Genomic DNA, 71,895 nt, shown 5'->3' on the forward strand with positions numbered 1-71,895 from the left:
TAAACATATAAAAGTATTCTTCTCTGGAAAGAGCAGCAAATTTGAAAGGAATTTGATGTCTGCTCATGGTTGTCAAAGTGAGAGAGACTCCCTGGAGGTTTTACCCGGAGAAAGTAATTGCAGTCAAATTCATAACCTTTTGGATTGACTTCTTTTGGCAAAGTAATGCCAGCTTAAAAAAAAAATAATTCTAGCATTCTAATTTTTGGTAATGAAATCCATATGCTATCAGTTTGTTGTTAGTGAGATTGGGTTTGGCTCTGCATGGTTCCGCAACCTTCAGTCATTTTAATCAGGTCAACAGAATGATTAGTCGAATAGAAAAACTGACCGACTAACAAACTTTTTAACTGGTTGTTTTGCTCTCCTGGTTGACGCAGATACGATTTGATGTAGAGCCTGACTCTGTGGCAAAGACCAGAATGTACCTGCTAGATCAAAGGAGTTCAGTTGCTTTGATTGACTTAGATTTGGTCTGAGCATCTGGCATAAAAATAGCCTTGTCTCTGAGAAAGTGTCTCGACGCCTTTATATGATTTGAGTATTTAAATGATTGGATGGGTGGGACAGTTGTTACAGAAGTGTCCTGAGGTAGATAGTCACGGACCTTCTCATTAACTTTGTAGATGTCAGAAAGTGACTTATGCCAGTAAGACTTTATCCAGAGAAAGAACAGTAATGATTTCCTGATGATTTTGACTGATTGGGAACAAACGTTAAGTGCTTTGTGTTTGGCGGAAGGTTTTCATGTGAAACATACTTTGCTCCAATTCTCGTGAAAATGAGTGAATAACTTGCCTCTCCCTCTGACTGTCCTATTTCTGTAGGAAGCCGCCCTCTGTAGACAGCTCCCTATGGAAGCCGAGACTCTAGTCACTGTTCAGCCTGCTGTCAACCCGCCAGCCATGACCCCAGACATGAGATCCATCACTAATAATAGCTCAGATCCTTTCCTCAATGGGTAAGTTAGCATTTTGGAGTAACTTCTCTTTGCTTTCTTTATTATGTGGTCTTAGAGTATAATGGGTCTTTGTTTATGTTGGGGAAAGGTGGGGAGCTTGAAGTGTGGGGTGGGGATAGAGGGAAGCTCTCCATTTCCTGATGTTGGTAATTGTACTATGGTTATATAAGATGTCCTTGGGGAAGCTGGGTGAATGGTGCACAGGAACTCTGTACTCTTTTTACATCTTCTACACGGGTCTAAAACTATTTTACAGTAAAAAAATTTAATTAAAACAAAGAGATGATGTTTTTAAAATATGAAGCATGTGAGCAGAAAGAAAAGGTAATTTGGCCAGAAACATGTTCATGAGTAGAAGTAGTCAAACCTTAATTGTAGCTTTTTCAACCCAAGTAAAGGGCAGTGCTCTATTTCCTGTGTCTTTTCTGCTCTTGCAGGGGCTTGTAGCAAACAAACAAATACAATTCTGAAAGTTTTTAAAAACAGAAAGAGAGGTGAAAACAAACAGTAAGTGAAATAATGAAGAAAAGGAATTTTTAAATTCATGATAATGAAGAAAAGGAATTTTTAAATTGTTTAAATTGTTTAAATTTTTAAATTGTTGAAATTGTTGACTTGAAATATTGCAAATGTGCAGAATAATATAAATAACAGGATTTACCCATGTATACAACACTCACGTTTGCCATACTGCCATAGATCTTTTTTTTTTTTAAGTATTATAGTTAATATTTAAACCCATCCCCACCGCCACTGAAATCTGTCTCTTTCTCTTCTTCCCTCCCTAGTGGTAGCCACTATTCAGAAATTGGTGTATCCATCACACATATTTTTATATTTCCTTTTGGTTGTTAATGTATGCATTCATAAGTAGAATTGAACATTGTTTTCTTTTTTAAGAAATTTACATAAATGCCATCATACTCTATTTGCAGAACATGGTTCAACTTATTATTTTGAGACAGAAAGGAAATCAATGTCAATTTACCATGAAAGGCCACTTTTATTTGCCTACAGACTTTTAATTTCACTGACATTGGTGTGCATGCTTTAAAGTTAATGGGAGGTGCAAAGTCTGCCTCCCTTCATTACCTGGAAAGCGGGACAGAATGGCAGAACTGCACCAGTTTAGGGTTTTTGTGACCTGTGGTTTTATTTTGGAATTTCTTGGCGTGGGCTTGCATTGAAGTTTCTCCCATATTTTGCTCCCCAGAGGCCCCTATCATTCGAGGGAGCAGAGCACCGACAGTGGCCTTGGGTTAGGGTGCTACAGTGTCCCGACGACCCCAGAGGACTTCCTCAGCAATGTGGACGAGATGGACACAGGTGAGAGCAAAGCCTGCGGGTACTTGCAGTGTGTTTGCATGCTTGCATCGCCCCCTTGGTCCTCTCTGTTCTGCATCCCACCAGAAACACGTCATCTCAACAATAACATAAAGTGACAACTGAAAAGCCACCCAAACCTCAGGCACTATTAATAAATTCTAGTCCTTTCTTCCACAGTTTATACAAATGCAGTTTTATATATGGCACGGAATTTTAAATTCCTCTTTCTTCCTTCCCTTCCCACCCTTCTTCCTTCTCTCCCTTCCCTCCTTTCTTTCCTTTCTTTTTTAAAAAATGTTTATTTAGTTTTGAGAGAGAGAACACAAGCTAACAGCAGCGAGGCGGATGAGGGGCTCTGAAACTCATGAACCATGAGATCATGACTTGAGCTGAAGTTGGACGTTCAACCAACTGAGCCACCCAAGACCCTCTTTTCTTCCTTCCTTCCTTCCTTCCTCCCTCCCTCCCTCCCTCCTTCCTTCCTTCCTTCCTTCCTTCCTTCCTTCCCTCCCCTCCCTTCCCTCCCTCCCTCTCATTCTTCCTCTCCTCCCCTCTTTCTTTCTTCCCTTCCTCCTTCCCCCCCCTTCCTTCCTTGCTTCCTTCATATACCCTCCCCTCACAATTGCATTAATGCCACACTGTCTACTCTGCCATTCTTCCACAGTGGAATATTTATGCCCTTCTAGCTTGCAGTTGTAATATATGGGCCACTTTTTCTCTTGTGAAGTCGGACTTCATATCTTTTCATGTCATTTGCTGCATTTGGAGAGCAATTGGTAGTGGGCATTTGGAAAGTTAAGCAACTCAGAAGATTCTAAATTGTCAGCTCCGAGTCCCAACATGGTAACATCCCTCAGCAATTAAAAAGAAGAGTCAGGGGCTCATGGGTGGTTCATTCGGTTAAGTGTCCGACTTCGGCTCAGGTCATGATCTCCCATCTAGTGAGTTCGAGCCCCTCATCAGGCTCTGTGCTGACAGCTCAGAGCCTGGAGCCTGCTTCGGATTCTGTCTCTTTCTGCTCCTACTCCACTCATGCTCTTTCCCTTTCTCTCTCTCTCAAAAATAAATACACATTAAAAAAAACAACAATAAAAAAAGAAGTCAGTCTCTCTCTCAAAAATTTTAAGAAAAAAATAAAGGGAGCGCTTGGGTGACTCAGTTGGTTGAGCATTTGATGATTTGATGTTTGACTCTTTTTTTGAGGGGGGGCCGTCTCCTACTCTTGATTTCAATGCAGATCATGATCCTAAGGTCTTGAGATTGAACCCCGTGTTGGACTCTATGCTAAGTGAAGGGCCTGCTTAGGATTCTCTCTCTCTCTCTCTCTCTCTCTCTCTCTCTCTCTCTCTCTCTCTTCCCCCACCCCATCCCTCTTCCCTGCTTGCGTCCTCTCTCTTTCTCTAAAATTAAAAAAAAAAAATTATATATATATAAAAGAAGAGTCAGGGTACCTTTGACCTAGTGACCCAGTCCCCAACCTGCCCCACCTTTAGGCCAGGCCCCAGCTGGCTTCTGGTCACGTCTCCTCTTCTTCTCCAGGAGTGAGTCCTTCATTTGCAAAAGCTAAATTTGGTCTTATTAGCCAAATCTAGATTAAATCATAAAGTGCTCAACTCCCAGAAGATAGTCTAGAACCAAAAATAAATGACGGCTGAGGGGTCCACTGTTGGCATTTATTCATTCAAATTTCTTCTCCGTCATCACTGAGGATAGTAAGTGAATTGTCCGTGATGAAAAGAAGTCCTCTCGCCAGTGCCATCATCCACAGTGTCTGTATCTGTTACACTGTGCTCTTAGATGACTGCTCTCTGTGCTCTGAAGCTAAACTACTGGTCAGACAAGAGTCAGACTCAGCTGGGCACCTTACGAGTGCAGTGGGTTGGATGGACCAGCTGCTTTGGGGTCTCCCTGCAGCTCGTCATCGACGTGTTTGGACGATTGCACAGACCTTCTTGTGAGGAGTCATACAAGAATAGTTTGAAGTGTTTGTTTTGTTGTTCTTCGATTTATTACTTAGGTTTTCTCCCTCCCTCCTGCTTCCCTCCCTTACTTTCTTCATCTCTCTGTTTTTTAGTGTGAGACTTATTGTGTCCTCTTGGGAACAGCCTTATGAAGTAGCTCCTTCCTACATTTAATAATTGTTTGCTTTCATCTTTTAAACACTGGGAAGCCAGTAAAGATAAAAACCAAAAGTTAAATAAGAAAAGACTCAGGAGCTCTAAATCTCAACTTGACATTAAAAAAAAAAAAGAGAAAAGAAAAGAAAGAAAGATGGGTTCATTCTATGGCTTCTAAAAATGACCTCAAGTAGGTAAGTAGGGAATGTTTTGAAGCCAAAATATGGAATTACGTGATATAATGAAAAGAATATAGTCTTTGTAGATAGGCAACCCAAGGTGAATCTTTGTTTCTCTACTTCTTGGTAGTGACTTTGGGAAAGTGATAGAACCTGCCAGGGCTTTGGATTTCTCGCCTATAAGTGGGAGTAATGTGCTTACTTCATGGAATTGTGGGGAGTCGTGAGATCACAGAGCTTGGCCCAAAGTTCTCTTCTCCCCTTCTGAGAGGCTGAAGTAAGGACAAATTGAACGTGATAAAGCTAGGCTTCCAAGTTATCCTGGTTAAGTGAGCGTCAGCCTGGGGAATTTAGGGTCATGTTTGTGAAGGCTTTCAAAGAAGTAGGCATAAACCTGGAGGACCAACTGGCGGTGGGCACAGCTCAAGTGTGGCTAGAAAATGTCTGTTAGATTCACTGACCACATGATGAATGGAAACAAGCCAGCTGAGCACTCACTTTGCAAATCACACATGCAACCCATAACTGGATGCAGTGGGGAATAGAGTAAAGGGAACAACGAGAGCAAAAGCTGGGAAGTCATCCACTCTTCCAGAATATTCATACGTGTTTTTTTAAACATGTAGTCATTCATATTTAATTCTGGAAAAACATTTGTTATGTTCATTAATAAATGTTCCAACTAATTTCACTAAAGAAAAATTCTTCTAGTAGTTTCTAATGCCACAAGCTTACTAGGAAATTACTTCTAAAAATTGATAATACAAATCATCGATGTTTTAACTACTTTAAAAAAGAGGGATATCTGTTTCTTTTACACTTAATAACCTGAAAATGAGTCTATGAAAATATTTTTAAAAAATACAGTAACACTGCTCAGTTTCGTTAGGTCCCTTGTTTTTTGTTTTTCTTAGAAAGAATGTACAACTCTTATTGCTCACAAAAGAAAAGAAGAAATAGTGCTCCCTTCAATTTAGTAGCAACATAAACATCTACCCCCGTCTCTCTCAGAGCGCTTAGAGAGAGAAGGAATCGGAAGAACGTATCTTTTTAAGAATTGCCTGTTTTTTTTGTCTCTCCCACTTTTTAAATGTATAAAACGGCAAGGGCCAAAAATATCCCTCCGAGACTGCAAAATTGGTCCAAAGAGAGTGATTTTAAAATTGTTAACCTTAGTGAAGGTTCTTATAACTAGTCTCCTCATGCTTTCCATGTCTGAGAAGAAAGGATAACAGAAATTCTTTAAAATAGATTGTGTTTGGCTAAAGTAAAATGTATTATTATGACAACATTTTCATGGGAAATCAATAGAGATGAATGGTTTTAACTGGAGATGAGGAAAAACGACACCCAGCATTTTAGATCAGATAGTTTTTCAGGGTAGATCATTTTTGTAAGCCTCGTTTCCATCTGTTACATTCCAGTGGGTAGTAAAAGTTATTTTGGGTTTTCTGTTCTATTTTGATACTGTTTTTCAATATCAGTAACACTATATTGAGGGCATGTCAAATGTGATTTAATTTTTCAAATTACTGCCTTTTGCAAAGAAAGTCCTCTAAAATATTGCCAAGAGTCACTGATACTGTATGAGTTATAGAAGAGCCATTAAACTTTACTATCACCAAAATGCAAGTTTGATTATGTTTCCCTCATCACTCAGAAAGATGTGATTTTTCTCCTTGGTAAATGCATATGGTTAGAATGAATTTTCTCTGGTTTTGCTCAGAATAATGAAATTTCTGTGAACCCTTTCCAGAAAGGCTAATGTACTTACAAGACACAAAAGCTAATCTAACAAGTTTCTTACAAATGCTTCTGGGGTGGAAGCTGGCCTTAGTTAACGATGCCCCTCAGTCTCTGAAGTCTATTTTATCCCTTCAAAATTGATCAGGGCTATTTGAATTAATCAGTTGTTCTGATATTGTGTAAGCAACAGTGACGGAGTTCCCAGGTTTTTCTTTCTCAGCATAATCAATAGTTATTGTATGTGGGTATTTGTATAAGTTTGTATATATGAGTGATTCCTGGAACCAGACATTATATGGTGCTTTATTCCATTGTGGGAAGAAGATACCTACAGCCCCAATTTCAGATGGATACACTGAGATTCAGACAAATTAAGTGTGTCTAAGGTCACACAGCTAAAAAGCTCAGTCCACTACCACCAAGGTCAGTACATTTTCTCCTACAGTATTATTCATAAAGAACATGTGTCGTTCGTGTCATATCCCAGGCATCTCATTTTTCTAGAACAGCATTTTCTCAATTGTGTTCTGTGGACTCCAATTCCATTAGGGTATAAATTCTGCCAAAATAGGATTGGATGATTAAATGGGTTTATTAGGTAATAGTGGCCTAAACAAAATAAAACCAGTTTCTTTACAACAAGACTTCTCAGAACCTTAATATGCTCACGTGCAGTGTGACTCATATGCATTGTGAGAAAAGTAGATAGTTGTGGGGTGCCAGGTGTGTGTGTATGTGGAGGATGGGTGATCCGCAGGACTTACTTTATTATTTTTTTATACAACATATTTTAAGAGACAATGGTAAGGTATGCAATAGACTGAAAAAAATACAATTAATACATGCAGATCATGTCAACCAAACAAATTCCTCAAAACATTGTTATCAACCTTGTGCTCGCTTATATCATGGGACGTAGATCTTCTTGACAAACGTTTTTTAAATATGCAAGCAAAGAGAATTGTAAGCTGCTACGTAACCGGCAGGAGACAGAGAAAAAGGGTAAGAGAGAATTTATGAAGACAAGAAAACTCAGGACATATAATAATACAAGACAAAATCTAAATGGATATTAGACAGTGATGAAAGATATTATTACTGGGGCACCTGGGTGGCTCAGCTGGTCAAGCATCTGAGTTCGGCTCAGGTCATGACCTGGTGGGTCATGAGTTTGAGCCCCACGTCAGGCTCCATGCTGACAGCTCAGAGCCCGGAGCCTGCTTTGGACTCTGTGTCTCCCTTTCTCTCTGTCCCTACCCAGTACCACCTATGCTCTGTCACTTTCTCTCTCTCACAAATAAATAAAACATTAAAAAAAAAAGATATTATTATTGAGGATAAACTTGTTTTTCCTGTTTTAGAAAAAATAGGGGTGCCTGGGTGGCTCAGTGCGTGAAGTGTCCGATTCTTGGTTTTGGATCAAGTGTCATCTCACAGTTTGTGAGCTTGAGTGCCCTGTTGGGCTCTGCCCTGGCAGCACAGAGCCTGCTTGGGATCTTCCCTCTCCTTCTCTCTTGCAGAACTCACCTTATAAAATACTTTTAAAATGATCCCTAGAGCCATCAATGAAGACAGCTTTTTAATAACATGGTGAAAGGAAACTCCTCAGTACTGTCTTTGAGCATAAAGAGGGATGATGTGGATAAATATACGCTTACAATTAAATCCTTAGAATATAGCTCTGTAGTAAGGTATTTATTACAGGGAGGGCCTCTCTAGCCTTTCACAAAACAGCTCTTCATGTAGCTGTCATGGGAAGGTGCAGATCACAGGTCGGATCCACAGTGCCTTGCTATCTGCTGGGCTTATCCATCCTGCACATGTCTACCCAGGAGGGAAGGATTCACCCAGCACCTGCATCCCTCTCCCCCGCCCCTTTTTTAATGTTTTTGTTTGTTTGTTTGTTGAGAGAGAGAGAGAGAGGCAGAGCGCGAGCAGAGAAGGGGCAGAGAGACAGAGGGAGACACAGAATCTGAAGCAGGCTCCAGGTTCTGAACTGTCAGCACAGAGCCCGACGTGGGGCTTGAGCCTACAAACCGCGAGATCACGACCTGAGCCCAAGTCGGACACTCAGCCGGCTGAGCCACCCAGGCACTCTCCATCTGCATATCTTCTGAGCGAGCACCCACAAACTCAGTTTCAGTAACGTGGCAGCTGACAATTTTCAGAGATGAGCTGTTTTAGACCGGTAGCAGTATAATCTTCTGTTTCAATGTAAGGACTGTGTTAATGATATGAGAGCTGTCAGCTCTTCAAGAACTTAAAGGAATTAAAATGGTCACCTTTTATTCTGTTATAGGAGAAAACGCAGGACAGACACCCATGAACATCAATCCTCAGCAGACCCGTTTCCCCGATTTTCTTGATTGTCTTCCGGGAACAAACGTTGACCTAGGAACTTTGGAATCTGAAGATCTGATCCCCCTCTTCAATGATGTAGAGTCTGCTCTCAACAAAAGCGAGCCCTTTCTAACCTGGCTGTAATCAGTACCATTGTAACTTGGATGCAGCCGTGACCCGACATTTCCTGGGCCTCTTGGAAAAAGCAATGGAGCAGAGTAAGTCTGCAGGTATACCACTTTCTGCCTCCATGACTCAATGCTCCCTCCCTCCTTTCCATGTGGCCAGTTTAATCATCGCCTGGATTTGACAGTAACTCAAGTGAAACATAAATAAATAAATACTCTATTTTCATTTTCTGCAGGCCCGAATTCCTGTGAATCCGGGGCTGTGCAGAATTGTTTCTGCAGAATTGATTACACAGAATTGCTTCTCTGTTTTTCTATCTGCTGCCCCATGACTAAGCTTTAGGGGTGTTAGTTGAAATTTATATGTCAATTGATTATAAGCCGCAGAAAGCTGACCACAGGCAGTGACTTGTGACAGGCGGCTCGGTCCAGGAAATGTACATGAAATTAAACCCGATTTACAGTTTCAAAAACTGTATTGATGACAGTAGTACCAAATGCTTTAAAAAATTATTTAACTTGAGCTTTAAAAATCATTGTATTGATAGTAGATCTCTGCTGTATGGAATACAATGTAGTTTTGAATCCATGCTGGTCCTGATGGTTCTTTTACTCTGTATTTGCAAAGGCACACATGATCTTTTGTACTTTGTCCTTTATCATTACTCTACTGCGTAGCGTCTAGACAACTTGTCCTTCTAGCAGGAGAGGAGCAGGAACGTGAGACCAGTTTGGTACTAATGATGAGCATTTATTAAACAAAACTTTTTTTAAATTACAGGTTGGATTTTTTTTAATTGCAGCTTAGAATTTGATGTTTCTTTTATACAGCACAATCATTTTGTAGCCGACGACAAAGGGCAGCCAAACGTTTTTGATAAATCAGTGGCAACTGTATTTTTGTCTTTTGAAAAGCTGTTCTGAAGACATCAGGACAACATACAGAGCTTTCAAACTGATGGCACACACAGGAAACTGTTGCTTTTCAAATTCTGAAGGCTTATCAGTTTTGCTTTCAAGATTTCAAGTGTTTAAATAATCTTATCTATGAAACTGTTTGAAGGATGAAGCAGATCTCTGACTGACGTGTAAAAAAAAAAATGCCCTCTGAGGGTGTATGGTGGAGACGTATGTTTCTGAATTCAGTAAAATTGATTCCTAAGTATGTTATCCTAACCCTGTTTGCTACAGTTGGTATAAAAAGGCATGAAATACGTACTCAATACCTCTTATGTAACCAAAAACATTTTTTATTAGCTTTTAAGGACTGAGAGAGAGCATCAGGTTCAGCCGGCACGTACCTCTGCCTGCATTGCTGATGAAGTCCTCGATTGTTTAATGTTTTGAACTGACATTATTTATAATCTATGAATTTAATATCTTTTTTGAAAGACATTAATAATTCAGGTCTCTGAGAGGAACCTTCAATTCCCACGGGGGCTTATCTATTGGGGATCTTCCATAAGATCCTTTCCAATCTACCAGAATACAGACAGGCAGAATACATTTTATCTTGTTGGAAAGAAGGCAAGTGAAAAGGTCAGAGATGAAGTAGTAAAGTCACGGTATATAGTGGAAAGGACTAGATGTGAAATGGACATTGACAAGTGATGATACCCCAGAAGCAAGACAAGCAGGAGGTCAGAGAGGTGCCCCGAACGAACAAAGCAACAATTTTCTACTACAACTTTCATACCAGTAGACTCTGTTGTAGGAGAAAAGGCTTTGGTGCACTTTATGTGGAAGAAGGAGGGGAAGGGCTGGTGTTGCCCTGTCCACGATGCTGAGCGTGTCTGTGGACAAGAGCATAACGCCCGCTGTTGCTTCCGACACAATGAAGTGATTTCTTTTCCCCGAAGGACCCATGGTTTATGTTCTTCTGATTCCTTCTCTCTCTAAGCGCTCTGAGAGAGACGGGGGTAGATGTTTATGTTGCTACTAAATTGAAGGGAGCACTATTTCTCTTTCTCTTTTGTGAGCAGTAAGAGTTGTACATTCTTTCTAAGAAAAACAAAAAACAAGGGACCTAACGAAACTGAGCAGTGTTACTGTATTTTTTAAAAATATTTTTATAGACTCATTTTCAGTTTATTAAGTGTAAAAGAAACAGATATCCCTCTTTTTTAAAGTAGTTAAAACATCGATGATTTGTATTATCAATTTTTAGAAGTAATTTCCTAGTAAGCTTGTGGCATTAGAAACTACTAGAAGAATTTTTCTTTAGTGAAATTAGTTGGAACATTTATTAATGAACATAACAAATATTTTTCCAGAATTAAATATGAACCGTGACTGTGTGTTTACTTAATAGACAAAGCCAGATGTAATTTTTTGTTTTGTTTTTAAGGCCATAAAATATGGCCTTTGTTAAAGAACACTAAAGCTAGAAATCTAAACGTAAGAACAACTTTTTAAAGGGTATTTCCTATTATTGTAAGTGTTAAAATCCCTGCAGAATTCATGACAAGGTGCTATTTATATTTCTTATCATAAAAGAATGCCAGGATGTCTAGTCTTTTTAGTCCTAAATCAGCAAATTTCAACATTTCATCCAATACCTGTGCCACAGAAAAGGCATATTAACAATTGAAATGGAAAAATAATTTCAGAGATCTTTCTTTCCAGGTATTTTTTTTTTCCTGATAAAACACGTTTTCTTGAGGTAAATACATTGTCAAAACCTATTTGCAATTCTACTAAATCTAACTAATTGTTAGTGTTTCCCCATAGTATTCAGGATGTGAAAGGCCCTTTCTTTCACTGATCGCCACATCAGGGAGGCAGGTTAAACAGAGTGGGACATTCAGTGTGTGGGGTGGGTGCTGTTGACCCCAGCGTGGTAGAAAAGCTCTCTGTAGAAGGTGAGAGAAGTGTTGCTAATTATAAGTTGTGTTCTCATGACATAGTTAGACAGTAACTTCTGAAAGTACAACTTTTCTGAAGAAAAAAAAATAAGCTGTTAAAAAAGGAAATTGTAGATTAATTTCACTGGGAAAATAGGCGATTGACAGAGACCGTTTCCCTAAAACACTACATCATTTATGTGCTAGTACTTTTAACTTTTTTTTTTTTAAGAAAATTTACTTCTACATTTTGTAATACGACATATGTGTGTTTATTTTTAATTTAGAATGCTGTGCGTACAGAAGGTATGCAGCCAAATCAATCATATCAAACCATTTTACCTGGAGTTTGGTACTGGTTTTTACTTCTCTGATTCTGTATAAGAAAAATAAATACAACTCAATTTCCACTTGGAGCCTTTGTCTTTTCATTATTTGTGTGCGTTCCTTTTACTCAAGGCTTTGAGTGGTACTGAAGAAAAGCTTATGTAACCCTCCTGGCAGACAATGAAAGAAAAGAAAATTTTGTGGGCCAACATTGTTTTGGCTCAGATGTCTGGTCTTCGATATTCTAAATATCCACGGAATTCTGGTTCCCACTTTATGTGAAGCAATCCACTGAGATTTTTTAGTGTGTATGTAATTAATATGTTATATGTACAATTTATATATACATAAATACATAATTTTTAAAAAAGTACACCGCCCTTCTAACACCCTCACCGATTTGATTGAGGTGTCAGAACTATAAGATACTCAGGTAGCCTGGGTGGCTCAGTGAGTTAGGTATCTGATTCTCGGTTTCGGCTCAGGTCGCGATCTCACAGTTTGGGAGACTGAGCCCCACCTCGGGCTCTGCCCTGGCAGCACAGAGCCTTCTTGGGATTCTTTCTCTCTCCCTTTCTCTCTCTGCCCCTCCCCTGCTTGCACACGTGGGTGTTTTCTCTCTCTCTCTCTCTCTCTCTCTCTCTCTCAAAACGAATAAATAAACATAAAACAAAAAGTTGTCCTCGTGGAGCGAGTAAGGGTGGATATTTCAGGAAGAGGGAGAAAAAAAAAACTATAAGATTCTCAGTCTTTCCTGTGTTATTAACAATATAGTGTGGCTTCTTGTTTCAAAACTAAAAGCAGCTTATCTGAGTGTGGGCTTGTGACAGTGTATTTTCTCTCTCCATTGAGTCCCTTGATTCTCACTATTGTAATAACTTTGTCCACTCCACAGAAACATTAGGGGACAGCACTCTCAGCAGAAGAATATTTTCAAGCAGAAGCTAACCAGCAGAAAGGAGAGATGGTGGTGGAAACAGCTTACCAACACTCCAGAGTCTTAAGTCTCATACATTCTTTTTTTAAAAATTAAAAAAAATTTTTTTTTTAATTCCAGGACAATTAATATACGGTGCTGTATTAGTTTCAGGTGTACAATGTAGTGATTCAATAATTTTATACATTACTCAGTGTTCATCACAGTAAGTATACTTTTATTTTTCTAAAATTTTTTTGTTTATGTTTATTTATTTTTGAAAGAGAGAGACAGAGCATGATAGGGGAGGGGCAGAGAGAGAGAAGGAGACACAGAATCCAAAGCAGGATCCAGGCTCTGAGCTGTCAGCACAGACCCTGACACGAGGCTTGAACTCCTGAACTGTGAGATCATGACCTGAGCTGAAGTCTGACACTCAACCTACTGAGCCACCCAGGCACCCCACGGTAAGTATACTGTTAATGCCCTTCACCCATTTCACCCATCCCCCTACCCACCTCCCCTCTGGTGACCATCAGTTTGTTCTCTAATAGTTAAGAGTCTGTTTTTTGGTTTGTCTCTTTTTTTGTGTATTAATTTCCACATATAAGTGAAATCATACTGTGTTTGTCTTTTTCTGACTTATGTCACTTAAAATGGCAAGGTTTCATTCTTTTTTATGGCTGAGTAATATTCCAATTTGTGTGTGTGTGTGTGTGTGTGTGTGTGTGTGTGTGTATCACCTTTTCTTCATCCATTCATCTATGGATGGACACTTGGGCTTCCATATCTTGGCTATTGTAAATAATGCTGTAATAAACATAGGGGTGCAAGTATCTTTTCACATTAGTGTTTTCATATTCTTTGGGTACATACCCAGTAGTAGAACTACTGGATCGTAAGGTAGTTCTATTTTTAATTTTTTGAGGAACCTCCATAGTGTTTTCCACAGTGGCTGCACCAGTTTGCATTCCCACCAGCAAAACACGAAGGTTCCTTTTCTCCACATCGTCACCAACACGTACTGTGTTATTTTAGCCATTCTAACAGGTGTGAGGTGATACTTCATGTGGTTCTGATTTGCATTTCACTGACAACTATTGATGTTGAACATTTTTTCATGTGTTTTTGGCTATCTGGATGTCTTCTTTGGAGAAATGTCTGTTCATGTGTTATGCTCATTTAAAAAAATTTTTTTTATAAACTTTTTTTTAAAGTTTACTTATTTATTTTGAGACAGAGAGAGAGAAAGCACAGCCAGAGGAGGGGCAGAGAGAGAGAAGGAGAGAATCCCAAGCAGGCTCCACACTATCAGCACAGAGCTATAAATGGGGCTTGATCTCACAAAACTGCAAGATCACTACCAAGATGAAACAAAGAGTTTGATGCTTAGCTGACTGAGCCACCCAGGCGCCCCATCTTCTGCTCATTTTAGTTGGATTATTCATTTTTTTGGTGTGAGTTGTATAAGTTCTTTATTTTGGATTCTAACCCTTTGTCAGATGTATCATCTGCCAGTATCTTCTCCCATCAGAAGGTTGTCTTGACTTTTGCTGGTTGTTTTCTTTACTGTGCAGGTACTTTTTATTTTGATGTAGTTTCATGTATTCTTTTTAAAATTTTTTAAAGTTTATTTTTGAGAGAGAGAGAGAGAGAGACAGCATGAGTGGGGGAACGGCAGAGAGAGGGAGACACAGAATCTGAGGCAGGCTCCAGGCTCTGAGCTGTCAGCACAGAGCCCAATGTGGGGCTCGAACCCATGAACTGTGATATCATGACATGAGCTGAAGTTGGATGCTTAACCAACCGAGCCACCCGGGTGCCCCTCATATATTCTTTTCAAAAACGATATTTCCGGGGCGCCTGGGTGGCTCAGTCGGTTAAGCGGCTGACTTCGGCTCAGGTCATGATCTCACAGCCCGTGAGTTCGAGCCCCGCATCGGGCTCTGTGCTGACAGCTCAGAGCCTGAAGCCTGTTTCGGATTCTGTGTCTCCCTCTCTCTGACCCTACCCCATTCATGCTCTCTCTCTGTCTCAAAAATAAATAAACGTTAAAAAAAAAAATTTAAAAAAAACGATATTTCATCACTTCTAAGGTAATGTGCTCAATTTGAAAATGTTACAAGTACCAACACGTATAAAGTAAAAAAGTGAAATTTCTCTATCCCCCAAGTCTCACACTTTAAAAATTATTTAAGATCTTTTCCTATAATGTAGGTTGTATTTTTTTACCAAAAGAGAAACAATTATACATGCTGTTTTCAAGCCTTCATTTTTTTCTCTTAACAATAATAATGATATGACTAGTAGTTATTGAGCATTTACTATGCACCAAGCACTATGCAAAACACGTGATGTATATTACCTAATGTAATCTGCATGGTGACCCTATCATTTCATTAACATTATCCTCATGTTATGGATGCAGAAGTTGAGGTTTAGAGAGGTTAAGTCATTTGCATAGGGCTATACAGTAAGAACAAATACATCCAATGCTTCATGGGTATCTTTCCATGCCAGTACACATAGTTGTATACTGGACTGTTTTTTTTAAGTTTATTTATTTATTTTGAGAGGGTGGGGGGGTGGCAAGAGGGGGAGAGAGAGAGAATCCCAAGCAGGCTCCATACTGTCAGCACAGAGCCCAATACAGGGCTACATGCAGGGCTCCAACTGATGAACCATGAGATCATGGCCTGAGCAGAAATCAGTAGAGTGTAACTGAACCACCCAGGCGCCTCAATATACTGGATTATTTTTAACAACAACTAATATTTTGTATGGGTGTCCCCTACTGCTAGCCAGTTGATTCTTTTTAGTTTTTGCGTTTACAAGATAGTGCTGCAGTAAACAGCCTGTTCTCGTGTGAGTATGGCTGAAGGATAAATTAATAGGAAAGGGATGATTACATCATGTGATCTTTTTTTTTAAATTTTTTTTTTTTCTTAATGTTTTTATTTATTTTTGAGACAGAGAGAGACAGAGCATGAGCAGGGAAGGGGCAGAGAGAGAGGGAGACACAGAATCGGAAACAGGCTTCAGGCTCCGAGCCATCAGCACAGAGCCCGATATGGGGCTCGAACTCACAGACTGTGAGATCATGACCTGAGCCGAAGTCAGACGCTCAACCGACTGAGCCACCCAGGCGCCCTAATTACATCATGTGATCTTAAACTTTATAGATTCTGTCAAATATTTTTTTAAAAAAGGACTGTACCAATTTATACTTCTAGTAACAACAGACACAAAGGCCTGTCTCACCATTGCCAATCTGGAGCTGAATGTTGCCTTGTTTGTTTGTTTGTTTTCAAGATTGAGAAGTCTTCTTACAAACATGCGGTTTCAAAAATAAAAATTATCAGGGGTGCCTGGGTGGCTCGGTTAAGCATCCAACTCTTGATTTTGGCTCAGGTCATGATCTCAAAGTTCGTAGGATCGAGCCCCACATTGGGCTCTGTGCTGACAGCACAGACCTGCTTGGGATTCTCTCTCTCCCTCTTTCTCTGCCCCTCTCACTCATGCTGTCTCTCTCTCTCTCTCAAAATAAAGAATAAATTTTAAATAAAATTTAAAAAAAATAATCAAATTTGATTAAAATATTAACATTTTCTGGTTTCTTTCCCACTATACATTCCATAAAACATTTGGGAAGATATGTAGAATATATAGAGTTCAAACATTGAATGAAAAATGTGTTTTCTATTTTTATCAATAAGTATTATACAAAGTAGTCTTTTTTCTGGTTTTCTTCCAACTTTACTGAGATATATTTGACATATTATGTAAGTTTAAGGTGGACAATGGAGTGATTTTATTTATGTATGTGTTGGAAAATGATTACCACAGTAAGGTTAGTTAATACATGTGTCATTTCACATACTTACAATTTCTTTTTTTGTGGTGAGAACTTTTTACTAACTCTTAAATCTGCAAATACCGTAGGTAGAAAACATCTTACTGTTACAATTTGTATCTCCCCCCCCCCCCCCCCCGTTTGTATTTCTTGAATTAATAGTGTAATTGAATGATATTTTCATAATGCTATAGGGAGTGATGTCAGCTCTCCACCTAGATCACCATAGACTCCTTTTTACTGTTTTATGCCTCCTATCCCCCACCCTGATGCGTTTTTGCTTCCAACAGCTAACATCTGTGGCTCTTTTTAAAAGGATTGCAGTCACTTTGCCCCCACACATGCAGCGAGCTAGATGCATACGAATTTATATTTTACAACAAGACCTTTAGCCAATGATAGGAGGCTATGTAACTTCCATTTCAAAGTGCCCTGTGGGATCAGGCAGAGACTGCCTTCTCTAGGACTTGGCCTGAGAGCACACTCTTGTCTCCTTCCCTTTCCTGTTCTGTTTCCCCACTCTCTTACCAGTTTCCCCTGTAAATACCCACTCCCTTGAAAAATCCTTTCTTAAGTAATGCTTCTTTAGTAAGTCACTTGTCCATGAGTCCTTGTATCAGGGTTTGCTTCAGAGAATCCGACCTAAGATACTATCTAGAATATACAACAAGCTCTTGCATGTCAAATGAGAAAAACAGTCTAATAGAAACATGGGCCAAAGATATGAATTGAAAGTGTATAGGATGGGAAACTGGGTGCTAAATAACTTGCCAACTTCATTACTAATCAGGAAAATGGAAATTAGATAGTAATGTTGTACCATTTCATTTCTAGCAAATTGCAAAATTGAAGACTGGTAACATGAAGCATCAGCTAGGATTTGGGGAAATGGCGACACTTAGTGCACTGTTGGTGGCAATGTAAATTGATAAAGGCATGAGGCTGGTCACTTGGTCTGTTTTACTGAACAACCACTGTATCTCCAGTCCCTAGGGCGATGCCCACATCATGGTGGATGCCCAGTAAATTTGTTGAGTGAGTTAATTTTTTGGCACATTGTATTCCCCAAGTAAGTGAATAGTTTCAGAGGTGACACGTGGGGAAGATGGGTTGCAAAATAGGAGGGAAGGGACTTTCTAGATGATTTAGTTGAGTAAACAAATCTGTCACCAATTGATGGGGTGACAGGCATTGCAGCCACACTAGCTCAGAACTGGGACTCATGTTTATAGTGTATCCAAGTTTCCATTTTTTTTTCTTTTAGGATTGCAATGTTAAAAATTCATTTATTTGTATTTCCAATTAAAAAAATTGTAGCTGCCAAACTTAAGATTTTTTTTCCCTTTGGACACTGATTTTTAAAAATTATGATTAATATTGTGTGGATATCAAAGCTCCTAGGTATATAATTTACTTATCTTCCATTGAGAGCACATATGAAAGTATTGTACATGTAAGGTTAAAATCTAGAAAATTTATGATATCTGTCTTGCTGCCCAGAATAGTTAAATATATATAATGGATTAAAATGAATTTAGAATTAAGATCAGACACATTATGTCATGTTAGACTTTTTTGGATGAATTTCTAGTCACTGGAGTGAGATGGGTCTGTGAATTCTGGCCCTAAAACAGAATAGATTCATTCCAGGCATGCCTCAGAAGGTACATTCAGGTCCTCACAGCAGAACTCCTTAGAACTTTCTCTGGAATGCTCCCAAATTTCAAGATTCACAAAAACAATTAGCCAATGCATTTTATTTTTTCCCTGTCTCTGAAGGCTTTGAGAAACTGATCAAAGCTTTAGGTGTTCACAGTAAGATGCTCACATACACATTTTGCACTTAGTTCCAGATGGCTCATAGACTCACTGAAACCCTTCCACTGACCTTAGATTTTGCAGTTCTTTCCTGTAGGCTGTCTGTTGAAATAGGTCCCTTGTAGTAACTTAAAAGTGAGATGATAAAGCCTTAACTGTGGTTCACAGAGATATATAAGTTGTGTTTGGAAGTAATAATTTGCAGGGGTCACAGAGTTTACCATGAAGTTTTGTAGGTCCTAAATGGACTCTCCTGCTTGCAAGTCATTAGGTCATATTAATAATTGAACAAAGTGACACATGCCTCATATGTTTGCAGTTTGAGGACCAGAAGTAGGGTGACCAAGTGTCCTGGCTGGCCTGGGATGGAAGGGTTTCCCAAGACTCGGGACTCTCAGTATTAAAATTGGGAAAATCCCAGCAAATTGAGAGGATGCATCTTGTACTCATTGGCAGGACTGGCTACATAATTTGTGGGACTCAGTGCAGAGTGAACATATGGGGCCCTTGCTCAAATGTATTAAGAATTGACATTAGGGGCGCCTGGGTGGCGCAGTCGGTTAAGCCTCCGACTTCAGCCAGGTCACGATCTCGCGGTCCGTGAGTTCGAGCCCCGCGTCAGGCTCTGGGCTGATGGCTCGGAGCCTGGAGCCTGTTTCCGATTCTGTGTCTCCCTCTCTCTCTGCCCCTCCCCCGTTCATGCTATGTCTCTCTCTGTCCCAAAAATAAATAAAAAACGTTGAAAAAAAATTAAAAAAGAAAAAAAAAAGAATTGACATTAGAGCATTAAACTGTAGAGCTCCTATGAGGGTGGGGCCCTCTGTAATTGAAGAGTAAACATCCTGAAGCCAGCCCTGTTCGCTGTAATCCTGCAGATCAAAGGATTTCCTGTGCTAGTATATCTCTGTGTAAGAAAAAGAAAGAAGAGGCTGGCATAAAAAAGAAAAGAAAAGAACAGAAAGAAAGACATAATTGTAAGAATTAAGGTGGGGAATTCTCAACATTTTCTTCTGAAATGACCTTTCACCAAATCTTCCACATAGTCAGTTGTGTTTCCAGCAGTAGGAGAGAGTTAAGGTGGGTCTGAGGCCCTTGGTCCTAAGCCAGATTTGGTTTCTCCTAAGGATGCCAAAGAATGTAAGACTCTCAGGATCTTCTTTGATATCTCCCAATATTCTCAGGGCCACTAATATCAGACGACCAGCAAATATATATTGAACCCACTCTGTACTTGCTAAGCCCCTGCCATCCTGAAGGCACTAAATAAGCATCAGAAACATACGAAGATGAAGAAAACTTAACTCTGTCTCTAGATGAGCCATATATTTAGTCAGGGCCACATATTACAGGACAAAGAGTAATGGGAGCTCAGAAGAGGGAAGGAAGAAAAGGAGTGGACAACCTCAAATAGGACATGGAGTGTGAACCTTAGCTTCTAGGAGATTCTCAGGCATTTCAGGAAAAGGAAACAGCATATATGAAAGCCCAGAATTTTGAAAGCACGATGGTGAGAAGGCCCATGGCCCTGGAGGGACAGTATAGGAAGGCAGTGAGGCAGGAGGTAAGTAAAGAAACAAAATAGATGGAGATAATCCTTGAAGGGGCTCCAAAGCTTTGTTCCAGAGTTACAGTTTAGCCTGAACAATGGAAGCCATGGGCAGGTTTCCAATAGTAGAGTGATTTAAGGAAAACATGCAGAAAAGTAAAGATGAACTGGAATAGAGAGAAGTTGGTGGCCCTCTCCAAGGACAAGGGCCTATTTGGCACTGTAAGGATAGAAGGAAATTGAGGTCATGGCCTCTGCCTCCAAGAAGATAATACACTGCCATGTATTTAGCACCAAGTGCATGCCAACATAGTTCAGGAGAGAGAGAGAGAGAGAGAGATCACTTGGGGCTTGCTGGTAGGATGAGGCATAGCATTCTGGGGACATGGAGCTGGTAAACAGAGGCATGGAAGCACAAATGGAAGGAAAACAATGTATATTTTGACAACCTACTGTGTGCCAGGAACTAGACATCATTAGTTCCTCTGTGTGTGTATGTATGTGTTTACTGTAGTACCATTATACTTTTAGAGTCATTTAGGCTGAATTGACATCTTTTTAATATTAAGTCTTTCTATTCAATTCAATCTGTTTTCTTCACATCCTCAAAGAATGAGAGTTGAAGATGGGTAGACAAAAACCAAAGAAATAAACTCCGCTAAAACCTCAGTCTTGGAAGTCAGGCATTAGGGCCCGCCTGCTCTATCACAAATGACAGATATATGCAGTTTGACCCTTGAACAACACATGGGATTAGGGGTGACCCGCAGTGCAGTTAAAAATCTGCATAAAACTTTTGACTCCTCAAAACTTGCCTACTGTTGACCGGAAGCCTTACTGATAGCAAAAATAGTCAAGTAACACATATTTTGTATGTTATATGTATTATGTGCTGCATTCTTACAATAAAGTAAGCTAGAGAAAAGAAAACATTAAGAAAATCATAAGGAGGAGAAAATACATTTGCAATACTGTACTGTATTTATCTAAGAAAACCCACATATAAGTGGACCCACGTAGTTTGAACTTGTACTGCTCTAGGATCAACTGTAATTATAATCTCTGGAAATCCACTTAACCTTTCTGCGTATCATTTCTTAGTCTCCTTATCCATAAAATGCTTGCTTCCTCATGGCACTAAACCCTCCCATTCTAGAATCTTCCTTAGTGTATGAACAGATACTCCACATTGAGAGGTAGATGGATTTGTCACATACACAAACACACACTCTTTTTCTTACAGCATTTTTTTTCTTGAGACTCCAATCGTTAGACTGGAGGTTGAGAAACTGATATTTTAACTATGACTCTAATACGCAAAAGTGACATAATTTCAGCAAGCATGTTCATCACTGTCCAACTGAGGCCCTGACATTTCTATCACTGAGATTTAGGACTGTTTCAGAAAAAGGTCCCAACTCAACTCTCTCGCTTGGGTATTGATGATGTGACTAATTGGGCTGTAAGTGGAGAAAACAAATTCACAGGATTAGCAAACGATCAACAGTCAGTAATCTCTTACCCTCTAGGAAGAGAATCCATTTATGGAATTAGCATGGAGTAAAATAAGAGTCTCAGAGAATGAGAAGAGGGAAACACTAATAGGGAAAATTGAGGTCTAGCACATTCCATGCAGCATTGCAAGTCCTGGAGAAGGTGGGTGTGTGAGCATTAAGAAAGGGCATGTGTGAGCAGTCCCCTTTACAAATTTGCCATGGGCTTCATTCCTCCAACCAGTTAAGTTCAATGCCATGCAGCTATTAATTAACACCATAGCCTTAGCCAAGTCTCTTACAGTTTTGAAACTTCAGTTTCTTTACATGTAAAATTGGCTATTGTAATAAAAAGAGGGGGGTATGGTGAGAGAGAGGTGAAGATTAAGAAAAGTGACTTACATAGAACACCCATTCACGGGTGGTCATCAAATGTTCATTTCCTTCTTTTTTGTGAGCTTTTCCCTCTCTTCTTCCCAGGCCATATTTTTCTCCAGAGCACTTATCACCATATAACAGTAAGAGATAATTCACTTCCCCATGTGCCATGAGAACAGGGATTTTTGTTTGTTTTATGTCTGGCACCTTGAACAATGCCTGGTAGACGGTTCAAAACTATTTTCAAAATATTTGTTGAATGGATGAATTTGTGAGAATATTGTCTTTCACATTGCAACCCTTGCTTTGCACAGTGCCATCTTTGATTGGCTTTTCTGTTCACACGTCCAGGTCTTCAACTGATGAGGCTTTGGGAAGAGAATTCTTTACGGGGAGATATTTAGAAAGATGGCCAAACCTGTCTGCTGAGAAACTACCTGCTGAGTGAGCCAGTATGCTGAGCCGCCACTAGAGGGCAGCAGCTGGCTCTGCCGGGGTGTGGCGACCAGCCCCCTGGGCCCCTCACCTTGCAGACTGGGTAAGGGGTGGGGTCTCAAGGAGGGGGAAGTAGAAAGTTCCGGCGGAGGCTGATGTTTTTGTTTGCCTGTTTGCACTCACCTATATATCCGTTTGCCAAGGTCTGTGGCTTTTGGGTGAGAAAAGTTGTGTGGTTTTTTGTTTTGTTTTGTTTTGTTTTGTTTTTTAAGAACAGAGCTAAAAAAAAAAAAAAAAGGGAAAAAAATTAAGGCATTCTCAGAACAAGATTTATAGTGGACTCAGTGGATCACCTGCCTCAGAATATCCTCAGATGTTAGTGTTAAATGTGAATTTCTCTGACTTCCTGAATCTGAAGGAGGGTGAGGGCTGGGAATCTGCACTTATTTAACAAGCTTCCAGGTGATTCTGGCTCACTCTCACGTTTGATGACCACCACACCTGGTGAGTAGTCTCCAGACTTTTTATCATGAAGCACCAGTATATGCATTTTACGTGTTCATTTCTTTACTTATAAGTTAGTAATGCATAGATGATGGTTCTAATGTGTTGTGTATATTATAAAGCGTTCACAAATGTAGAAAATTTGAAAGGATGAGAAATCATGCACATTAAAGTTTATGTATGAGCTTCCCACGCCACGTTTTGGATGAGAGGGTGAGGGTAATTCATGCAGGTGAAATGTTATTTAACTGATCCTCAGGGTGATTGTTATGGCACAACACTCATTTTCTCAAGTTTATGACTCCAACGTCAATGGGCATGAGACAGCATGATTTTCTGTAGAGGTTTTATTTCTGTTTCAGTAGTACCACTGGGCATTCTCGCTCTGCTTCCCCACAAAATTCACACTTGGTGCTCAAGAAAGTTGTCATATTTACCCTCCTCCCCAACCTGATGTCCCGAGTGCAAATTCTAGGTGGGAAACCAAGTGTAGACTGGTCAGTGTGTTGGTATACAGCCCGGCAATGCCCGGGTAATACATAAACACACATACACACACATACACACACTCCTGAGGCTGCTTTCAGACTGGAAAGGCTGCAAAATTGTCTCCTAGGAAACCCTGCCTACAGAAAGTTTTAAAGTTAATGATTTGACTCTAAATCTGGCTCTTAACCTCTCTGGGGTCATGGGTCTCTTTGAGAATCTGATGACATCTATGAGCTTTCTCTCCAGGGCAGGGGAAAAAAAATACTCATCCCACTACATGTACCATTTCAGAGGGCGTGAACACTTTGGGAGTTCTTGACGTGTGGAGTCTGAGCCAGCAACATCAACATTTCCTGGGAACTTACTTGAGCTGCCCCACGCCCAAACCTACTGAATCAGAAACTTTGGGGTGGGAATAAGCCCTCCAGGTATTTTTGATGAATACTCAAGTTTGAGAACACTCCAGAGCAGAAGTTCTCAAACTGGCCTCCTTATTAGAATCACCTGGTGCTTTTTTTTTTTTTTTTTTTAAAGGACTGATGCCTGGGCTCCAATCTCCTTTAATTAAATCAGCATCTCTGGAGGTGGATCCTGAACACAGGGATTTTTAAAAGCTCTCCAAAGGAGCTAGGCTCTGTGGACCAAGGTGTTAATAACCCAGGCTACTTCTGACGGTCCCCCAACTAGAGCCTAAAAGCACTAGAGAAGACCTTCGCCACAGCCTGACTCATCACTTTCACTTACACACTGAGAAGCTTTTCCAAGGCTGCACGGTTACTGAACGTCTAGGCAGCCGGTTCTCCCTCTTTCCCCTGTTCCAGGAAGTGCCACACACTGCAATAGTGAACCCCAAACACTTCTGAAGAAGCCTGGCCGGCAAAGACACACGTATTTAAAAGTAGCCTAGACAGGGGCATTTTCAGCTACAGATCATTGACATCAGCTTCCAGTGGTTTTTCCTCTTTGGCTTAACTGTGCTGTTCATTGAACTCAGTTCAGTAAGCTTTCTTCAGAAGAAGCTTAACCTTGGTCTGGCTGGTGGAAAGCAGCAGAGCTGAAGTGGGGCGGTGGGACAGCCTTTCCGATGAGACTGGGACCTATGAGAAGAGAGGTGGGAGATGGGGTAGGAGAGCCTGCTTGGGGGAGGGGGAAGCCCAGGCCCTGGAGCCAGGAGTCCTGGGTTTAATGCCAGCTCTGTTACTGACTCACTCTATGACCCTGGGTTTCTTGCTCAGGCTCTTCATGCTTCAGTTTCTTCACTTCTCAGTAAGGGCGATAATAATAGCACAACTACCCCCATGGGTTGTGACTGCTGAAGGGGTTTGACGCATGTCGGGACTGATTTCCACATCAGACGGCATGCTCTGCAAGTGTAAGCTCGCCATGGGCGGCAGCAAAGTGACCGGGTAAGCCTCCTTGCTGCTGCATGGGAGGCCGAGAGCTTAGGAGCCTGCCTCTTCTTTCCTCTCCATTTTGAAACCCGCCTCTGCATTCCTGATTCTTCTACACAGAGGGGATAACACCGTGGAGTAGAAATAATTGGGACATAAAAGGCATAGGAGTGAGCAAGGGACAGGGGCAGGGGATGACTGTGTGTGGTTGGTTGCCTTTTATATAGGTGCTCTGAAAGTTTATATAAAAGTGCTGATTTGGATTCTGATATTTTAATTGATTGCACTAATTCAGGTTAGCATGAATTGTATTTCATGCTATTTAATTGATTGCACTCTACAGGCTAGCATGAACAGTATAAGTGATGACATAAAAATGACAAAAGGCTACTACTTTCAGTTCTATATAGGAATTTAATTTAGCAGAAGGAACCATCTCTCCCTGGATGCTGTGAGGAGAGTTAATGAGGTCTGCAGCACAGTGCCTGAGAGTGGGACTCTTACCTTCCAATAGTTAGACTCTCTGGGTTTAGATCCTGGACTTTTCATTTGCTGTTTACGGGGCCCTGGAAAAGTTTATTTTTTCTAAGCCTTATTTTCCTCTTATGCGCAATGAACTAATCATAGTTTCTATATCACAGGGTTGTGTCAGATGGAAAAAAAAAACAGACTTAGATAAGGAAAAACTTTATTCCGAAGGACTATTGCAACACGAAAATCTCCAATCTCAGGAATCTGCGGGCGTCTCAAAAACAAACAGAAAAGGCTTTTTTTTTTTTTTTTTCTTTTTTTTTTTCACGGGTCGGGGTAAGCAGACCTTGGCAGCAATGGGAAGTTGGGCAAGCTCATGGCATGCTCACTGGGGTCTGACAGGAAATGTGTCTCCCTGTGGTCAGCCGATTCCCTGGATAAACTAATAAAGGGACACTTTCGTGCTTGCTCAGGCGTGGGGGCAAGCAGAGTTCAGGGGCCTTCAGGGAGGAGAGGAGCCTCTCTAAAGCTGGGGGAAGACAAAGCAGCATTCATGTGAGGCATGCACAGTTGTGAGCACTTGGTCAGTTGTTTTGTGGACTCAGTGAAATTATGCATGTATATTACTCTGGGTGTTACCAAGAAATGCTGGGGTTATTTTATTATTATTATTATTATTATTATTATTCCAGATGCTTGATTCTCAAGTGGTTGGGGGGAGCTTTTTCTTTGCCCTGAGCAGAATAATTCAGTCACACCGTCATGACAATGATAGCACCCATCCAGTGCACATTTCCTAGGTTCCGGGCCCAGGGTTGGGGAGAGGTCCAAACACGGATGAGATGAAGTTTCTGAGCTCAAGGGGTTCTCAGTCCACAGGGAAAGAAGGAAATGTTATGTGGGGAAGGGCAGCCATTCTGATGTATACAGGATGCTATGGGAGAGTGTGAGGGGGCTGTCGATGAACTGGGGGGACTATCAGGAATGAAGAACCTGGACAACATGAGCCCTGAATGGTGTCTGGAAGGAGAAGAAGCTTTTACCCTGATGAACAGGAGGGAAAGAACATTCCCACGCACATGGGACAGCATACTCAAGAACAGGGTTTGAAAGAGTGTGTGGGGCCAAGGACAAGGATTCCCAGATCCTGGGCACAGCGATACTGGGTCTGGTGAGGCCAGTGGGAGCTGTGTGATGAAAGCCACTGAAAGGGCAGGGGTGTAGTAGGGGCTGCAGTTAGGACAGTCCTCGAGCGTCCTTCCTGTAGTTCTGCGTCTGCTTGATGCAGATGATGGTACTCTCTGACACCAGGGTTTCAAGAGAGCCATGCATGGAGGACTGGAAGAGTTCAGCCCAGAATTGTTGCTTTGAGATGCGAATGAAATGCTCAAGAACAGATATTTAGCAGACAGGGCAGGGGTCTGGGCTGGAGATAAAGATACAGGAGTCATGAACGTAGTCGTTAAAACCACAGCAGTGAAGGGGCGCCTGGGTGGCTCAGTTGGTTAAGTGTCTGACTTTGGCTGAGGTCATGGTCTCGTGGTTCATGAGACCAAGCCCTGCGTCAGGCTCTGTGCTGACAGCTCGGAGCGTGGAGCCTGCTTCTGATTCTGTGTCTCCCTCTCTCTCTGCCCCTCCCCTGCTTGCACTCTGTCTCTCAAAAATAAATAAACATTAAAAAAAAAAACAAACCCACAGCAGCGAAGATCATCTGGGAGAGTATTTAGACCAAGAAAAGCAGTGCTCTGAAGTCAGAACTCAAACATTTAAGGAGCTGAGCACCTTCTTTTAAATGTATGTGTGTCACTTTGGTGATAGGCAAATATTTCTTTATGCACATACGGGTGCCTTCAACTACTAATTACTGAGCACTTTCCGAGGGTAAAACACCGTGTTGGTTTCCAGGAAAAAGAACTAATGGTTCTTCTCCTCAAGCAGAACATGATCTAGACCAGTGACTCTCAACTGTGGATGAGTGTGCTCCCCAAAGGGGTATCTGGTGATATCTGGAGATATTGTTGCTTGTCAAACTGAGGAGGAGAGGTTGCTATTAGATCCCCTAGGGAGGGGTCAAGGAAGCTGTTAACATCGTATGGTGCTCAGGACTGCTCTCCCCACCTTGATAATCATCTGGTGCCAAATGTCAATTGGGTAGAGCCTGAAAAACTTTGATCCACGCTAAGAGATAGTATATGTCACACACAAGAAAACGAAAGAACCATTCCTCTCTCTAAACTGGTGACGGTGGCTTTGTAACATGTCAACTTGGCTAAGCCAAACTCCATTCCCCAAACTGCCTTTGTCTATGCTTCCTGTTAGAGGACACCCCGAGAACAACTCGGGCAAGCTTTGGAGGGCAGAGGGGAGGCAGCACCGTTTTGTAGCTCATCCACACTGTTGCCAGTCCACTGCCCCCTCTCACTGACAATGAGCAGCAACTGGGCCCTACGGCCACCCTGCAGGCTCCCCCAGTATCCCTTGCAGCTTCGCAGACCCCTGGGCCAGGTGGGGGGGTATTTAGCTCTGTGACAAAGGGCCCTGGCTTCCGCAGGACGCCCTTACCACCAAGGCCAGAGGCAACGAGAACTGACATGGGTTTTGTCTGTCCTTCTCGGCTTTAGCTCATGTGGGTTTCAGCTCATTCTCACTGCCTCACGCTCTACATTCATCTCTTCTTCCTGCCGGCCTGCCCTGTGGACCTCAGCTCTAGCCTCAGACGTGAAGGCAACATGTTTTCAGAGACTGCTAGCTAGCTCCCACAATTACCAAGGGCAAGTTCTTTGTGTGTGTGTTGTGTGTGTGTGTGTGTGTATGGCTGCATATATGTATATCGCTCCACTGACACAACAAATTTATTGATTGCGTACTAGGCACTGGAGGTGCAGACTTGAATCAGACACTGTCCTTGCCTCAAAGAATCTGTAGTCCAAAGAATAAAGAATTAAGTCATATATTTGTGAAATCAACACAAAGTTGGCAACTCCCTCCCTGAAGAGAAGCTTTTAGACAGTCTTATGACCAAATGTGTGTGTGTGTGTGTGTGTGTGTGTGTAGGAGGATCCACCAAGGAGGGGCCCATACATCTTTACCCTTTGTTTCCTGTCTCTTCCTATAAGCCCTCTAATCCATGGTAAGCTATTTTTTTAAAATTTATGGTAATTGGAGTCAAAGAATGGCCTTTTGTGTAAAAACTTGTCAAAGAATTGTTTTAGCTCTTCACCTATATAGTAATGAGATCAGATATGATGATGACTACAATTTCTTCATTTTTAAAGTTGTGAATCAGTGAAAACCACTAAATAAGGAATCGATTGCTCTTATCTATATTTAAAAATTTGTTTTAATGTTTTATTTTTAAGAGAGAGAGAGAGAGAGAGAGAGAGAGAGAGAGAGAATCCAAAGCAGGCTCCAAGCTCTGAGCTATCAGCACAGAACCTGACGTGGGGCTTGAACTCAAGAACTGTGAGATCATGACCTCAGCTGAAGTCGGACGCTTAACCCACTGAGCCACCCAGGCGCCCCTACATTTTTTTTAAGTCTATTTATTCATTTTGAGAGAGAGTGAGCACGAGTGAGGGAGAGGCAGAGAGACAGAGGGAGAGAGAATCCCAGGCAGGCTCTGCACTGCACTAAGAGTGCAGAGCCTGATTCAGGGCTCAAACTCACAAACCATGAGATCATGACCTGAGCTGAAGTTGGATGCTTAACCGACTGAGTCACCCAGGAGCCCCTACATTTTTTTTTGAGAGAGAGCATGCACATGCATGCTCCCCCACAAGCAAGCTTGAGCAGGGGAGGGGCAGAGGAAGAGGGAGAGAGAATCCCAGGCAGGCCCCCCACTCAGCACAGAGCCCAACAACACAAGAGAGGCTGGATCCCAGGACCGTGATAATCATGATATGAGCCAAAACCAGGAGTCAGATGCTTAAGCAACTGAACCCCCTAAGGTGCCCCTTTACATTCTTATTTCCTCATCAAATAACTTGGGTAGGGGAATCAGTCCTAATGGCCTGATGTCTCTGAACCTCTGGACCATAATTACCTATGTCACCCTTTATAGGATTTAGTACGTACTACACTGTATTAACATTAATCAGTAGAGGGTGAGTTCCCGGTGGGCTGTAATAGGGTCTGACTCATTTTCATCCTTGGTGCCTGTCAGTCTGTAGTCTGTCTAAAGTCAACGGTTGCTCAAACTGGCTGGTTTTTAGCATCACCTGAAAGGCTTTTAACACTCAGTAATAGACAAAATATAGGCTTTTATGCCGTATGCCTAGATTTTCAGATGCAGTAGGTATAGGCTGGGGCTTAGGAATTGTAATTTCAGGACATTTTTTAAGTGATTCTGACAATCAAATTGGAGAACCAGTGTTCTACGCTGACTTGAAACTGTGTGTGTGTGATCTTAAAGCTTATTTATTTTGAGAGAGAGAACGCATACGTCGGGGGCAAAGAGAGAGGGGGAGAGAGAGAGAAACCCAAGCAGACTCCACACTGTCAGCGCAGAGCCTGATGTGGGACTCGAACTCACAAACCGTGAGATCATGACCTGAGGCGAAATCAAGAGTCAGACGCTTACCCAGCTGAGCCACCCAGGCACCCTCGGTGTAGGATCTTAAGTGCCTATCTGCTCACCTTTCTTCCTTCTGCCTATTAAATAGCACAAGATGTGGTCTCTGATCTCAGAGTTCTCACTGTAGCGAGGGCAAAATCAGAGTGTGTAAACTCCATGTCTCCAGTGCCCTATGGCCAACGCTGAGTGGGCAATTGTTAATTGCTTTACTGATGACTGTGGCAAACCTAGGTTCAGTGTGCCTACCCTACATAGTGTAGTCTAAGAGCCTGGCAGGTACAGAAGTGAGACTCTGGCTTGTACCTCTTCTGAGACGCTTTTTACTGTACATCAGTCATGTTGACAATCCCACAGGCCTCCTTGTTTCACCCTGGGGGAGCTTCCAAATTTCTTGGATGGTTGGTTGCCTTTCAGCAGTGCTTTTGCAGCTGGGGAAACTGAGACTTAAGAAATAACTTTCCCAGGATTCCCAAGCTGGTGTGGTGGAGATCAAATCAACAGAATGGATTTGACTGATGGTGCCTGATTCATAAAACCAAAGTTAATCTCGTAATATAACACATAGAATTAATAATACCTATTACCTTCATCCTGGTCATACGCTGACAAAATTATTACCCAAGTCAACTTTTCTAAAACATTGTTTTTGTTGGATCAAAAGAAGCCATTTGCAGAAAAGATGAAGAAAGTGTAGTATTCATTCAGTCTTTCCCCCTCCTTCCCAAACACACACAATCTTTATTATATTACCTCTGAATTATGATTTAATTTAATATACATAAGAAAAATCAAAGACTAGACACAGGTGATTCAAATATGTTAGCCAAAAAGACACTAAATAAAATTATTTAGAATACATCAGTCATTCTGTTTTCCTCATAAATCTTGAAAACAAAAACTGGTCTTAGTTTCTCATTTTTAATGAGCTCCTCTCCTATGAATTATGTAAAACTTCCAGAGATATAAACAGCTCTATATACAAAGAAGCAGTGTGGCAGTACATGTGACTTTACATATCTTTCACTAGAAAAGAAAAATCATGAAAAATTTGCTTTGAACCTGTTCTTCAATTCTAAAAGGAAGCTAATTTGAAAGATTTGGAAACCTCACTGAAGTGGCCAAACTATTTTTTATTTGAAAGTAGCATAAACATCTAAGTTGAGCTAAGCCGTGAGCTAAGCTGTCTTGGAAAGTGGAAAGGATAGTTCCGCTGTCCCTAAACTTTGTCAGGGAAGCAGATGGGGAGTGCCAACCCCAGAAAGAAGAATGAGTTTAGTGTAACGTCCCAACTGCCGTCGAGTTAGAACAGCTCACCAAGGAGATTTAAACTGGTCCATCTCCCTAGAAGGTAGAAAAGTTAATTATGACATCATTCTTTTTTTGTTTTGTTTTTGCTTTCTTCTCTCCCCCCCTCCCCGCCCCCCCCCCACCTTCGTCCTGATTATTCCTACCGGGTATTAGTTACCTATTGAATATTTTCAATACTTTTCTGTTTCAGAGCTTTAATCTGTCACTTACCTGTTTTTAGGTTATAAGAGATGAGGTTTCAATTTATTTTGTACCATTTATTATTATTTTTGAAAATGTTTGTTTATTTTTGAGACACAGAGAGAGAGAGAGAAAGAGAGAGAGAGAGAGAGAGCATGAGCGGGGGAGGGGCAGAGAGAGAGGGAGACACAGAATCCGAAGCAGGCTCCAGGCTCCAAGCTGTCAGCACAGAGCCCGACGCGGGGCTCGAACCCATGAACCGTGAGATCATGACCTGAGCCAAAGTTGGACGCTCAACTGACTGAGCCACCCAGGCTCCCCTGCATTGTTTAAAAAAATTTTTTTGATAAGAGGTGCAGAGAGCTTCAGTGAGTATCCAAAGCCACAACAAAGAAATAGAGGAGCCTGGATTTGAACCCAGGCAGGTTGATCCCAGAGACTGTGCCCCTTTCCTTGAAGCTGCACTGCCTCACCAATTTTCATATCTTAGTAAAGAACAATCAGTACAATGGCCTGAGCCTTCTGGCCGTTGATGTCGATGCATATTTATCACCCTGTGTTAGACTCAGCAACCTTAGGAAATAGGTTTAAAAACCGCATTTTGCAGACAAAGAAACAGTTGCGTGCAGCTGACTTTGCCAAGACTGTGCAGCTGGCATTCAACCCCGATCTCATAGCTTGTATTTAAGGCACGTTTCCATCTATTACCTCATTTAAGGACTGTGCCAGGCTCAGAAATCTCTCAATAAATACTTTCTGCTTGAACGGGTGGATCTGCACGCTTTCCGTAAAAGCTCGGCAAGAGGCAGTTGGGGTAACTAAGACTTGAGAAGTTAGGAAGCTTGCTGGGGTCACTCAGCTAGGAGGTTGTGGAACTAGGCCGTGAGCCCAAGTCCCCCCACAGTGGGACGCTGCAGGGGATGCTGACCAGCTGTACGAGAGGCAAGCTGCCAGCAAGAAAGGAATCCTCAGCAGACTGATCGTTAAAAAATGCAGCTCTCGTGTGCACTGAAATATCTGGTAGTGAAGGTTCTTCATGCCTGCAAATGACTTTCCAGTGGTTCAGAAAGAGAGAGCAAGCAAATATGAACAGTTTGTGGATCTAGGTGAAATTATACAGGTGTTCATTTTACTGTCCCTTTAAATTTTATGTACAGTTGAAGTTTTTCAAATAAAAAGTTGGAGAAGAAGGAAGGGAAAGGAAGGGAAGGGAAGGAAGGGAGGAAGGAAGGAAGGAAGGAAGGAAAGAAGGAAGGAAGAGAGAAAGAAGGAAGGAAGGAAGAAGGAATAGAGGAAGGGAGGGAGGAAGGAAGGAAGGAAGGAAAGAAGGAAGGAAGAGGGAAGGAAGGAAGGAAGAAGGAATAGAGGAAGGGAGGGAGGAAGGAAGGAAGGAAGGGAGGGAGGGAGAAAGAAGGAAGGAAGGGAGGGAGGGAGGGAGGCGTATTCAGGAGGTGTATATTCACCTTCTGATTCTCCGATTCACATGCACTGACAGCTATGGAGTCCATCTACTGTCTTTTGACTATCAAGTGATTTACTTGTTAAAATTGTTAAAATATAGTGTTTGTACAGATGACACTCACTGAAAAAAGTCAATGTACTGGCACCTATGGACATATTTTTTAAATTTATAGATAATCCTCAAATTTAATAAACTATTTTCTATTTAAAGGGCAGCTATATTTCTAATAAATCTTGCAATGAAAATTTGCTTCCTAATTAAATATATGATTCTCTTCTGTGTCAGAAAAGGAAATAATGAAAGTGTTTGAAATGAGATGATTTAGCAAGCATGAATTCATTTTGGATGACCCATAAGATTTAGATGCTCAATAGTCTTAACTTCTATCATAAAAATCATTTTGATGGATTACTCACTGGTAGTTTTCTTTTCTTCTCATTTGTGTTTAAAGACCAAAAAATTTAAATACAACATGATAGAACTGAAAATTTACAGAACAAAAGACCCAATACTCAGTGAAATTTATTTGTAATACATGCATTTTACAGTTAATTTGGGGGACCTTTTTATTTATATTTTGTATATTTTAAAATTTATGATTGTTAAACCTTTTTTTTGAATAATATAAGCTAGAAGGAAGGAAATAAGTTATTTCCTTCTTACCCATCATTTAATATTTGGGTTGGATTTCCTCTAGGTTTCTTTTCAATTCATAGTGTTTTTTTCTTATTTACATGGTTGTTTATTTGTATACTTTTTTTTATCTAGCTTTTTTTATTTTTATCTTTTTTAAAGATTTTAGTTTTAAGTAATCTCTATACCCAGTGTGGGGCTTGAACCCACAATTCTTTAAGATCAAGAGTCACATGCCCTTCCAAACCAGCCAGGTGCCTCTGTATCTTGCTCTTTTTAAATAACACTATCTCATAAGCATTTTCAGTATTATTACAGTTTTAAAAATCTTTTTCAGGGAGGGTGAATAAAAACAATAACAAAGAAACTCTGAGAGGATATAGAAGAAATCAGGTAGAGACCGAGAGGAACTGGGTAGGTAGAAGACAGGGCAGGCTTTCCAACTGAATACCGCTGTATGTTTCTGACACACAGACTTAATTTTTGACCTGTGTACGTATAATGCTTGTTAGAAATTTAAAGAAAATTATTGGAAACATTTAAAATTTGGGCATAACTGGGGCGCCTGGCTGGCTTAGTCAGTTAAGCGTCAGACTCTTGTTTTCGGTTCAGGTCATGATCTCACAGTCTGTGAGTTTGAGCCCTGCATGGGGCTCTGTGCTGACAGTGTGGAGCTGGCTGGGGATTCTCCCTCTCCCTCTCTCTTTGCCCCTCCCCCACATGCATGTTCTGTCTCTCTCTTGACATAAATAAATAAACTTAAAAAAAAAAGAATAAAATAAAATTTGGACATAATATTGTATTAAATAGATGGGTCACAGTTTATATTTATTTACATAGTTCCTCAATTATGGGACTCTCAAGTTCTGTTTAATTTTTCCTCATATGTCAGTTTGTGTTTTTAAATAATTCTGTGTGTGTCTGAACAATTGCCTGATCTGGTTTGGTCACTAGTTGAAATAATCACAGTCTTGCAGGCCATACGTTTATTTTTACTTTTTATATTGTTGATAATTTAAAATCATACTTGGAGACTAAATCCTCAGTGATTTCCTTTTTTTCCCGCCCTGCGTGAGAACCACTTCTCTCTTCTATATCAGAAATCTCATCCAGTGTTAGGTTTTGCATTGGTATGTTCTGTTCTTTTCCGGGGAAAAGAAAATGCCCTGACATGTGTTCCATGTATTTCTTGGCAACTTCCATCCACTGTCTAGATCTATTTAGGGAATAGTGAGAACGTTTTGGGCCAGACCATGACATGTTATTGACAATACATGTGTATGACAAATGCCCACTTCCTGGGGGTCTTCGTATAAATAATAATAAACATTATTATAAACTTCTACATGTATTTAGAGTCCTCTGCCTCCAGGATTGTGGTCAACTGGGTCTGAGACTGAGAATTTTGGTCCACGTCAGCCTGGGTCAGCCACACAGTGTTACCACTCCCCTGAGCTGGTAGAGAGGGCTGCCTGGCCTTTCCAGCCTGGTTTTCTGCAGCTACTACTGTCTCCACCCTCTCCCCATTAGTGCTGGTGGCCTACCCTGGCCTCCTGAGCATGCCAAGGAGAAAGGACGAGGACCTCAACTCACCCCACAACAGCTGCAACACTGGCAGTCTCCGCACAGGGTCCCCAGGAGGCCGTTGACCACCTGGATGGCACAGAGAAGCATCTGGACTCCGCCTATGACCAGCAGGATGGAGAAGAGGGTCAGATGCCAGGGAACCACATCGGCAGGCTGCCGGCACTTGCTCCATAACGCCTCATCATTGAGGTAATCCCTGTCCAAAATATGGAGGAGAAAGGAGACATTTGTAAAACATATGCAATACGCTGGGCTACAAAGACACCATAATGATTTTTCTTTTGCAATACTTTCCATCCCAAACATAAGCTCCATAAGAGAAATGTCCCATAATGGAGCACCTGGGTGGCTCAGTTGGTTGAGCATCTGATTCTTGATTTGGCTCAGGTCATGATCCCAGGGTCGTTGGATCAAGCCCCACATTGGGCTCTGAGCTAAGCGTGGAGCCTGCTTATGATTCTCTGTCTCCCTCTGCCCCTCTCCCCCATTCACACACACACTCTATCTCTATTAAATTTAAAAAGAGAAAAAAGAAAAAAAAAGGAAACCTATCCCATAATAATAATTTTAAAAACAACACCTAACATTTTTATTAAATATATACTATGTGCCAGACTCTGCTCTAAATTTTGTACACATATCAACTCATTTTTTTCCTCATAGAAGCCTTATGAGAACCTTCTCATAGAAACCTAATGAGGAATCTTCCATTTCACAAATAAGGACATTGAGGCACAGAGAGGTTAAGTGGCTTACCCCTAGGTTGCATAGGTACTAAGTGACAGAGTGATTTTTGTGAGGGGACCAAAAGGATGGGTAAATCCAGTATCTATGAGGGGACTGGGAAAATGAAGATACCCTGGGAGTAGACTCTTACAAATGTTCATGGCCATTATCCTGCCAGTTGTTGTTAGGGACCATTTGGGCTTTTGACAAAATTATCTGTCAAGTCTAGTGGCCTTGTAAAGTACAGTCATGTCAAAAGGACACTTAAAGGGAAGAGCTTAATGTTTGAAGGCCTAATTCTAGCCAAATTGCGAATTTTGCTCAACTGTATTTTTGTTAACATGTAGGGATTCCGCATGCAAAAAGATTTAATTAACTAAAAGGAAGAAATAATCTGCTGCCTTAATACATAGTTTATAAAATTTTGAAACAGGAGAAACTGCAATATTTTATAAAAATATATATATTAGGAGTTTACTACAATATAAAGGGCATTGTGTCTTGAAGGAGAAATGGGAAACCTATTGTCTTTCAGACAAAAACAAGAGTAAAAGTGGATAAATGCTGTGGATTACTATAATTTTTTCTCACATTCTTAGAGCCACAAATTGGTCTCTACCTCTGCCTTTATGTATCCTCTATCCTTTCAAGGACTCCATGGGAAACTCCTTCTGGCTACTAAATTAACATCTACTCCTGTTTCTGACAAATTCTCCAGTGCATCAGTGCTCATTTTAAATACATTCCATATTAAGATTTTCAAAAATCTTTGGAATGATGGCAGATACCCTGGAGTTTAATAGAGCACAAGGAATAAAGGAAAGAAGGAGCATTTTGCTCTTGATTTAAAAGTAAAACACTGCATTGTTTGGAGCATTGATTCACTTTTCCATAGCTGCTCATTAACTGTGTGACTTGTGTACTTATCTGTAAAGTGGGAATAATATCATTAAATTGTAGGCTTGTTGTGACAATTACCTGAACTAACACTAGTGACGTGCTTAGGACAGTGCCTAACATATAGTAAGTGCTCAGTAAACGCTAGTATTTTTATTATTTTACTTAACCTGAGCAGTGTGGTCTAAAGGAAAGAGCCTGGTATTTTGGATTGAGTTGAACCTGGTTTGAATCCAAGCATTCATCTTACTCTCTGTGTATTCCTCATACAAGTTACTCCCCCCCACCCCCATAGCATCAGTTCTTCATCTATAAAATGGGCTGAGAACAACCTCACAGTTGTGAAGATTCACAAAGATCATGTACTGTATGTTATGTACCGTTGTGGAAAACTTCCTTTTATTAATTACTTGTAAACACTCAACTTTCTGTTCCGCATTTTTCGATGTAGTCCTGTCTATCTTTACAGTTTTCAAACTTGACTATAGAAAGTCGTGAAGACACAATATTTTCCAGGCACATTTTATAAAGAAAGGATTCTAAGATGAAGCAATTGGCAATCCTGAGTTTTTTCCCCTCTGCAAGAGTTTGTGCAGAGATGGGATGACAGCACCTCCTGGTGGCGAAATTGGTGCAATGCTCACGGGGGAGCCTTGGAAGTAAGGGTGGAGTTTGGGCACCTGGAGAAAAAAATCCTCTCAGTTCCACCCGCCTCATCCCCCACAAACCACCATAAATACGCATTCCAGACCCTTCTTCTCTCCTCCCAGATTCTCAGGGCCTGAGGCTCCCCGAGATGTTGGCAATGATTGTTGTGGCCAACTCCCCAACCCCACGAGACAGTGGGCCCTAATTTTTTGTGGAGAAAATCATGTTTCCACATTCTGTGAAGCAAGGAGAGCTGAGGCAGTTTAAATCCACTTGACTGGAGTTTTAAAGCATCCCATTATTGTGAAGGGTATTTCCATCTGAGCTGTAGTAATCCCGCCATATCCGTATAGAAAGCCATGGGTTTCATGAGACTCACCTCTTGAAAGCAACAGAGGCAGCTGACGGAAAGAAGAGGGGCTCCCGAATGCTTTGCCTGGCCCACTCTGCCTGGCTTGTTCTGGGGTCACATCCCCTGGGACAAACTCCCCGATCCTCCTCCTGCCCTCAGCTGACGTTGGTAGCCCTTCTGTGCCTCCCAGCTTTCTGTGTTTCCTCTGGAAGAGCACCTAGGACCCTGTGCTATCACCGTCTGTCCATTTTCCTGTTTTTCTTTTCAGGGCTGTATGCCCATGTGGACAGAGACCGTGTCTCCTAACACCATCCCCAGTTCCAGCACAGGGAGTGATCGATAAATAACGGCAACTGTCACGTACTGGTCCTGCCCACGTGCTTTACATCATCTTTCTGAATCCCACAAGGAGGTGTTCTTTTACTTGAATGAAGCCTTGCATAGAGTATAGCCTCCACAAAACACTCACGGAACGAACGAACATATACACACAGATTAAGAGGTTGAGGCGAGTGAACGGAAGTGCCTGGATGTGGTCTTCGGTCTGTCTGACTCTGCAGCTAATGTTCTTAATCATTACACGAACTCCCTATGTTGAGTGATTATATCCCTTCGGTATATTTGAAATATGACTTATCTACTACATTTGATTTATACAACATATTTATAATAGCTTGTCAATTAAGGTTTACCTGTACCATGATAAAGGGAATAGTCTCTTTGAGCCTTCATGTGACTGGATGAAAAGATAGGAATTAAATCACAAAATCATTATGAAAGCATAACGTTTCAGAAAGCTCTAATGCATAATCTGTTCACGGTAATGAGTTATATTCACAAAAATGAATAATAAGGCTGAACGTTTAGCAAACAGCATGTGGCAGTAATTGTGCCAAAGGCTTTCTGTGCATCGCGTTCTTTCATTCTTGCCTGAATCTGTGACGTAGAGCATGCTGTTACCCCATCTGACAGGGGAAGAGCTGAGAGGTCAATGCACTGCCCAAGATGACCCCACTGGTATGTGGCAGGGGTGTGACTGGTCCCTAAGTCCAGTCAGGCAAAGAGCGAAGCTGCTTGACATCCATGAGTGTTTCGTGCTTCCTGAAAGCTGGAAAGCCAGGGGGGCAAGCCCGCATCCCCCTGTCAGTGAGGCTTTCAGCTCTAGGGAATGTGTTCAAGAGCAGCTTACGGGGTTCCTTGCTGATGAGCAATCTCTGAAGTACAAATGCAGATGGTCTAAACTGAAAGTCCAGGCAGAACATTTATTGTACTCACTTCTGTGTTTTGGTGTGAAAGAGCTCGCCACACCTCACCTTCCCCAGGGAGCAGGCAGGGTTACAGCCAGACGGGGGAGTGCTGTGCTTGGCCGGGTCCCTTGTCCCTCCCCCACTGCTATCGTCCTTGGCCTTTCCTCTGGTTCTCCCTTCTGTGGCTGTCCCCATGCCTTGTGCCAGCTGCTTCCCTTTCAGCAGCTCAGGGTCAAGGTAGAGGTAGCCAATTGTCTTAGAAAGGAAGACCTTGGATGGGAGGAGGTCCTACTTCAAAGGAAGGCAAGAGGGTGTATCTCAAAATGTCCTAGGTTTCTTTTTCCTTCTAGGAGGCCTCTTTAGTATGGTTCTCATGACAGAGAAAGTTAACTGTCTTTGCTCTTTTAACAAGATTGCCAACAAACATTTCTGAGGGAAAAACAAACAAACAAACAAACAAACCCAACCCAGGCTATGTCCTATGGCATTGAGTAGCCCTGAATTTTGTGCCCCAAGCTGGAAATCTTGGAGTCCAACTCAATAACCTGCCTCCTATTTCCTCACACCTAATCCTGATGATTCCATCTCAGATCTCTGAAATCTGTGTCCTTTGGAGCCAAATTCCACTGCCTTGCTGGTGATAACCTTATCAGGATTATTACTCCAATCTCCGACTTTTGTCTCTTCTTACTGAGCATGTCTTCATCCTCCACATCACTGACATCACAATCGTCCTAGAAATCCCAGGTGGCGGTGGCATGTCCTGCTTGAAGTCCTCTGCTGGTCCCTGAGGTCCCAAAGTTCTGGCCTACCTGTCAACCACGTCCCCAGGTGGTGTCCCCTTCTGTTCCTCTCCCCCACATTCACCCCGAGCTTCAGGCTTGCAGTGAACAGACATTCTCTGAGCATGTTGGGCCTTTTCATGGTTGTCTCAAGTCCTCCTCTTCTCTCTGCCTGAAATGTGCTTCTCCTCCCTATCTGGAAGGCACACCTTTGCTCATGTCCCCAAACCAGCCCATGTCACCTCCTCAGAGAAGTTTCCCTTGCACTCCTCCATTTCGTCCCTTTCTGCATTGTGAGGGTGTGACCTGTGTTGTCGCTCTAACTAGCCCTGTGCTCGCTGGGGCAGGGGCCACATCCATCCTTGTCTGCTTCATGTTTGGGACAGGCTTCAGCACAAAGTAGGGTACTGGCCAAGTGTGTGTTTGCTTTTTCAAATGCTCCTTCTGCTAATTACTAGCTGTGGAGCCCTGGGCCAATTAATCTTTCTGAATTTCATTTTTCTACTGCAGGGATAAGAATTCTCAGTTTTATTAAGAAGATTAAGTGAGATAATGTGTGCAAAAACATTTAGCCCCTAAACACTGAGAAGGAGAAGGAGGAGGAGGAATAGTAGGAGGAAGAAAGGGAAAAGAAAGAGAAAGAGAGAGGCGGGGGGAGAGGGGAAAGAAAGGAAAGAAATAAAGAAGAAGGAATGAGAAAGAAAGAAAGAAAGAAAGAAAGAAAGAAAGAAAGAAAGAAAAAGGAAGGGAGAAAGAAAAGAAAAGAGAAAAGAAAAAGAAAAGAAAAGAAAAGAAAAAAGAAAAGAAGCAGTGGTCATGGCTGCCACTGCCATTTGGTAATAAGGAAAGAGTGACAACTGTCCTAGGTCCTTATCTTCAGGCTCATACAAGTGATTAATACTTGCTCCTCACTAGTATCTGTGCATGTGTTAGATTTGTAGCTATAACAACCACGTCAGTGTTTATGCACTGGGATCCCGTGGATAAGAAGAGTCCACGGAAGCAGAGACCCTGAGCTATGCTACACGGAATCTATAATCGACACAAAAAGTAGAGAGTGCAAATCAATATCATTTATGTTCTAGAAAAGCCATTGTGACTTAGACTCAGAAATATTGGATCTGAGCTTCAGTCATTAGGAAACAGCATTTATGGGGTGCCTGGGTGGCTCAGTGGGTTGAGTGTCCATCTTTGGCCCAGGTCATGATCTCTCAGTTCGTGAGTTTGAGCCCCGCAGTGGGTTCTCGGCTGTCAGCACAGAGCCCACTTTGGATCCTCTGTCTCCCTCTCTCTCTGCCCTTCCCCTGCTGGTTCTCTCTCTCTCAAAATAAATAAACAGAAGGAAGGAAGGAAGGAAGGAAGGAAGGAAGGAAAAGAAAGAAAAGAAAGAAAGATAAAGAAAAGAAAGAAACAGAAAGAAAGAAAGAAAAGAAAAGAAAGAAAGAAAGGAAAGAAAGAAAGAAAGAAGGAAAGAAAGAAAGAAGGAAAGAAAGAAAGAAAATGAAAGACCATTTCATTTCTTTGGGCAAGTCACTTGTCCTCTCTGGGCCTCAGCTATCTTCCCTCTGAAGGAGAGTTAATAATCCCACAAGTTTTCTGTCAGGATTAAATGAAACATGTGGGTGAAAGCACTTTGTTAACGGAAAAACACCAAGCCACCGAGGTTCGATTACTGTTATAAAAATTCAAGCTGAGCCCCTGCAGTCCGAGGGAAGGGTTGGAGCTGCTGTGGGAGATAAGGTCATAAAGGAATGTGAGTTCTTGCCTGAGAAGATAGGACACAGGATGTAGGAGACAATGGAATGCTGACAGGAGACTGCCAGGTGGCAGAGAGGATGCCATGTGACACATTCCACCTAGATCCCCCCCTCCTGAGAGCCTTATCCTGTGCCAATCTTGGCATATTTCACGCCTTGTACAGAGAGAGGACTTGCACCTTCTGTGGGATTAAATTCCAAAGTCAGGGCGTGAGGAGAAAAAAACCAAACCAAACCACAAATAGTCAAAATCACTCTTAAATAGCCTGTCGATCACCTGGAAAGCGTAGGCTACATGGTTTTGTAATAAACCCCTACACGGCGATATTTGATCCCATGATAGTTTGAAGCCACTATGCAGATATGGTGGCACTCAAACCTCTCTCCTGTCAAAGAATCATCAAAGCCTTACCATGAACAGAGGAGGGTGGAGAATTCTGAAATGTGCCTGCTTGCCTGCAAAGTTTATTCTGTTCTGTTTGTACTGTTAAACCTCTCTGATCTGATACAAGTTAATGAATGGGTTAGTTGTTGTGAGAAGATCCGGTACCATTTGTGAAAGCATCTATCACAGAGTAATGTGCAGTAAAGGGCTATGATGTGCATGAAAACTTGCTTCACCAGAAGGACAGAGGACTTTGAAAAGTTGTTTCCTGTCCTTCCCCCACGCTGGCATTTCCTGTAGTGGCCCACAGACCAGCTGTCACTCTCCTGACCTTGGGCATGGATCCCATTCCATCCCAAGCAGGGAGCGGGTGTGCCAGGGAGGGTGTTAGGGTCTAATGCTATTGTACTGCCTTCGGGCGTTACTGGGCAAGTGTGTTTCCTTTCTCCGTCCTTTGTTTTGGACATAGATTCATTCTAATTGATTTTGAGTTCGTCAAGGGTAGTATCATTCACATAACAGTAAATACAAAAGCGTGTTTAATACTGCGCTTCTGTTGTTGATGGAAATAATAGGAGAAGGGTCCTTAGAAGGAGACATAATCTGTAGTTTCATAAACTCTCAGGGGAAGAACCTCAGGAAATGGATCTGGTGTCTGATTTCTATGCGTAGGCTAACCCCACGGCAGCGGGGCCCCAGCAGTCCTCTGCAAGGTAAGGGGGCACAGTACAACCATTGCCTTTGGGAATCCCTGCATGTGATGTTTAGAGGCCTGTACTCCTGTTTAACTTTATTTTTTTTTTAATTTTTTTTAATGTTTATTTATTTTTGAGACAGAGACAGAGCATGAATGGGGGAGGGTCAGAGAGGGAGGGAGACACAGAAGCAGAAACAGGCTCCAGGCTCCTAGCTGTCAGCACAGAGCCTGACGCGGGGCTCGAACCCACGGACCGCGAGATCACGACCTGAGCCGAAGTCGGACACTTAACCGACTGAGCCGCCCAGGCGCCCCCTCCTGTTTAACTTTAGAAGGAGGGATGATACTTTACACGAAACTCTTGTGAGCTGTATCATAACAGAACCAGTACCCTCTGTCTCCTCATCTAAAGCCTGCTTTTGAAGTTCTTTAGACTCTCATTGTAAATGAACATGTAGAGTTAATAAATTGTTGTCCTACAGATTTCTTTAGGCACGGTCCCATCGTCCAGTGTAGGGGCACCTCACAACCACATTTCCTGACCACCTAGATGTGTCAGTCACTGTGCCAGGTGGTAATGAACAAAGCAGAAATGGTCCAAGCCCTCCTGGAGGTCCGAGGCTGGTGCAGCACTGTCTCATAGACCGTCTGTGACAGTGGTAATGTCCTGTATCGGTGAGGGTCAATGCAGTTGCAACTAGACACATGTGGCTGCTGATACTTGAAATACTGATAGTGTGATTGAGGAATTTTAACTTTATTTCATTTGAATGAATTTAAGTTTGAACAGCTACATATGGCTATTGTCTACTGTGGTGCACGGTATAGTCTACGGGCAGAAGGGTGTGTAGTCTAAAGACACTAGAACTCAAGGGCGCCTGGGTGGCTTAGCCGGTTAAGTGTCTGACTTCAGCTCAGGTCATGATCTCACGATTCGTGAGTTCGAGCCCACATTGGGCTCTGTGGAGCCTGGAACCAGCTTTAGATTCTGTGTTTGCCCCTCTCCAGATCACGTTCTATCTCCCTCAAAAATAAACAAACTTTAAAGAATTTTTTTTTTTTTTTTAAAGATACTAGAACTCAAAAGTTGGAAGGTAGGAGTTTGAGCCCTGCCTCTGCCCTTAACCAGCTGTGCGACTTTGAGCAAGCCAAAATTATTAAGCCTGCCTTGGCAGGGTATAACTACTGCTTGCGGTTGTTGTGGGGATTAAATTATAAATTTGTTGTGGGGGAGGGGGGACGTTCTTTATCAGCTACAGAGTTCCATGACAACATGCAGTGTTATTTTAACCAGTTCTATTAAGTCTCGTGAAGAATCTACAATATTCTCAATGTCATTTTCCATAAATTTGCGCCTGAAAAGATAGTCTACTCATAGACGATCTAGGGAGCCTTTGAGCCCTGTTAGTGAGTAATCATTCTCGTTTTCTATGATAAGATTTTCAATGGGAGCCACCACTTTCTGTTAATTAATATTATTAGTTGCCTCATGTCGCTGCTCATAAATGTCGGGGTGTCAGTAATGACACTGCAAATCTCCTTCTCTCAGGCCAGCTGAAGCACCCCCTCTTGGTTATTTCTCCTGGTGTCTGTCAAAAGAGCAATTAAAAGGGCCCCTGGGTGGCTCAACTGGTTAAGCGTCCAACTTTGGCTCAGGTCATGATCTCATGGTTTGTGGGTTCGAGCCCCGCATCGGGCTCTGTGCTAACAGCTCAGAGCCTAGAGCCTGCTTCTGATTCTGTGTCTCTCTCTTTGCCTCTTCCCTTCTCACACTCTGTCCCTCTCTGTCTCTCAAAAATAAATAAACATTAAAAAAAAAAAGAAAGAGCAATTAGAGTGAGATCTTGGGCAAGTTCACTCCACCCCCTCTCCAGCTCTGCTTCAGAGGAGCAACATGCCCGACACTAGTCAAATGAAGGTGACAGGACCTATGCAGGGTCTCCCTTGGGCCATTTACCTGCCTTGTGGGGACACGTGGACATCACAGGGTGCACCTTACCCATCGTGGAAGGGATAGCCCCACGTGCTATTGTCCATGAGACATTTAGGACCCCTGTTGATTGAGATGGCTGAGATGACAAATGAGTATCCAGCACCCAAGAATCCAATCACAGCAAATATTGTGGAGGTGAACATCTGAAAGAGAAGGAGAGAGATAGGCGGGTTCTTAAGGTGTTCCAGAGGTTACCCCCAGCACACCTAACCAACCAGTCTGTCGTTGAGCATAGTGTCTCCAGGGAAGTTACGGGGTAAGAGCCAGTCTTCACAGTAGGTGGGAACTGTGGTGTCTCCTAGAATGAATTTTGGTATCTTTTTTCCCCTTCTTCCCCCCATTCCCATATCTTTCTTTACCTATTCATTGATGATTGAAGTGCTAGTTATGGTTGATACCTTTGAACCATGGTTTTTAACCTTGTTAAGAATAGAATCTCCTCCTGATCTTTCTCTTTCTCAGGACTAATATGAAAGGCTGTCTATTACAGAATCAAAGAATCTTAGAATTGGAAGTGATCTTAAAAGTCTTCTGGTCTGGAGTGCCTAGTTGGCATGAAATGGGCATGATAAGGCCTGCCTACAAGGTCTGTTGTGAAAGGTAGACATGACAACTTAAGTTAAATGTCAGGTACTCCCCTTCTCCCTTCTGTGTATTACTAACAATCTTATCACAGAATATAGTTGGCCAAGGGGCGGGGCAGGGATGGGTTTGGGGGTGGAGAGGACCTGATAGTGCCTGGACAATTGGAATCTATGTAATAATGGAGTTCCACTTTAGCTGGTATTTGTTTTCATATCATATGTGAATGTATTTTTGGTGCAACTATCCAAGACTGACCTCTGCCCCATGTGCCTTATAAAGTCTTATCTGACTTCCTATGTCAAACTAACCATCCTCTCTTTCATCTCTTACCCCAGTACCCTGGACTATATAAACTTCTCTCATGGCACAGTGCCCACAAGACATTTATGCATAGCTTTTTATGTCCGTCTTCCCCAACCGGAACATAAGCTCCTTGCCGTCATGGACAATGAGTTATTTGAAGATAGGTAGGACATTGCTTTACCCTGGCCATCATGTATTTGGTTTTTCTTCTTCCCACCTTTTCAAAGGCACCAAATAACTACTTGTTGGATGTTTTCAAAGACTATGGTTTCATGTTACTCATTATTTGACATTTTCCCTTTGAGTTTTGTGTCTAGGGTAGCCAAAATCCATTCTCACCATTAGTAACATTACTGAACATAATCTAGGTAAGAAGTAAATGAAAATTTTGTTCAGTTTATCAAGTTAGAACAGGCCATCTCTTTTCCAAAGGATATCTAGGTGAACAATTTTGGAGATTTCTGGATTATATGAAGTTAAATAGGCTTGACTCCTGTTTTACTTCTAAAAATCTTTGTGATACGCTGAAGTCAGTGAACCTCCAGGAAGGGGATATACTATGTATGCTGGAATATAAACAAAATTATTAGCTCCCAAGTTATCACTTGGTAAGTGAGGAAATTGCCTCAGAGTTGAGTCCTTATTTTGTCTATCAGACAATAGGGCACTTTCTCAAATACTTTATTTTGAACAACCAAGTACCACATGGGGGAAGACATTGGTCAGAAACAACCCAACTAATGTTAGCTGAGAGAATTGTATAAAAATTTTTTTCTGGGGGAGAGAAAAACAATTTTTTTTTTCTGAACACTGATGTATTAATTATTCTAGGAAAGTTGGCCTCACAATTTCTAGTTCTGAATGTTACAGTTAACAAACCTTTTAAAGGGCATTCTAAATGAGCATACGTAGTGTTGACAGTTGTGGGGATCGTTAACATACACCTGAAAGAGAGGTGTTCAAATACTGTCTTTGTCTGATGTGAATTGCTATTGGTGACTGAGTGAAATTTCCCCTGACCAGCATCATACATGGCTACAAAAATGTTGTATCCAAACTTAAATGGAAGGGAAGATGTGCTGTGGGAAACTCTTGATGGCTCAAAAGGTATCTTTAGTAGTAGCAAAGACCTGGTGTCAAAAAAGCAATAATACGTTTAAAAATAAATGAGTGGGGGAAAGACTTATTTCAAAATCACTGTATTAAAATTTTATAGAATGTGATTAAAGTATGTGCCCATCATTCAACGTTTGTATATTAATGTCAGTCAAAGAGCTTAAAAATTTTTTTTAAATGTTTATTTACTTAGAGAGAGAGAGAGAGAGAGCCTGAGCGGGAGAGAAACAGAGAGAGGGGGACACAGAATCTGAAGCAGGCTCCAGGCGAGCTGTCAGCAGGGCTTGAACCCACGAACTGTGTGATCATGACCTGAGCTGAAGTCAGATACTCAACCAACTGAGCCACCCAGGCACCCCTCAAAGAGCTTTTTAAAAAACTTCTTTATGGGAAAATAAAAGATGGTTTGATATGCAGTTTAGCCTTATATTTGGGTGTATATGGTGATTTGCAGAGTTTCCTGGTCTCATTGGAACCTATAACTTTTTTTCCATGAGTTCTTATAAGAACACCTTTTGGAAAATGCTGCTTCAATTCTTAGTGACAGTTTATCTGCCTAGTTCTCTGTCTCTGGGCCACCACCATGTTCCAACAAAATTGCTGGTCAGTTAGACACAGCTGATGTAACTCTAGGAATGGCCAGAACATTCTAGTACAGCAATTAAAAACTTATGCTCAGGGCAGTTTCTTCTCATGTTACCTTTTTTCATTTCAGAGTGAGGCTCTGAATGGTCTGAAAACATTTGTTGACAGTGCAGTTCTTTGTGATGGATTGGGTTGTCTCAATGAAAAGCAGATTCTGTGAAGAAAAGGTCTCTTAAAGGTATCTTAAAACTGGTTAAAAGTCTTCAAAAGCCAGGATTTCCACTAAATCAATGGTTAAATACGCTTATAATTAATTTTTGTACAAAAGATCCCAAAAACCATTTAATGCAATCATCTCGCCTTTTAGCGAATAAAAATAGCTCCATTCAGTGAGAACCTTAGATGCCTTATCTCATTTAATCCAGGGTTGAACTAAAACAACCCAGGGTTTCAACATCTGCTGATGAGTAGTGAGAGGAGAAGTCTGACTCGCTATTCCTGCTGTGTGAGCTGAGTAAAGGATTTTAGATAGCACTCCTGGAACATTTTAGCAGGCAAATATTTAAAGATGCAGAAAGTGAGTACAAATGCACACGTTCTTCATGTTAGGCAAGTCTGAGTAAATGAAAAACCAGGTTAGTAAAAAATATCAGTTAGATGGTATTTCTCTTTGCAAGCAGTCTCCATCATAAGCACCTCTATACCAGTACTGTCCAGTGAATTGTAATGAGAGCCACATATGTAATTTAACACTTTCCAGTAACTACCATTTAAAAACTAAAAACAAAAACAAACCAAGACAAACAAAAAAACCACCAGTGAGAATAATGTTAATAATATGTTCTCTTTAACTCAACATATTCAAAAACTATTATTTCAACATATAATCAATATGAAAATTACTAATGAGATACTTTACAGTTTTTGTAGTAATTCTGTGAAATCTGGTGTGTATTTTATACGTATGCTACACCTTAATTTAGATCAGCCACATTCCACTGCTCAATAACCCCATGTGAACAATGGCTGTCCTATATTGGACAGTATAGTCTAGAATATTTGAAAAACTGATCTTTGGTAGCAAAAGTTTAAAAGACGTATGGATATAGTGTGCACTGAATTTATGATTATGGGTACTCCTAATTAGGGAGGAGGGAAATATGATAGAAGAGAGGAGCACAGTGACTCCCAACTGAATCAATAATATTTTACTTCTTGATAAAACTATCTGAAGAAAATGCCGCATCAGGTTACAACCTCAGAAATCTACTGGTGGCATGGTCTGATTTTGTATCCAAATTTGAAACACTTCCCGTTAAAATAAAGAAACAACCCAAACTGATTTTTCATCACTTTTCCAAATTGGATGAACCATATGAAGCAAGGTATACTTTTTTTTAACTTTAAAAAAAAATAAAAAAATTTTAAAGTCTGTTTGTTTTGAGGGAGAGGGAGAGACAGAGAGCGAGCATGAGTGGGGGAGGGGCAGAGAGGGAGAGAGAGAATTCCAAGCAGGCTCCTGCACCATCAACACAGAGTCCAATTCGAGGCTTGAACTCACGAACTGTGAGATCATGACCTGAGCTGAAATCAGGAGTTGGATGCTTAACTGACTTAGCCACCCAGGTGCCCCAAAGCAGGGTAAACTTTATGTCCCTTTGCTTTAAGTAATTTCGCATTCAGAAGTCTTTAAAAAATTATCAAACTCACTACTCAGAGATATTATCAGTCTTAAAACCACTAACTTTTAGTTATGTTAAAGATAACTATATCATGAGTTTCATGGTAAAAATTTTTTCATATTAAAAGAAAAGTTATTAAGCTCAAGTTGAATACACGAGGGTAGACATTCTAAATTGTTGTTAAAGTAAACAGGCACGGTGGGGGTACTTGGGTGGCTCAGTTGGTTAAATGTTGGTTGGACTCTTGATCTTTGATCTGAGCTCAGGTCATGATCTCATGGTAGCAAGATCTAGCCCAGCCCTGTGTTTGGCTCTGTGCTAAGTTTGGAGCCTGCCTGGGATTCTCTCTCTCCCTCTCTTGCCCCCACCTGCTCACGCACGTGTGGTCTCTCTCTTTCACTCAAAATAAATAAATAAACATTTAAAAAAAAAAATAGGCAAAAGGCCTGGAAATATCTATGGAAGGAGACACAAAATTGGGAACAGAGGTAACCTCTAGAGAGAGGAGTTGCCAGACTTTTGAGTCAGGAATGTGAGACTCCCTTTGTAGGTTTTGTACTATGCTGATGCTTTCCCTAGTCAAAATGAATAAATAGTAAAGAGAGGCACCACTGTGCAGTGGTCAAAGGTGTGGGTTACAGACATATTGATTTGGGTCTGAGTCTTGGTTCTCTCCTTTATGACCTTGGGAAGTTAGTCTTTCTAAGACCTCCATTTCCTCTTTCATAAGATAAGGCTCAAAAATAAGTACCTGCTCAGGGAGATCATTATGAAAGATAGGCTAATTGATAGGAAATAGGAAATCAAAAGTACACATCTCCACAGGATCAGATAACCTCCAAGTGGGGTAGGCTATTAGATAATGCCCAGTACTTCACTGATAGGATACCTAGAAATCTTTTTTGTCCTACTTCTCTTTTTTTAAAGTTTATTTATTTATTTTTTGACAGAGGGAGAGAGAGAGAGAGAGAGAGAGAGCGCGTGGGAGCATAAGTGTGGGAGGGGCACAGAGAGAGAGGGAGACACAGAATCCGAAGCAGGCTCCAGGCTCTGAGCTGTCAGCACATAGCCTGACACGGGGCTCGAATTCAGGAACTGTGAGATCATGACCTGAGCCAAAGTTGGATGGTCAATCGACTGAGCCACCCAGGCGCCCCTCTTTTGCCTACTTCTGAGTTTTGGATTATTTCCTATGCCATTAATAAGCACTTGATAAATGTCATTATTATATTGTAATGTTTTTATTATCATATCCTGACACACTTTACTTTCCACAAATACTGAGAGCATCACGCTCGGCAGAAAAATAACAGGCCAACTCTCAGAACGCACGTTCTGTTCACATTGTTAAAGAAATGTGTTTAAGTATATGCTGTAAACACTTCCCTTGAAAAAGAAGATAAACATGCCCTATGATGAAATGCCCTCGAATTCACCATCTGTCAGCTTTAAAACCTTCCTCTCCGGCAGGCTCTGGAGGCAGAGGACATGGGATTGGACCCCAGCTCTGCTGCTGCCCATGGTGTGTTCTTGGCCAGTTGTGTACCTAGGTTGGCTGAACCCGATGGAGGAACCACTGGGGCCTGGGAAGGGAAGAGGAAAATGGGTGGCTTGGGGACATAGCGTTTAGAGACTTGAGTAGTAGCAACGTGTTGCCAAAACATCACTGATGGGCGTGAAGGTTCCTCCTTAACAATTATTCTGAGATATATAGAGATGACCTGATGCATTTTTTCCCCTTTAGGATGTTAACGTTCTGTGTTTTCTGCTTCATCACACTTGGGAAGTGGGGGAGGGCTGGTGGGGTGGAGTGTGATGAACAGAAACTTAACTTGAACGCACCTCTGTTTCCTTAGTTATAAAACAGGGGGTTTAATGCCAAACTCAAAGAGTTAGTGTGAGAATTGAATCCGATAAAGTATAGAAATCACCTGAAATCCCTCCTGAGCATTCATTTGCTTCACTCATTCAACAACCATTTGTGTCCTCCCTACCCAGCCACCTGCTGCTCCTCTCCCCTCCTGGGCACACAGATGCTTGCAACATCTTCCCCCATCCTTGTAGCCTTCTTACGAAGGGACATGTGTGCATTATCTCTTTCACAGCAGAGGATTTTGAAGCATAAAAAACATTTAGTTTTTTATTTCTTCTTTCAAGATATTCTTCATATTTTATTTCTTCTTTCAAGATGATCTATTATTTCAAAAGAACTGTCTTTTTTTACAATTTTTTAAATGTTTATTTATTTTTGAGAGAGAGAGAGACAGAGCGTGAGTGGGGAAAGGGCAAAGAGAGAGGGAGACACAGAATCGGAAGCAGGCTCCAGGCTCTGACCGGTCAGCACAGAGCCCGACGCGGGGTTTGAACCCATGAGCTGTGAAATCATGACCTGAGCCGAAGTTGGCTGGTCAACGGACTGAGCCACCCAGTCGCCCCAAAAGAACTGTCTTTCTTAAATTCCCCTCACACTGGCTGTCACACCAAGGAATGCAGAGGTAAAAGAGTCAGTGCTTTTGGCCTCAGGAAATGTTCCCTTCAGAAGTGCTCACACAGGAGGTGTCCCTAGGGGGCACTGGTGAGCCAGGCACTGCAGAAGTGCTGACTCCACATTGAATCGACTAATTTCAGAAGTGATCAAGATCCTCCTTGGAGACATGTCAGTCAACCATCTGGCCCTGCCTGTGGGTGGGGTGGGCCTTTATCTACCTGATATGCGTTGAGGATGCCGAAATGTTGGCCTGCCCCTAATATCTCCTTTATCAATCTACCCTTCAGTCCCATTATTAGATACTCCTTTGAGTCAAGGCCAAGGTCTTCAAAAGACTGTTATCTTTTTTTTTTTTTTTAACATTTATTTATTTTTGAGACAGAGAGAGACAGAGCATGAATGGGGGAGGGTCAGAGAGAGAGGGAGACACAGAATCTGAAACAGGCTCCAGGCTCTGAGCTGTCAGCACAGAGCCCGACGAGGGGCTCGAACTCACCGACCGCGAGATCATGACCTGAGCCGAAGTCGGACGCTTAACCGACTGAGCCACCCAGGCATACCCAAAAGGCTGTTATTAAAGCACAGACTTAACATGAATGAGTGGATAAAATTAAAAGAGATCCTAGGGACTCTGAGAGATCTTTTTTTTTTTTTTTTTTTTTTTTAAAGGATTAGTGTGCCGGAGACCCTGACCAGCCACAGATAAAGTGCTGGGAGGCCACTGAGAACCTCTTGTAGGGGAGGAAGGGGGTGGAGACCCAAAAGTAAATCCCCCATCTGGGTTTTCAGAGCCCACCTCAGAAGCCACCTTCCTCTCATAGTTTTTGCCCTAGGGCTCACTTTTCTCAACTTAATTTATTAAAAAAAATTTTTTTAAATATTTATTTATTCTTGAAAGACAAAGATACAGAGTGCAAGTGGGGGGGGGAGGGGTAGAGAGAGAGGGAGACACAGAATCCGAAGCAGGCTCCAGGCTCTGAGCTGTCAGCACAGAGCCCAAAAAGGAGCTTGAACTCACGAACTATGAGATCATGACCCGAGCCAAAGTCAGAGGCTTAGCCGATTGAATTAAGCCACAGCTTAATTTATTTAAAAGAGTGCAGCCCCCAAGTCTGGGCTTCAAGTTTGCTCGGCCTCAGAGGAGAGCTGGCCTCCATTTTCTAGTTTCACCATGAAATATTGGTTAGGTGATCTCAAGATTTTTTCCAGCTCATTGTCTTGCTTTATCTCTACAACCACCATATCCTGCTTCTACTATCTATTGATTATCCTGGTTTTACAGCCAGGGAAGGGGAAGAGAATGATGCAGTGACTTCTGAAAAGTATTCCAGAAAGACTTTAGCAAGGAAGAGAGGACAGAGAAGCCAGGAAACAAATGAGAGCAAGACTGTGGAAACAGTGACAGGATTTAGCCCCATAGCCCTTGGCCTAATTTGTTTCCATCTCATAGGACTTTGTACCTAGCTGGATTTCTTTTTTTTTTTTTTTTAACATTTATTTTTGAGACAGAGAGAGAGCATGAACAGGGGAGGGTCAGGGAAAGAGGGAGACACAGAATCTGAAACAGGCTCCAGGCTCTGAGCTGTCAGCACCTAGCCCGATGCGGGGCTCGAACCCACGGACCGCGAGATCATGACCTGAGCCGAAGTCGGACGCTTAACCGACTGAGCCACCCAGGCGCCCCTATACCTAGCTGGATTTCTTAAACAGTGTTCCGCAGAAGCCTAGTGTCCCTTAAACGTCTGGCGGGGAATGCTGTGAGCCTTTGGAAAAATAATTTGAATCTTCAGCATTATAGTACTAATCCAAGTATGCTGCAGCCTTTTTCTTTTTGTCTGACAAAATGTTTTAGATTCCTTTCTTTAAAAATGATTGTTGCTTGGTGCTCCAGAGCCTGAGAACATGAAGGAAACAGAGCTCTGAAACAGAGGCATGAACTCAAGAACCCTTGGAGGACCCTATAGGAAACACTCCGCCATGCCCACTGTAGGCCATCATTGTGTCAAAATGCAGGCCCACAAGTATCAGGTTCATTCATCTTTTTATTTTTTGAAAAAGAAGTAGGATATCTAAATACTTCCGTAGTATCTCTATTTTCAAAAGCTGGCAACTGATTAAGAACCAAAACAAAAGAAAAAAAAAAAGAAAAGGAAAGGAATTTTGCTGGCCACCTAGAGGGTGGCTGTCCCTGCATCCCTGGTCCAAGGTGGCTGTGGTGGGTTGTCTTGGTTGACAGTCTGGCAGAGCTGGTCCTTTGCTGGGCACTGCCCTTGTGGACTATCGGCCAGTCATTTGGAGGAGTCATCCTCAACCCACACCAAGGGCAGATCCTTCGTGGGTGGGGGAGTCGGTTGGGGAGCTCAGACAGACAACCTGAATTGGGCAGACCAAATGTTTCAGGTTTTATTAATGCAACTGTGCTTGTAAAAATATGACTTTTCTCCCTTTCTTTTGGACTTCGCTTAAGTCTATTTAAAAAACAAGGTTCGCACAATACTTTGAATATTATTTCACTTTTCACTGTGGTTATATATAAACCTAAAAACAAAAAGTAAACAAACAAAACCCTTGTTTTGATACTGGGTAATCTTCAGCCTTCTACTCAATACCAGAGAATGAGCTGTTAGGTTTCTAAGCAATGACTCTTTTTTAATTTTCATCCAGTTTCTTAATTGCCAGTTCTTTTTCAAATTCTCATCTTCAGCTTATTCTCCAAAAATCCACAAGGTATAACAGGATTACATTCAAAGGGCAAATGAGTTACATAATTCTTCATTTCCCTTATAATTAATTATATAAAAACATACATGTGTAAAACACATGTTATACAACTATATCAAATAAATCATGGTTAATTTTTACATCTCTTTGTAAATGATGATTTTAAATGTTATAATAATCAATGCCAAAAAAAAATGATCCGTGCTTACTTGGGACTCATGATGGTGTTTAGAAGGTAAGAACATTCTCTTTGAATGATCTTTGCACGCAGAAAACCGTAACTGTATGCACAGTATACCAGCCTCAGCCCTTCATATGTGCTCAGTGAATATTTTTTGATTAAATAAAAGAGCAAATAATAATGGGGAAGAAATGTTAGAAAAGATTCTATTTGGGAACAGATGGCTATAACTTTTCCTTTAAGAAGTTAAGTTAAGCTTGAGTAATTCATCATTTGGAGTTCATGAGCCTGTTAGAAGGACAGTTGAACTTCAGGGGGACAACGAGGGCAGGAACAGTCCTGACTCATCAGCCAGACAGTAATTCCAGTTTGACCTTCTTTGTTTTTGCCATATCAGTGTACCCGTGCTCTTAATATTTTTCTTTAAGACAACTCTCTGTTGCATTCATTTATATCACCACTAGGAGTGAAGAGCTAGAAACATTAGCAAAGACAGTGCAGTAGTTTCGAACTTTTAGTTCTTGTTGCTTGTGTTCCTGGAGCCTGAAACTTATTCCCCCTTTGTTTTTTGCTTTTTAAAGTTTATTTGTTTATCTTGAGAGAAAGAGGAAGTGTGCATGAGAGAGAGTGGGGGAGGGGCAGAGAGAGAGAATCTCAAGCAGGCTCTGCACTGTCAGCGCAGAGCCTGACGTGGGGCTAGATATCACGAACTGTGAGATCATGACCTGAGCTGAAGTCAAGAGTCAGACGCTTAACTGACTGAGCCACCCAGGCGCCCGTTTGTTCTCCCTTTGTTAAAAAGGGGGATTATGAGGGTTTGGGATGGCAAAGACCTCTTTCCAATCAAAATTGAATATTCTCTTGATAAAATCAAAAGGACTGAAGGAGAATTGACAAGGGAATAACTTTCTATGCTATTGAAAGATACAGCCCACCTGACTGCCAGCAGAGCCTGTCCCATACTTGGGAAACTCTGATCTAGTTCAACATCTTCATTGTACAGATGAGCAAAGGGAGGCAGAGGGCAGTACAGTGACTCGTCCAGGTGCAGGGATGGGACCCAACCCCACTTCCCAGGCTGGAGTGGTGATGCCTAATCTCTCTAGCTCACCTACTGAAAGATGCTTGACTGCACGAAACAAGAAAGGAAACAGAAGTCCTGAGTCAACAACGTCTGGGTGGAAGTGGGGAAGTACTGGGCACTGAGGCAGTGAAACTGGCAGCAGTGTAGATGGGGAATTTAGAGGGCTGTTGGGGAGGGGCTGTTATCAGCCCTTATGCTGCCCCAACTCCCTTTACAGATGAGACAATGCAGGCCAGAGAAGGGAAAAGACTTGCCCACGGTCTCAGGCCTCTCAGTGGCAGAGGGGAGACTTACAGCCCCCATTCCTGCCTTCCATGCCTGCCATTCTTTTTTTTTTTTTTTTATAAGTCTATTCATTTATTTTGGGGGGGTGTGCAGAGAGAGGGAGAGAAAGAATCCTAAGCACTCTCCACATTGTCAGCATGGAGCCTGTCTCAGGGCTTGATCCCATGAACTGTGAGATCATGACCTGAGCCGAAACCAAGAGTCAGATACCCAACTGACTGAGCCACCCAGGCACCTGCATTCTTTATATGGCCCCACTCCAGTTATCTAGCTGTGACATCCCTGCCTCTTTACAAAATCTAAAATGATACTCGTATCCTATAAGTATCGGGGCTTTTTAGTGTTTAAAATTGCATTATTATTGTTATTTTGCACCAGCAAGAAATCCCTATTTAGGTATGTGCCAGCTGCCTCCAGAGTCCTGCCTGGGGCTGGTGATTCATCCCCATCCCCACCATGCCAAGCACAAGAAGACAGTGCACCGTGGACTCATTCTGGCAGCCGCCTTCTGGGTTAACTTACCGCGAAGCGCTTCCCACAGCTCTCGTTGCCGCAGCATCCACAGCAGTCATTGTTCTTCAGGCCCAAGAACACCAGCGCAGGGAAAATCATCTGTCAGCAAGAGAAGCACCTCAGACTGGGTCTGACACGAGAAATGGGAGCCTGTGCCTGCCTGGCTGTGAGTGGAGCTATGTCCGTGATGCGGGACTCAGGGACTAAAAGGGTATGGCAAGAACTTACAGAGCATGGCTGGTGCAGTAGATGGAGTATTAACTGAGTATTACTGAGTGTCTAGTTTCCATGAGGCCTAATGCAGCTTCAGTGAGGCAAGACTTCAGGACCTGACGCCCTGAGTTTCCATTTACATGGTAGGTTAGGATAGCGATAAGAAACTTGTCTGCAGTCGTTATGAAAAGTGAGTCTAGTCTGTCTCTCTCTTTCTAAATTGGAGGTTCCCATCCTCTACTGGAAACAAGGGGTAAATGTATCATTAGTGAATGAGTGGAAGAGGAATCCACCAACACCTGCTTCTTTTGGTGGTTTTCAGTCAATCAGTTTGACAGAAAGTGTGTGTCTACAACCCCCAGCACTATCTTGTTAGCATATAGAAATCAGCCTGGGCGGCTCAGGTCATGATCTCGCGGTTCGTGAGTTTGAGCCCTGCGCCTGGCTCTGTGCTGACAGCTCAGAGCCTGGAGCCTGCTTCAGATTCTCTGTCTCCCTCTCTCTCTGCCCCTCCCCCACTCGTGCTCTGTTTCTGTCTCTCAAAACTAAATAAACATTGAAAAAAAAATTTTTTTTAAATATAGAAATTTGGCAGCCCTCAGTCTGGTTCGTGGAATTCGATTGACCCATGAGAACTGCCAGCCCAATCTTGGGAATTCATTACTTATTAAATTTAGTGGACACGCTCTCGTCAGGTCCTAATGGAGAAGGGAAATCATTAAGACACTGACTTTTCATCATGCAATGCTTGGGTGTTTGTTAGCAATGAAATATCTTCTTGTTCAAAAGTACCCAATTTTAAAAGGATTCGACAGAACTCTCTGGGGGGATTTTAAGGCTTCCCTACTCACCAAGACCCCGCTTCCTAATATTCCTCCGAAAAACCAGACCTCTTCAGAAAGGTGGTCGTTATTGTCTATCACTTTTCCTCCAGGGAAGAATAACAGGATGTTAGCCAGGAAGCCAAACAAGGCGAGGGGGATGAGGGTGCCCCCCAGGCACTTGGCGCAGCCCCCCGTGCACATATTGGGGAAGCACAATACAGGTCTGCGAGGCTGTTCAGCGCTGCCTTCACGGGGTCTCTTCAAAGTTATCAGCCAGAGCGTCCTTGTAAATGTCCCCAGTTCAATCCGTGTTTTGGAGCTGAGAGCCAAATCAGCCTGTGAGCTGTGTCCTTGGAGTTGCTTCTGCTTCTCAGATGTAGCACACCCTTGATGACGATGGACATTTATATATTCTCCCTGACCTGAAGTCCTTTTTTTTTTCCTGCACTCCATAAATGAGATTATGCGCAGAGCAATAATTTTGCCATGGAGACCAATAACCTCTGTTAATAATCCACCAACACAGGCAAGACACTCACATTGTTGCAATCGAACACAGGGCTGGAACAAACAGCATTTAGAATTTGTGCACCTTTAATCTGTCAATGTCACTACCCAGATAAGGAAATATTTCCCCCAGGCTCTTCGTAATCACTGTATAATTGAGTTGCATCCTAAAATCATGTCTCACAAGTACTTAATGGTCTACAGTGTATGTCTTTTTGTTTCCACTGAAAGCCTGGAATGCAAAAGAATTATCCAAAAGAGCTTCTGTTTTCCTCAATACGAAAATAACAATTTGATGGCCTCATTGGGTATCACTGGGCCCGGACCTACAAAAATTTTTTAAAGGATAAAATCAGAATGATTATTATTTTTTTCAAGTTTGTTTATTTATTTATTTGTAGCACACAAGTGGGGGTAGAGGCAGAGAGGGAGGGAGAGAGACAATCCCAAGCAGGCTGCACATAGCACAGAGCCCGATACAGGGCTTAAACCCACAAACCGTGAAATCATGACCTGAGCCAAAGTCAGACGTTTAACTGACTGAGCCACCCAGGCGCCCTGCAAAGAGCACTTTAAATGCTCCTCATCTTCCGTGAAGAGGATATCATGTCCCTCTATAGGTGAAGACACTCGGGCTCAGACAAGTAAAGTACATTTTGCAAGGTCATTCCAGCATAATAAGGCAAGGAGCTAAGATTATAAATCAAGATGCTATGTTGCCGAAACCTGGGCTATGGTCTCCCTAATAGATGTTCCTTTTCAGAAATTTAAAAAAAAAAAAAAAAAAAAAAAAAGATTATCGATTATCTTTTCAATATAAATAGAATGTCACTATGTGCAAAATATATGGAAACAGTGGGACATACTTTCTTCTGAACAATAATTTTGATTTTGTCCCCTTATTAAAAATCCTATAAATATTCATTTATTGAGGTTAAAAAGTCAGATATACAGACAAACAGAAGGATGAAAAGGAGAACCAACTGTGTTCCCACCACCAACAGATAAGGACTGTTATCACTTTTCTCGAAGTTGTTTTCCAACACTCCAAGCAGGTGCAAATCGGCTTTATTTATAACCCTCCAGTTTTTGACAGGGAGTCTTGAGAGTAATCCCACAGAAGAAGACAAGGTTCTAGAAATGTAAGGCTTGAATTAATCATCATTGATGCCACCTTGAAGCTAGGCAGCCCCCTCACCCCCAACCCCCTGGGTCCTGGTAACCTTCTTTCTTTTGCCAGGGCCTTTGGTCCCTAGAATTTCCCATCATGGCATTTGAATAACACTAGTCAACACAACCTTGACATCCTAGACTTTTCAGACTAGCAACTGGAATTGCCAGTCTACACTATCTGAGAGAATAGATGCTAGTAAAGGGTACTGTGCACCACACCTCAGTTTCCTTCCACAATTTTCTTTCCAATAAAAATTAGAAGGATTTTTAATTTCCAAGTTTTTTGAGAAAGCAAGATTAATGCAACAAAAATTGGAACATCTAGTTAATAAATTTAACAACAAGCCAAAGTAATTTTGTTATGTGAATTTCCTGTTTATTATAGGCTAGCTAACAATGTTTCAAATGGTAGAATTTCTACTGGTCTTCCAACTTCTTCAGTTGTCTGATGGCTGACTTGACTGTGACTGCAGAAGTGGTTTTGTATGTCCAGGGACCACTGCCTATCGTTTTCATGCACAAACTGCAATGCCAGATACCCACAGCTTGTCTTTTCCTACTGGTTTTGCCACAGAAAGGGCAAGCGTGCTTGGCCTGCTGGCTTACTTCAGTCTTCTTCACCATTTCCTGAGGGAGACACCATAACGGATCCCATAATTACTGACCTTCTTGGTATGTTTAGCCATGTCGCCACAAACTAGGTCTGAGCCCAGACAGTCCTTTCACAATTTTTGAGAAGTTGTGGCACATGAGTAACTGTGAGGGAGAGGGCTGAGGTCGTTTATTTCCTGTGTGGAGAAGAGGAAACGCTGATAGTCACTTTTCTGGAATGCTCTGGCCATTGAGACTTCAACACTTGGAGGATGACTAACTCATTTATTGTTCAGCTATTAATTGTGCCTTCAGACCTGCAAGCAGGAAGTGGAACACCTAATCTGGAGAAAAGTGGGGGGAGGGAGGCAGAAATTTGCCCCCAGGAAGGGATGGGAGTCACCAACAGACTGCTCTAGGCACTAGAAAAAAATGTTGTGAGATTCTGGCAGTTGTTCTTGTGACACCCAAGCTTGATGGTTTGTTGCTTGCTCTCTGTTGAGCAGTGAAGCCCTTAAGCCAAAAAGGCTCAAGACCTCTTTTTCAGAGATCATAAAGAGCGGAGGAGTTGAGACTGCGTCCCATTTTGGATCCAGTCCTGTAAAAAGACCTCAGAAGTGAAAGCAGATGGCAGCTCTGGGAGGGACATAAAGACAGTAGAGATCTTTGCAGAAAGAATACAAGGATGCAAACATCCTTCAGTGGCAGTCTTGGACTTCACCCTCTGGGAGGTTTGACTGCTGGAGATTAAGCAGCAGGAAGTCCAGGGGTTCCTCTCTGTGATGAGACAATAAGCACAGGAGTAGGAGATATTTTCCAGGTGACTGATCACCTGCTGGGGTGTGCACAATACTTAGGCGAAGCGTACTACTGTTTCTCAGCCTGCTAAACGTCTTTGCCTTGCAATGGATGAAGAATCATCAATTCAGTGGAATGCAACCAGTCAGTGTGTTTGAATGCCCACAATGTGTCCACCAATATGCCAAGTGCTGTTCTGATGAACAACAACAATAAAAATCTGACTTACTTTCTGTCCTCGATGGTATTACAACCTCTTACTTGAGACAAGAGACAATGGAAATCGTGCACAGAGAGTATAAGAATTAACTGCTCCTTAGCAGAAGAACTAGAATAGGCTCTTCTGCTTCACGGAAAGGAGATCACTCTCATTTATTTATTCATCTAGCACATCAGGGAGAATATGAGGGGCCGACACATTCATATTCAGGTGTTAACAATTTAGCTCCCCACCTTTGCTTGCCTACATTAATTGAAACAGCTCCTGAAATGTGATTTCCAAAAGGAGAAAGAAATGACGGAAAATATTAGTGGGCATTGCATGTAACAAGAATTACAGCCATTTTATGAAAGTTTTATAATGTACGTGTAGATAATGGGTAATAATGCAACATGTTTAATTTACTTATAGATCTCCAAAAGGGATGCTTGGGTGGCTCAGTCGGTTGAGCATTTGACTTCAGGTCAGGTCATGATCTTACAGTTGGAGAATTTGAGCCCCACATCGTGCTTACTGCTGTCAGCTCTGAGCCCGCTTTAGATCCTCCGTCTCCCTCTCTCTGCCTGCTTGTGCTGTCTCAGAAATAAATAAACATTAAAAATAATAATAAGGGTCAAAAACATTTTAAGAGCCAATGCTAATCTGATCTAATATGCTCTTGCCTAAAACGCTCAGGAGCCTCCCATGACTCTCATACCTTAAACCCATCCCTCTCTAATTTGCCTTCCTGCCAAATCAAGTCAATCATCCTCTTGCTTTCTTCTCTGCTCCCTTCACCTGCTTCCCTCTTCCACATCTCTAGGACTTAGTTCAGTGGTCCCTCCTTCCAAGAAGTCTTGTTGTACCAGAAAAGTGTTTCACAGTCAAGGTATGTTTGTAAAAATCTAGATAATACAAAGTTAAATAGACTTCTGAATGGCATAACTTTTTAGGGCTTGTAATTGGCAAATGCACTTGTAATTATCGAAGGAAAGTTAAGAAATGTAGTGTCCAGTGTTTCCAAAACTTCACCATGCACAGCACTCTTCTGTTTTGCCACATCCTGAAGGACTAGGTTACCCAGAACATCCTTGGGAAACTTGGAGCTTGTTCATTTCCCAAGTGTTTGTGAAGGAATCTGTGTTAGCAGGGAGAAGGGGAGGGGTCATTTGAGGGAAAGAAAGGGTAACAAGTGAAAGTTGAAGATGGGATGAAGCGTGGTTTGGGGGAGCTGGATCATGCAGAGGGGCGTGAGTTGGGATCAGGACTGGGAACCAGTTCAGCCTCCACTGTCCTGAGGGATGGGAGATAGCTGGCCTGCAGGAAGGCAGTAGCTAATCTTAGGTGGAATGGTAAACTCTAGTCCTTCATACTTGGGGTCATTTCAACATGTGTGCTCTAAAAGGGGCCCGTGTCCTGGTTGAGATGAGACTATAAAAGGTCCAGATGGCCTGGAGACTAGATGACATGGGGCCCACTCTCAGACTTCTCTGTCTCAGAAAGCTAATAAGAGTTGTCATCCAAGCTTAACAGGAGACAGATTTTACAGAGCAATTGCCACGTGTTGGGCACTAGTCTAAGGGCTTTGCGTTACTACTTGTTTAATCTTCAGAGCAACCTGCTAAGGTAGGTATTGTAATTATTGTCCCTACTTTAAAGGTGAGGAAACCAAAACAACTAGTAAGTGTTGTTCTAGTTATCTATCAAGGTATCATAAGGCACGTTAGAGCTTTGTATTTGGAATAGCAACCGTTTTATTATACATATCATGATTTTGTAGGTGAGGAATCAACTGGGTGATTCTTCTGTCCCAGGTGGTGTTGACTGGGGTTATTTGCTCTTATTCAGCTGAAGACTGCATTGCATTGGTCTGTAGGGCCCATGAAGGCTTCACTCACCTGCCAGGTGCTTTGATGGGAAGGGCTGTAAGACTGGGCTCAATGGGGCCTTCACCTCCCCCTTTAGTTTTAGGGTTCTTCTTGTGGTCTCTGTAGCAGTGTAGTCAGATTTTTCATGGTGGCTTAAGGATCCAAGAGACAAGAAAGTGGAAGCTGCCAGTTTCTTAAGGCCTGGGCCAGAAACTGGGACAGGTCTCCTTTTATTGTATCCGCTTGGTCAGAATTGTCAGAGTCATCTCAGATTCAGTGGAAGGGGCACAGACCTCATCTCTCCAGGAAAGATGGCCACAAAGTCTTTGATACTTTAAATTGTCACAATGGTCGAGGTAGGATTTGAACCCAGGAAGTCTGTCTCCAGAGACTGTGCTCTTAACTACCACAGTGTAAAATCTCGGTAACCCAAACTGGCATCTACTCTTACATTATCACAAGGAAGGCTGCCTGTGTGGATTTAGTATCAGATTAAGGGCTTTCTTAGTTATAGGCTGAATAATCTGGGTAATTCCCTCTATTCATATGAGTAGACACAGCCCGAGTTAAGATTTGGGCTTGGGGATCTTGCAGGTGCCATTAACAAGTAAAAGTCAGTATTTCTAGCTGTTTTCACAACCGGAAAGAGCAAATGCACGCATGTGCTGCCTTATGATTCCAATGGGTGTTGTGTGGCCCTCTCTGTACAAAAGGACACAGCTTGACCTCTCAGAGAAGCATGAGCCCTGGCTGATAAATCTGTCCAAGAGAGCCGCCCAAATATCGACTGGTTTTAGCATTGTTTCATGTCACTATGGTTATAGGTAGAAAATTAACTTTCAACAGGAACTCAGCCTCCACCCACTCTCCATAAAGTATAACATCACTAACTGAGGGTTCTCATCCTCTTTTTAAAATGAAATCTACTCATGGGCTGCAAGAGAGACCAAGTTTAGAAATCCACGTTAAGGTTTTTACAAGGCAGGGAAATTTTAACACATTTGTTCTTTTATATTTACACCTCTGACTTTGTAAGATTATACATTATTCTCTTGGTCTGTACCTTTGGGTAGGTATTTCCCCAATTATTTTTGATACTATTTTTCCCTGGTCATATTTGCTTTAAAAAATTCACATACAGATTAGAAAGGAAGAACAAAAGCAGAAAGAAGACAATTGAAATTTGGAAAATAGTATTGAAAACAACCGGGTAAAAGCATTTATCATATCAATGAGCTAAAATCATGTCAATTTTAGCTTTCATTCATTTATTCTTTTAGCATATTTATTGAGCCCTTATGTATCAGGCACTGAACTAGGCACTGGAGAAATGTTAAATAGAGCTGATAAGGAAAGGATGATAAATACTGATAATGTTAACAATAGAAAACATGCCTAGTACTTATTACATGCCAAGCAATATATTTCTCATAGCAACTGTATAAAGTAGGTTCTATTATTTTTTATTTTTTAAAAGCTTATTTATTTATTTTGAGAGAGAGAAAGAGCATATGCAAGCAGGGGAAGGGCAGAGAGAGAGAGAGAGAGAGAGAGAGTCCCAAGGGGGCTTTGCATTGAATGCCTCAATGCAGGGCTCGATTTCATGACCATGAGATCACGACCTGAGCCGAAATCAAAAGTCCAGCGCTTACTGGACGGAGCCACTCAGGTGCCTGTAAAGTAGGTTCTATTATTAATGTGCATTTTACTGATGAGAAAACTGAGAGACAGAGAGTAACTTGCCCAAGACCTTACAATTAGTAGCAAGAGCTAGGATTTGATTCCATGCAGCCTGTGCTAAAACAAACAAAAGTCTGTGCTCTTAGCCCCACATGCTATGCTGCTTCTTGTTAATCACATAGTCTCAGAAACATAATAGCCAGCTGTGACCTGTGCCATGGCATAGAGGAAGCCATGAAAGCGTATATAGTGGCAGGGGGATTCAGGTGAGGCAGGAAAGGCTCCTCTGAGAAGGTAAAAATGCTTCTTTGAAACTGTTCGTTGTCAGGAATAAATCTCAATAAGGTTATGTAGTCAATATTTCTTGTACACTTGTTACATGCTATGTATGACTTTAATGCTTTTCATCTTTAACTCATTTTATCTCTACCACGTCCCTCTGAGGTGGTTACAGTAACTGCCTCTTTCTTATACCAGAGGAAACAGGCTCAGAGGGGTCTGGGGCTTGCTGAAACCCAAACAGCTAGAAAGCATCACGTCAGCCCTTGAACCCAAAACTACACACTGCTTGTCTTAATGAAAGGAAAAGGTAGTGCTGGAGGGCTCATGCTGTCCCACTGCCTGAAGATGCTCACATTGATTGACTTTAAGGACTGATTCCAAACTATAAAAGGATGAGCAAAGAGAGCAAAAAGTATGGTTAAGACCACATTCTGAGGCAGCGAAAACATTAAAACCAAGTTTTAAAGACAGAACTTAAAGTGCTGATCATATCAATGAGCTTTGAACTTTGAAAGGTCAGTTTTAACTTTCACACGTTTATTTTTTGGCATATTTATTAAGCCCTTATGTATCAGGCACAAGAATGATATCTAGGACCGATCGATATTTGGGCAGATCTCTTAAAGGTGTAGGCAGCTGGTGTGACATGTACTTACTCTGTGCTGATTCTGCTGCCCTTCCTCTGTCAGTGGTGCGGTCCAGAAGTCTGAGTTCAAGGATATACTTCCCTCACTTGAAATTGAATGACCAGCTCCAAACCACGGGAAGCCAAAGTGAAATACACTGTTTTCCTTTCATAGACTTTGAAGACTGAACTATAATTGCAAAAAAAAAAAAAAAAAAAATTAATAACAAAAATAAAATAAAAAACCTTCCTACCTAATTACGGTCTTTAAACCTAGAGGGTAGAAAATACGTCCCAGAGATCTTTGATGGTCTTCATAGTACCCGCTATCATATGAGACACATTGCAGAGGCCCAATATATTTCTATTGAGATTAGCATTACTGTGACTACCCATATGTATACTGAAGCTTCTAGCAAAGTTATAGACCAGGGCTTCTCAAACTTTAATGTGCATGTGAATCATCTGCTATCTTGCTAAAATGCAGATGCTGATCTAGAAGGTCTGGGATGGGGCCCGAGATATTGCCCTTCTAACAAGTTTCTAGGCGATGCTGGTGGTTTTGTCCTAGGAAATACATATGGCCCTAGGATCACAGTAAAGTTGTACACAGTTATTAGTATATTTATTTGGGGCCAGAAAGATACCCTCCCTTTGACTTTCCACTGGCTCTGCCCTTTGTGGGGTATTTCAGACAGTTGCTACTTGCTCTAGTAAATTTCCATTCTTGAGACAGTCATGGACAACTTGGGGATTTCAGAAGATTCTGGGATTGGAAGAGAGCTTCTCATCACTCTGGCTTGCCCTGTTTTCTGCATGTTTTAAGGCAGTAGTTCTCAAAACGTAAGCCCATTAAAAAGTCATGCTGAGGTCCAGTAGGAAGGGCCCTACTGTTCAGCAGTCTTCCTGCCTTACTCATGTATTCCCTACTGCATTCCATGACACTGTTATTCCAACCTTCTCTCACATTCTTCGAGCTTTCCCTTCTTCCCCCAGCCCCTCTCCTTTGCATCCTGTAATCTCTCCTCCCATGTTGTGGTTATGGAGGCCCAATTTCCTCCATCCATCTTCCTTTTAGATTTATAATATTTTTATGCCAACACTCCCTCTTCAACCCAAATTTTATCTTTATTTTTATTCATTTGTATGTTTTTTCTTGTCAGAAAGTTAATTCCCTCACCTGCGCTTTTTCAAAAACAATGAACTTGTGTAGGGAAACAGGGAAACAGAACTTGTGTAGAAAGCTTAGAACTATCGATTACATATGCTACATTTTCCCTGGTCACTGTGGACATTGTACTTATTTTGGCCAAATGTTAAACAAACAAATGTTAAAATCAATATTCATACAAAATTGAGGCCAAAGCCAAAGATCAGCTTCATAGAATAAACATGAGCTATATGAGAATTAATCTGAAACTTTACCAACATGCCTAATTATCATTGCAATTTTATTATTTGAACTTTTAGTAGATGAAATTAAATTGTAAAAAAATGTTTGTTTTTTGAGGGAGAGACAGAGCATGCACAGGAGGGGCAGAGAGAGAGGGAGACACAGAATGTGAAGCAGGCTCCAGGCTCTGAGCTGTCAGGACAGAGCCTGACGCGGGACTCGAATTCAGATCATGACCTGAGCTGAAGTCACATGCTTAACTGACTGAACTACCCAGGCACCCCTTAGTAGACTAAATTTATAAGTCTGACTATCCTCAGATCAGTAATTACTCAACACTGTCTACCTCTAGATTTCTGCTGCTGAAGCCAATATCCTGCATGTTTATGATACTAAATAGCTGTTCATTTAACTGAAGCTGGTGGAAAAACAAGGTATTTGGGGACACCTCACTTTTGTCTAATACTTCCTTGTTTTCTTCATACCAGGTTTTTTTTTTTAAATAAAAATCATATATATTTAAGGCATGCAAATGATGATTTGACATACATATACATAGTGAAATGACTACCATAGTCAAGCAAATTAACATATCTTTTCACATAATTGCCTTTGTTTTTGTCATGAGAACACTGACGTACACTCTTTACACAAAATTTCCAGGATTCAATACAGTATTATTAACTGTAGTCATCATGTTGTACAGTAGGTTTCTGTTCATTCTACGTACTGCAACTTTGCACCCTTGGCCAATATCTCTCCATTTCCTCCACCTCCCCGACCCCTGGTAACCACCATGCTACCTTTCCTTCTACGTATTCAATATGTAGATTCTATGTATAGGTGAGATCATGCAGTTTTTTCATTCCGTGTCTGGCTTATTTCATAAGCACAATGTCCTCCAGATTCATCCTTGTTGTAAATGACAAGATCTTTTTCTTTTTTAAGGCTGAATAATATTTCATTGTATATATATTCACAAGATATGGAATCATAGCATTACCCTGTCTGGATCAAGGATGATTTATCACAGATGTCATTGTGTGATTTTGGAGTTTCTCCTGCCCATGACATTTTAAGTGGTAAAGTTATCTTTATGCTTTTAATATATCCTCCTAACATGTAAAGAATTTCCGATTTGACTTTTCCTTGAAAGATATGGCTTAAATGGAATTTAAATAACCATGAATGAAATGCAATTCCACCAAGGTCAGCATTATTTTATTTTTATTAAAAAAATGTTAAATTTCATATATTAAAAAAATAAATAAAAAAATAAAAAAATAAAAAAATAACATAATGAACCCTTAAAAAAATTAAAAAAAATTAAAAAATGTTTTTAATGTTTATTTATTTTTGAGAAAGAGAGAGACAGACAGAGCGTGAGTGGGGGAAGGGCAGAGAGAGAGAGAGGGAGACACAGAATGTGAAGCAGGCTCCAGGCTCTGAGCTGTCAGCACAGAACCCAATATGAGGCTTAGACCACAAACTGTGAGATCATGACATGAGCTGAAGTCTGAAGCTTAACTGACTGAGCCACTCAGACATCCCAACAAAGGTCAGGATTATTGCATAAACTGTCGATTGATGTCCCTATTGATCTATTTAGTAGTAGTTCTTAACAGTTGCTTTTGTATATAAAATAAACAACTTTCACAATCATGATTATTTTGGCATTTTACCCTTACAATTGTAAATGTATACATTTACACTTTAGCTGTCCAACAGAACGTTAATGAAAATAGCATGTGAGGAGACTCTCCATTCTAAGTTATAGCTGGGATGGTTACCTATCTTTACAGGTGGATATTCAGATATAAGATATCTAAATGACGTGACAAGCTGTGGCAGCCTGTATTTCTAAAGATGACTGTACCAATATATATATATTCACCCTCCATGCTGTTCTCACAACGTGAGAAAGAGAGTCAGATCCATGTTCCTTCCCTTTGAAACTGGGTGGAAGTTGGGGTGCCTGGGTGGCTCAGTTAGTTAAACGTTTGACTTTGGCTCAGGTCATGATCTCATGGTTCATGGGTTTGAGCCCCACATCAGACTCCATCTGACAATCCCAGCCTGTTTGGGATTCTCTCCCTCCCTCTCTCCCTCTGCCCCTCCCCTCCTTGTGCTCTCTCTCTTTCTCTCAAAAGTAAATAAATAGATATTTAAAAACAGAAACAAGGCACTCCTGGGTGGCTCAGTCGGTTGAGCGCCCACTTTGGCTCAGGTCATGATCTCACAGCTCCTGGTTTTAAGCCCCACGTCAGGCTCTGTGCTGACAGCTCAGAGCCTGGAGCCTGTTTAGGATTCTCTCCCTCTCTTTCTGCCCCTCCCCCGCTCACACTCTGTTTCTCTCTCAAAAATAAACATTAAAAAATTTTTAAAAACGATAACAACAACAAAGAAACTGGGTAGAAATGACACTGAGGCTAGGTCATAAAAGGTAATGCAACTTCTGCCTGGTTCTCTCTCTAGGGACTCTTGCCCTGGGAACCCATCTACTATGTTGTAAGGAAGCCCCCACGTGAACATTCTGGCTAACAGCTATGTGCTGTGCTCACAACCAGCATCTACTGCCAGATACATTGGATGAATAAGCTTTTTTTTTTTTTTAATGTTTATTTATTTTTGAGACAGAGAGAGACAGAGCATGAATGGGGGAGGGTCAGAGAGAGAGGGAGACACAGAATCCGAAGCAGGCTCCAGGCTCTGAGCTGTCAGCACAGAGCCCGACGTGGGGCTCGAACTCATGGACTGTGAGATCATGACCTCAGCCGAAGTTGGAAGCTTAACTGACTGAGCCACCGAGGCGCCCCCGGATGAATAAGCTTTTGATGATTCTGGGCCTGTCTTCCTGCTGAAGCCCCAGGCATCGTGAAGCAGAAACACCAGAAGCTAGCCTCCTGTGCTCTGTCCGAATTCCTGACCCATAGAAAATAGGAGATATGATATATAATTATTATTGCTTTAAACCACTAAGTTTTATTATGCAGCCAGAGTAACCATAGCATATGCCTTGTAATTAGGGTTGCCAGATAAAATATAGGATCCCCAATTGCATTTAAGTTTCAGATAAACAGTGAATTTTTTTTAGTACATCCCATGCAGTTTCTGGGATATACTCATACTAAAAAATTACTTGTTGTTTATGCAAAATTTGAATTTAACTGGCCATTCTGTATTTTTATTTGCTCTCTGGCAATCCTACCTGTAATATGAATCTCTGTGGAATCTGCGCTATCATCTTCATTGATTTCCTACAACATTGGGGAGGCCCCAAGTGTAACTGTGGACCCAGGTATGCAGCTTACCCAAAGCTGAGGCTCAAGCAGAAAAACAGATTATGGCTGACTGCAGCTGGAACTGAACTTTCTTCCTGATGTGGCTCACAAGCTCTGATCCTCGGTCCCATTTATATGATTGTTTCAATTAGAGCTGACAAATGGCTGCAGAAAACTATATTTTGAAGTTTATTTATTTGTTATTGGGAGAGAGAGAGAGAGGTCATGTGTACACACGAGGAAGGGAGGGGCAGGGAGAGAAGGAGAGAGAGAATCCCAAGCAGGCTCCCCACTGACAGCGGGGCTCGATTTCAGGAACCATGAGATCATGACCTGAGCCGAAACCAAGAGTCGGTCGCTTAACCCACTGAGCCACCCAGGCACCTCAGAAAACTATTTTTAAATGCAAAGAATACTCTGAAAAAAAGTCTTTACTTTTTTTTTTCCCTGTAAAACTGACCATGATGCATCTTAAGACCCCTTCTGATAAAACTGCTGTTCATTTGCAGTCACACTATTAAATGAAGACTCTCCTTAAATTTCTATATATGAGCAAATGCGATATTATAGGGCTCCACATTTTAAAATTGTCCTTTTTCTTAAATTTTTTTTTTTTTCCAGTAATGAAAACCAAGTGAAACAAGACGATATCTGGGGATTTACTTCAAAATAGCCACCAGCGTGGGTGGGTGTAGAAACACAACAACATTGGCCAGGGCTGGGAATTTGGTAGCTGGGAAGTTGATGATGGTTATTTGGGATTTGCTTTACTATTCTCTCTATTTTTATCCATATTTGAAGTTTTCCATGATAAAGAGTTAGAAGGAAGGAAGGAGGTATCTATACATATAACATAGCTAAGACTATTTTATGCTCTAGAATCGGAGACTGATAGAAGTAGAAAATAATCTAGCCCAAAGTAGTTATATTGTAGATGATGTAAGGGAGGTCTGGTGAGATAGTGACTAAATCACGGCCACACACTCAGCACTTAACAGAAGCCTTTGAATTCCATGCCAGTGTTTCACATGGGTCACATTATACTGTATTCTTTAATCTTTCCTGTCTCATATATCATAATTTGATAATCATTAAAATTTTGGAAGCTATTTTTAAACAATTATATTCCCTTGGATCTCAAGAGGAATGCATGAATTCATTTATCTTCTCCAGAAAAAGATTTAAGGAAATTTATTAACACTTGAATATAATATAATATAATACACACACACACACACACACACACACACACACACACACTAATAAATAATGAGGGAGGGATCAAAATGATCTAAAAGGAAAAGTGGGTTCAGAAACTCAAATAGAACCAGGACTAAAGATAGTAGTCGTCAACGAATTCATATACCCTAGAAAGTGGTAGGATAATAAGAAAAAAAAAGTTGCCCACAACATCCAGAATGGATTTGACTTTCACAGTTAGATGTCAATACTATTACAAGCTGGTCTGACACTTATGATGTCATTTTGTTGGACAGAGACAATTTTTATAAAATGTTTATTTATTTTGAGAGAGAGAGAGAGAGAGAGAATATCCCAGGCAGGCTTTGCTGTTAGTACAGAGCCTGACACAGGGCTCAGTCTCACCAACTATGAGATCAAGACCTAAGCCAAAATCAAGAGTCAGACATTTAACAGACTGAGTCAGGTGCCCCTGAACAGAAACAATCTCACAAATATCTATATCAAAAGAGGTCACTCTCAGACCATGATTGAGACAAAAACGAGGGCACTGTGCAACACAAAACATTCCCCTTGCTCACTGACTGAGTGTGACTCTCTAGTCTCTTCTCCCCACGAGAAGACCTGTTGGGATGTCCAATCATAGAACTCCCTCCAGGGGTGCCTGGATGGCTCAGTCGGTTAAGCATTCAACTCTTGATTTCGGCTCAGGTCACGATCTCATGGTTTGTGGATTTGAGCCCCATGTTGGGCTTTGTGCTGACAGTGCAGAGCCTCCTTGGGATTCTCTCTCTCTCTCTCTCTCTCTCTCTCTCTCTCTCTCTCTCTCCTCCCCCTGCGCTCTCTCTCTCCCTCTCTCAAAAATAAATAAACTTAAAAAAAAAACTGCCTCCACTTTCTGACAATCCAGAGTAAGTCCCTGCTTCCTAAGACTCTCCCCTGAATTACCCAACTGAAGCTCAAATTATTTACTAGCTTCTTTCTGACACCCTCTTACTGAGATGCTCCAGGTTCCTCCATGTGTGTGTTGCCTTCGCAGCAACCTGCAAAAGCTCAGCTAGTTCAACTACAGGTTTTCCTGGTGGTCTTCGTCTGGAGAACATTGATAAAAGCAAAGCCAATTATCTGTTAGTACCATTTCTTCTATGAGACAATAACAGTGCCATCAGAAATGCATGTCTTTTGGCTCTTTAAAGAGTGCATATTTGCACTTTTGTGGCATATTTGGGA

The 71,895-nt window shown here is 41.6% G+C and overlaps 2 protein-coding genes and 1 pseudogene across 3 annotated transcripts in view; 1 reads left to right on the forward strand and 2 right to left on the reverse strand.

The window, feature by feature from the left end:
* The window catches only part of WWTR1 (WW domain containing transcription regulator 1), a 57,027-nt gene extending 44,977 nt beyond the window's left edge, over window positions 1–12,050 (forward strand). The window contains exons 3-5 of the mRNA XM_049629723.1: window positions 828–961; window positions 2,175–2,287; window positions 8,629–12,050. Coding sequence (XP_049485680.1) covers window positions 828–961; window positions 2,175–2,287; window positions 8,629–8,813 — 432 coding nt within the window. The 3' untranslated portion in view covers window positions 8,814–12,050. The remainder of the gene's footprint in view (window positions 1–827; window positions 962–2,174; window positions 2,288–8,628) is intronic.
* An 18,456-nt stretch (window positions 12,051–30,506) lies between these two features.
* TM4SF4 (transmembrane 4 L six family member 4) lies at window positions 30,507–57,622 on the reverse strand. 2 transcript variants are annotated; one of them, XM_049629721.1, is made up of 5 exons: window positions 57,096–57,622; window positions 56,041–56,130; window positions 44,495–44,631; window positions 35,011–35,200; window positions 30,507–31,175 (listed from the first exon to the last, which is right to left on the reverse strand). In XM_049629721.1, exons 1-5 carry the CDS (start codon window positions 57,519–57,521, stop codon window positions 31,158–31,160), a joined length of 861 nt encoding a protein of 286 aa, XP_049485678.1. In that variant the 5' UTR covers window positions 57,522–57,622; the 3' UTR covers window positions 30,507–31,157. The 2 variants fall into 2 exon arrangements, with proteins under 2 accessions (XP_049485678.1, XP_049485679.1); XM_049629722.1 differs by having other exon boundaries at window positions 30,510–31,175; window positions 35,011–35,102; window positions 57,096–57,618.
* Window positions 57,623–59,119: 1,497 nt separating this feature from the next.
* LOC125921954 (60S ribosomal protein L37a-like) lies at window positions 59,120–59,483 on the reverse strand (annotated as a pseudogene).
* Window positions 59,484–71,895: the final 12,412 nt, after the last annotated feature.

Source organism: Panthera uncia, chromosome C2 (genome assembly GCF_023721935.1).
Source record: "Panthera uncia isolate 11264 chromosome C2, Puncia_PCG_1.0, whole genome shotgun sequence".
In the NCBI taxonomy this organism is placed as follows: domain Eukaryota; kingdom Metazoa; phylum Chordata; class Mammalia; order Carnivora; family Felidae; genus Panthera; species Panthera uncia.

Coding starts and splice junctions, on each gene's coding strand:
- TM4SF4 (XM_049629721.1), bottom strand. CDS start 57,521: ATGGAGTGCAGGAAAAAAAAAAGGACTTCAGGTCAGGGAGAATATATA. Junction 44,632..56,040: donor GCTGTGGGAAGCGCTTCGCG/GTAAGTTAACCC, acceptor CTTCTCTTTCAG/ATGTTCACCTCCACAATATT. Junction 35,201..44,494: donor GGCTATCCCTTCCACGATGG/GTAAGGTGCACC, acceptor TATTTTGGACAG/GGATTACCTCAATGATGAGG.